The 72089-nt window shown below is 38.9% G+C and overlaps 2 protein-coding genes across 2 annotated transcripts; one reads left to right on the top strand and one right to left on the bottom strand.

The window, feature by feature from the left end:
• Window positions 1–12791: 12791 nt before the first annotated feature.
• LOC133993328 (TSC22 domain family protein 1-like) lies at window positions 12792–54604 on the top strand. The gene is made up of 3 exons (XM_062432244.1): window positions 12792–16204; window positions 51905–51956; window positions 53764–54604. Exons 1-3 carry the CDS (start codon window positions 13524–13526, stop codon window positions 54031–54033), a joined length of 3003 nt encoding a protein of 1000 aa, XP_062288228.1. The 5' UTR covers window positions 12792–13523; the 3' UTR covers window positions 54034–54604.
• A 4661-nt stretch (window positions 54605–59265) lies between these two features.
• On the bottom strand, window positions 59266–64047 carry serp2 (stress-associated endoplasmic reticulum protein family member 2). The gene is made up of 3 exons (XM_062432084.1): window positions 63964–64047; window positions 60501–60573; window positions 59266–59306 (listed from the first exon to the last, which is right to left on the bottom strand). The coding sequence occupies exons 1-3, from the start codon at window positions 64045–64047 to the stop codon at window positions 59266–59268; spliced, it is 198 nt and encodes a 65-aa protein (XP_062288068.1).
• Window positions 64048–72089: the final 8042 nt, after the last annotated feature.

Below are 72089 nucleotides of genomic sequence, written 5' to 3' on the forward strand. Positions count from 1 at the left end.
GTAGTGAGTCCATTTAGTGCTGGGTCTGACTGTTTATACTGCTGGATAAACACGTTTCTATCAGCTTATTGTTTGATTTGGAGGAAACATCTGGATCTATGAAGTAACCACTCACCATACTTATTAGAAATAAGTACAATAAAAGTATAACATCTCAGAAAATAGGGATCAAGTGAAGTTTCACTACCTCAGAAAGTTACATCTCCTGTACTATAAATAAGCTGGCCTGGCCACTCTGCTCAAACCCTGAAAGAACACACAACATTACAAACCAATGTGATGTTTTTGAGGTTGGGATGTGGATGTCATCCTCCTGAAATATTTGGTTTATATAAATATAATACTGCAATGGGCAAAAGCTTATATTTTTACTGGCTCAGTGAATCCTGCTGCTTTGACTAAACCACTGTCTGAGTGAAGAGCTGTTTGTAAAGGAAAGAACATTTTGAAGCCCTTTAACTCTCCAGCTGATATATGAATGTATTGCCACCTTGTGGATGGCTATTAGAACTGGACATGAAGCTGTTATTGTGAATGAATGAATGGATACATGAATGAATGAAACAACAGCATATAAAGATTACAATTTCTACACACTGCAAAGTATCAGTAGCTTTTCTTGTCTGTATGATGTGTTTCCTGTGAGGTGATGTACACATGAAAATTAAACATGGGACACAGAAGTTGCAGTCCTGCACACACATCTTTAATGCCATGGTTGATTATCTCTGCAGGTTGCACAAGTCATTTTTTACTCAAATGACAAAGGAGCCATCCTATAGTTGAAGCAGTTTAAGGCACCAAACAAATTAATCCCACTTCTTTTCAGACACACTGACCTTTCCTCTGGTGCCATCATCTGAGTTACATTAAATTTAAATCTTAACAAAAGAAATACCAGAACTAGTGGATAAATTGCCGTGAAATGTAAAAAGCACTTAAATGCTCCCCAGAAGTTGATCTCTTTCCTTTCCAAATCTAACAGCATCACCATCAGGCCAAAATGTCTGTTTTACATGCAACACATAATGGTCTAATAGAAAGAAGGTCATGAAATTTCCTGAGAACATTAATTCATGCTCCGATGGTGTTAAACCTGTAATGACCTCATGGTCTGTCCTCCTGCACCATCCTGTTTAACACCCTACTAAACAGCAAGGCGATAAAAACAGCTAAAACAACTTGGAGGCTGTCATTTGTGCAGGTTTAAGACTCTTAACCATGGGCGTTGGCATGCGGGTGGGACAACATTACATGGGGGGTGTCTGAGGATTTTTCCCAAGGATATTTTTTAACAAAGAGGATGCCTTTTCCTGTATTCTGGTTATAATACTTTGATATGGCTATATTAGCACAAGACAAATAATGGGTACATTTTGTAATTACATCTAGAGGAAGTGTTTGGCATCATATCACACATCTGAGGATACTGAAAATCTGAAAGTACAGAAATTGAGCCATATCTACTAGTAATAACCAATCATTGTTTATTTAAATTTGAGGTTCTCTTTATGCTTGCATGTAATTGCAATTTATTTTTTTAATGATATCTAATCAATGGGTAAAGTGGAGAGTATCAGTCAATTATTTGTCAAAATGGAGAGCCCCTGTCCATAAGGGATTTAGCTTTTAGTTAACTGAAAGTAAGGTTATTTGAAGAAGAAAAAAGAAAAAAGAAAAAAAACCTCCTTAAGTCCATGTTGTCTGGGGGAGTAATTGATATCAAACCAAGAGACTGTCAGCCAAAAGATAGACCAGTTTATTCCACAGTAACAATCAAATAAAAACTAGGCACTTATGCTTCCTTTTTAAGATTATGTTCTTGCTGACAGGCCAACAGAAAACAGGAACACTAAAGATCAAATACCAAGTTCGAACCAGCTATATTATAATTCTACATGCACTGTAGCCAATCAGCTACATTACAATTCTAGAATATGCACTGTAACCAATCAGCTACATTATAATTCTAGAACGTGCACTGTAACCAATCAGCTAACAGAGAACTCAACTCTATATTGCTATCGTAACACTTAAGTGAACAATGAAGCTGCTCTCAGTCAGTGTCGGGACTATGAGCAACAGGTGAACAAAGTATGAACATTTAGTTAAATACCAAGCTTATTTTCCGGTGAAGATTTCCTAAAACATTTTGTTGTGAGAGTGTGTAACCCACCTTAACTCAGCTACCTGACATCTGAGCATCATCAACGAACACTTGTGTGTATATGTGTGAGACAGGACACCCAACAGCAGGGCAAGGTCGATTATGACTCTTTCTATTATGACTTTTTGATCTGTGGCGGTGTTATATGTATAAATCTTTCATCAAACCAGGAAAAGTGATTTTAAAACCAGTGATGTCATCACAATGTAAAGTGTATGGGCCAAGCAGGAACTTGCGGGTGAGGCCAGAGGGGGAAACACTGCTGAAGATTCAGTTGGCGGCATAACAAAACAAATCCATGGTGTGTATGCTATATGTGAGAATATGAGTGTCTGCCCAGGTGTAAGGTAGTAGTGAAAATGTCTCTCCGAAATGTCTCAAACTCACTCAAGCAAGCAGAGTGGGTTTGATAATAAAGCCCTGACACAGCACTCTGAAAACAGCGCTGAGTGGACAGATTGATTATCAACATGGTAAAAGTATTAACTAATAATTTTAACGTGGATGGGACTTGTCCCACCATCATATAATGGCAGTGACGCCCATGCTCTCAACAAAGATCAAAAAGAGCCAGTGTACAGCTAGTTAAGTTTCTGCTTGGGTTAAAACCTGCACACTTAAGTTGAGAGTGAACACTCCGATTCCTGTAAAAATCCTGTACATGTATTGTCCTTGGCGGATGTGACAATTATGATGCATTTTTTGATAACAATAGGCAGCAGGGAGTTTTGGAACTGGTCTACAGAGTAACATGACTTCCTGTGCTCCAAATGGATCTTTGAGTTTTTCTCTCTCAGAGAAATCTGAGTTTCTGCTGTCAGCTGACCGGCTATCAGCACATTCACATAAAGCTTTACACAGAGAAAATCCCTCATCTGCACTGAGACACGGCCTCCAAAGTGTCCCAGCTGCTGGCTTCAGTTTATCAGTATCATTGGAATGTGTTGAAAGTGTGTGTGTGTGTGTGTGTGTGTGTGTGTGTGTGTGTGTGTGTGTGTGTGTGTGTGTGTGTGTGTGTGTGTGTGTACGCGTGTGTGTGTGGTTTGTCATAGGCTACATTTGGGGACACATTTCAACCTTGAGACCAGTTAATTGGGGACAGCTTACCCATATAGGTACAAAAGCTGTGTCCCCAATTGGGAAAAAGTTGTTATTTGGGTCAGTGGTTGAAGTTAGATTTAAGTTCAAACACAGCTCTCTGTATGTTATGAGGGGCACAAGGGCAGAGTAAGTCAAAGTAAAATCTTCCATTATAAAAGTCATATACCATAAGGAAAATAAAATATAAAAATAATGTTAAGGTTAAGTTAAGTCTATGTAATGTCCCCTAAAATGACCAGGGTCTGATTGTGTGTGTGTGTGTGTGTGTGTGTGTGTGTGTGTGTGTGTGTGTGTGTGTGTGTGTGTGTGTGTGTGTGCGCGTGTGTGTGTGTGAGACACTGAACTTCCTCTTATTATCCATTTTTGACCTATACAGATCTGTGAAGCTCCTTCATCAGCTCTCTGCCCTTTGAACGATTCAGAAATCCCTTTTCATCGGGGATAAAATGAACTTGGCACCGACTGGCTGAGGGTTTTGGTTTTCCCCTCAAGGTCATCCTCCCTTTGAGGTAGGCTTTTTTTTGCCCACAGTCTGGGTATATTTCAGGGCCAGGCCACGGTGATATACCTACCCTTGAATTAAATTCCAGCACACAGACTGTGTCCATCAACAAAATCAAATCTTCATAAACAAAAAACATTTCTATTATTCTGATTGCCTGATCAAGTCGTTATCTCACTGAGTGGATCATTTCTGCAGTACCTGGCATGTTTTTGCATTAATATAGTATAAACCTTTGTTATTATTTCTGCAGTACAGTAAGTCCCTCACAGTCAGTTGAAGAGCTGTTGCCATGGCAGCTCCCATTTGGCAGATACAGACTTTAAAGCAGGAAGCCAAAAAGGAAAATGACATCTGACAGAATTTTTCCTCACAGAAAAGGAATTTAAAACCTGTAGTTTGAGGTTTCCTGAATGAATACAAATAATGTTATGTTCCAGCTAAGGGATGTCATTCTTATGATATGCATTGCATTAAAAAATATTGCAAAATTCAGTCTGCTTTTCCAGTCTTTTCATGCACCTTGATTGCAAAACCAAAATAATGAGTTTGGTTTTGTCAGTAAAGAGAAAGAGAAATAAGTAGATGACATGGAAATAACTACAATGTCTTATTCCTAATTCCCACATCTCCTTCATCTCAGCTCATATTATAAATCATTACTCTGCTAAATAGTATTTATAGTAACAACCAGAACAAATGTACAACATTCATTATGTTTGTCTGAAGTTGTCATCTATACCGAGTTGATTCTAGGGTTACCTTCTTGTTGAGTCTTCTGAATGTATGAATTCATTAATATTCAGGAAAAGGTCACTCGTGGATAAAGGTACATATCTTTAAAGTGCTCCAGTTTCACTTCATTCAAAAGGTCCTTTACTGTGCTGACATCTGCAGACTGTCCATCACGTTCCTGCTTAGATGATGAGCGCTTTGTGATGTGGCACATTATCCTGATGGAAGTGTCCATCAAAACAGAGCACACAAGCCTCACACTGGTGCTCATGTTTCTAACGAGGGGACCAAGAAAACACCCCCAGACACAGTCACACCATCATTTTTAATAGATGAAACCTGTTGATGATAAATGATAAGTAATCTAATTACTTGTAGGGGAGTAACCTTGTGACAATTAGCTGCAGTTGCAATTTTAGGCATCTATCTGGTATAAGAACGGGAGCTCAGCTGGAGATACAGATCTGGATTAGACCATGAAGAGATTCATTATAGTGATATTTATTTAACATTTAAGCTACTGAAATCATCAAGGAGAGTATTATAATTGCTATTTTTATCTTGAAGTTTGTTCTAAAAATCTGCTTAACCCTGTTGTGTTCCAAAGTAAAACATATACCAACACTCCTAATGCATTGAAATAAGGACGACTCAGATACTGTCTCAATGGAAACAACTGGCCTGTTTTAATCTTATAATATACAGGTCACTATTATGAGAAAACATCTTAGATTTTTTATTTGTTGAATGCAATGGTGCTCTTTATTAAGTGCAAGTAATCTTTACTTCATTTCTTACATGCTTCTCTGTTATTACATTTTAGGTATTAACCTTGAGAGGCGAACAAAGGCCAGCTAGGGGAAGAAAAAGGCAATGCAGTGCGATACATCATTACAGCACCATTATAATAACTCAAAGCTGACCCATGCTCTCACAGGGTCACAACCAGAGCTGGAGTCTTAAAGCTTTAAAAACAGTTTAGCATTGAATTGGTTTGTATCACATTGTACTGCCTAAAATGTGAAACTATGTGTCATAACATTAACAAAGCTAAATACATATAAATTGCGCTCTTGCCTTGATGACGACATCCGGTCTCAGAATATGAGAAAACAGGTCCTTTTAATTTCTGTTTGACAGTGATTTTATTTTTTATTAATCTAAATATAAAAATAAAATCAAACCATTTAAACATTTCTGCTCATCCCTTTTTGACCAGGAAGGAGAAAAACAGCTTGTATTTCAATTTAATCGTTTGTATTTTAAACCGAAAATCAAATAACCACTCTTTTTTGGGTTTTTTTCAATACTCATTCCTGAAAAGAAAATTGAATGACCAAAGGATTCACGGACCCTTAATGCTCCACAGGATTAATTAATTGGCATACTGAGACTCCCCCTGAAAACTCTCAAATATTTTGTTTACATTCAAAAACTGAAGCTGCGTCTTTGAGGTATCTTCCATCTGTTTCCAGCTGCACAGTGTAGACAGATGCTGTTTTGTTCAACATATGTGAGATTAGAGATTACTCATCACCTGTGTGTGTGTGTGTGTGTGTGTGTGTGTGTGTGTGTGTGTGTGTGTGTGTGTGTGTGTGTGTGTGTGTGTGTGTGTGTGTGTGTCAGACTGAAACTGGATCCATTTTAAGTCTCAATATTTGACACTAGCACTGGTCAACCTGATGGGGGTGCTATAATCAAAGGTCTTCTTTAAATGAATATATAATTTTATGGGAGGTGGGGAAAGTGTTTACATCTTAAAGACACTTCATAAGCACTCAGCACTGTGGAAGATATCTAACATATATATTTCTATTTTTATCTTTTTCTATCTAACTTGTAAAGCATGACAACATGAGCCCGAGTGGAGATTACAGGGCTACAAACTGTTGAGAAAGTCTTACATGCAAAGTTTAATTGAATAATGTAATTCTTCACTTATTTTAGTTTTTACTTAAATCAGGTTTGTGTACATAATCATTAAGATTACTAAAATAATTGTGCTGTGAGAAACCTTCATTTAAATATAAATCACAAAATAATTCACCTACAAATACATATTTTTCTGTTCCTCAATTTCACAAACTCCTTTTGTAAATGTGTCACCTTCCCTCGTGGCAACGTGGTCTTGTTATTTAAACCAGTTTTTACAAAAGGTTTGTTCTGTCGATTTGGACATGAGCTCTTAATGCTGGAAGTCTGAACCATCTTAGATTCTCTCCTTCATTATTAAATACAGTATTACTCAGGTTTCCCTTTCACTCATCAGTCAGGCAAGCAGATCTAAGGTTACTGTTTTGATTAATTCATTGTGTTGACTGTGTGCTGTCTCTTAATGCAATAACGAATACACAACCTTTTTTTTATAACGCTGCGTCTTTTTAACATTAAAAGTACCATTTATGTGAAACATTTTAATCTTGAAGGCAATATTTCCTCTTTTTTGCAATTCTTGCTTTGAAAAAATAAACGTTTAAGTGCCTAATGATTTAAATGTATTTATTATGTACACACTCATTTCTGGTAAATACCTCACAAAATACCTACTAAACTGCAGTAAAACCTCACTGTGTATCCTCATTCGAAGTAGACACTATTCTATACTATTTCAAGATGTGAACATACTTCATTAGTGCCAACTCTTTATTGATTTGTTTTGATGGTGTTCAAATTTCACTGATGAGGCAGTCAGAGATTAACAAGGCAGTGGACTGAGTGTCACAGGTATGTACAATATGTTGTTGTACATAAGGAGAGAACATGTCCTCGGGGCCATCACCCCCATTCAACTTGAAGACAAAAACAAACACGGAAAGGTTATGTGTAAGACTATACATTCCTGACTCTGTGGATTTCCATTTGACATTTACCTGGAAAGAAAAACAGCTGGTATGACTTACTTGATGACAATACTGATTGTAGCATCAATATTTTGTTGCACTTTCAAAAAAACATGTCCTCTTGTGAGCAAGAAAATGAACGTCACAGCTTTTTTCATAGCTGAAATATCTGGATTTTTAATGGTGCTTTTTGGTTGAAGTGTTCTTGTAAAACTGTAGTGAGGAATTTATTCATAAATAAGCCTGTGATTGGATGTTAAAACTACAAATATGATTTATGTTTTTGCTCTGCCTGTGAGGAATCCAGTAGGTATAAATGTGTTGAACTGAACATATAAAGCAGGATTTTCTAACTGAGGCGTCTAGTCTGTTCTAACAGATCTTACACTGGCTTTTATAATTCATAATGTTTCTTCTTCCTTTGTTACAGTGTCAGACAGTTGCACTGGTTTTGGTAGACTGCAGTATGTGTGGGAAGACAAACTCATGAATGAATGAATGTGGTTGGCCTGGGTATTTAAACATCTAGTAAATCACACACTGTGATATTCTGCTGGGAGGGCGGTCCAATAACAATAAAGCCAGCATCTATTTTGGACACCATTCAGCGTAGGGAGGCTCAGTGGACACAAGCCGCAGACAGAGGCACAGACACCCTGCCCCGCATCACTGGGCACGGCCCAATGCACTCTACGACCAAAGCCTCTGTTGTTTCAAGAATTTAGGTTGGTTTCACCATCGTCATCACCGTGCTGCTCGGACAGATCCACAACTCACAACTACCTGACCTTCAGCAGGCCACAGTAATTGTAACTGTAACCTAAACAAGGCAACTGAGGCAGATATCATCTTGTAACACACATACAATAGAAACCTGCATGCTGACAACAGTTATAATACTTTGATCTGTAGTTCCCAGAAAATAATTGTTAATCAAACATTTGCTGTGTTTACATAAAACATTTTATTACATTATTAATCTTGATTGCGTATAATATGTGTATGTCAGTTGGTTTCTTTCTGTATGTTTGTTTTAGCCCTGCATGTAAGTATACAGCTGCACCGCTGCTTGATCCTGATCTAACAAAATCACAAAAAAACTCCTTTAAAATAAACTGCTTTATTCTCTTTTGAATTCAGTGGAAATGCATGTAAAAGACACATTTAAGTTTTTGTCTAGGCACATTTCTTTATACTGACTGAGAAGCTTGTGAACAGGAAACCTGGAATTGTTTTATTTGGCAACTTTCACAGTTACTTTCTTTCATAAAAGAAAAAGATTGGCTGTAATCAGTAAAGACAGTAATGATAAAATTAGACTTTTTGTGGCTTTCTGTTGTTCCTCTACTTAGCCATGATAAATGAGATAGATATCATCTTATATCATACCGCATACAGTAGAAACAAACATGCTGAGGAACCAAGAAATCACTTGATAATCAAACAGTTGTTTACATGAAACCCTTTATTAGGTTTGTTTTGGCCATGCATGTATGTACACTGAGAGATATACAGCTGACATCCAGAGTCAAAGATCCTTGGATATGTGGACATACTTGAGCAATAAATGTCATACTGATCTGATTAGGGCATAATCAGAAAAAGATAACTCCTCTGGAATAAACTACCTTATTCCAAAAGAAAAATCTCTTGGAAACAGGAAACCTGGAATTATTTTATTTGGCAACTTTCATGGGAACTTTCATTTTGATTCACAAGAAAAAACTGTCTGCTGTAACCACAGTCAGTGAGGACAGTAATGATACAATTAAAATTTTTGTGACTCTCTTGTATTCATCTACATAGCTATGCTAACCACATACCCATACACTTTTATCCAAAGTGACTTACATTCATGAGAGATTTGGGTGTCAATGTGTTGCTCAAGGACATGTAGACAGGAGGAGCTGGCGACTGAACCACCAGCCCTCCTCCACTTGAGCTACAGCCAACCCAAACTGCCAAGTTGTTCTTGAATTAAATTGTAAACTACCAACACAAGACACATCCCACGGCTTTTAATCAGCTTCAGCGAGCATAAAACTATTTTTTTAATGAATACATTGTGGATTATCACTTTCACTCAGAACAGAACAGAGTGTTTACAAAATGAATGCAGGGTCCAGAGTATAAATTGAGCATTATTGTTAGGGCAGCGGCACAATAGTGCTGTGTGTTTTTTTGTTGCGGGGTGCCAGTGTGATTTAAAGCTGCTGACAGCACCAGACGCTTACACTGCACTCGGCTCCTGCTGTCTCTCGTCCTCTATCATTTGTATCGATAGATATAGCCTGTCTGCTTGCCTGACAGTCCATCCCCACCCCTCTCTTCTCTCTCTTCTCGTTCCTCCGCCTCCTTCACCAACCGCTGCTCTCTGTATTAGTAACTTCAACTCCTCCTCTCTCTCTCTGTTTCAGTCATTTCCTTCCCCGACTCTCATCTGTGCAACACTTTCACAGATAATCAAATGGTTTACAGTTTTTCTCAGACGGTAAAACTGAACAAAACATCTTTACAGACATAAATCTTGGGTACATACAGTCATAAAATATGCAAAGCTCTAATAGACACAACATAGAGAGCTCAAGGTGCATTAAAGCTCCTGCATATTTCCTCTAATACCTATAAGTATGTGAATGAGTCTTGTGAGCTTTTACTTCCTTAAACAACAATGACTATACATTTGTAAATATTAATGAGCTTGCTGGATATATACTGCATCTACAAAACCCTAAACAAGGCCTATAGCAATACATTTTAGACTTTACTGTACATTTTCATTGTGGTCTCTCATGTCTGAAGCATCAGTAGAGTTCAGTCATTCCTCCTGCTACTGAGAGGCTATTTAGTTGAATTTATTTACATATCTAAACTATTTTGTTTTTTTCATCTGAACTTGAACTCTCTGGATACCTTTCCATACCGGAAGAGAAGAGAAAATAATTGTTATTAGAGTAGAGATGAACAGAAAACACCAGAACACATAAAATGGAGATGCTTGACTATTTTAATGCTGGAGTTCATTGACCCACAGTGGGGCAACATTACAGGCCAACAAATGTGTACATTCTCTCTCAGCCTCTCTACCTCTCTCTATCGTACATAGAAACACACCAAAGATAGAGATAGAGAGAGAGAGGAGAGAGAGAGAGGAGAGAGAGAGAGAGAGAGAGAGAGAGAGAGAGAGAGAGAGAGAGAGAGAGAGAGAGAGAGAGAGAGAGAGAGAGAGAGGGGGGGGGGGGAGAGAGAGGCCCCAAACAGTACCTGTGTGTAGAATAATCCTTCAGTGTAGTTACCACCTGTGTCTGCAGAGAGATCTAGCACCTCTCTGTCTACCTTTGTTTCAGTGACACTGTTGTGATGTTGATGTTTTGCTCAAACCACAACAGGAGCCTGATTGTGTATTTACGGCCTATATGATTTGGCTTTCCATTGGGCAGCAATTAAACACTACTGAGGTACAGTGTAACTGAGCACTCTCACTGTAAGGTGGCAGAGGTGGAAGAAGCATTCACTTATGTAAAAGTAGAAACATCACAATGTAAAAATCCAATCAGTCAAGTACAGAGTAAAGTTTAAAAAAGTGTAAAAAGTAGTATTTATTGTGAAGAATGGGTACATACTGTGTATGTTATATTATTGTATTGCTGTTGCAGCTTGGTCAAGATGGAGCTAATTCATCTGTTTATTATGTAACTCGGCAGTTAAAACTGCACTTAAAGGGTCAAATCAAGTAGATACATTTCAATGTTAGAGTTATTTTTGGTATTATACTTCTACCACAGCTCAAAAGGGAAACACAGAGGGAATTTGATTCTAAAAAGACTGTAAATAGGAGTTATGGGTGTAGGAAACAGCAGGATGGAGTTGTGGGGGACTGTATTGGTAAATGTACTTGATCATTTGTTAAAGTCAAAAATATCAATACAGCAATGTAAAAATACCCCATTATGAGCAAGAGTCCTGCATGAACAATTCTACTTCATGAAAAGTACAGAAGTATTAGCAGCTGATTATACTTACAGTATTGCAGTAAAAGTTCTTTTTTTGTCCCTTTGACTGATATATTTTTATATATGACATGATTAGATTATTAATACTGAAGCATCGGTGTTAGAGCAGCATGTTACTGTTGTAGCTGCTGGAGGTGGAGCTAGTTTCGACTACTTTACATACAGTTAGCTAGTTTAGTCCAGTGGTTCACAACCTAGGGGTCGGACCCCTCTAAAGGGTCAGCAGATAAATCTGGGGGGTTATGAGATAATTAATGGGAGAGGAAAGAAGAAAGTTCTGGTACACAAATCTGTTTTCATTTTTGGACTTTTCTGTAATCTTTGATTTCATTTTTGGTGAAATATTGGATCATTTGAATATTTATTGAAAGGAAACCATGTGAGAAGTTTAGAGGGAAAATCACTATTTGGTGGCGCTGTTAACAACTCAAAGACATCTCAAATGTGACCCAGACTACACACTGCTTTTTGTAAGATGTCAAAAGACAAAAAAGTTGGAAACCACTGGTTTCATCATGTGTTGTATAAAAAAGCTTGTTATATTATCCCTTGTGTCAAATCTTCATCTGAAAAGTAACAGAAGCTGTAAAATAAATATAGCAAAGTAGAAATTACAATTTTTCCCTCTGAAATGTAGTAGAGTGGAAGTATTAAGTAGCATCAAATGGAAGGACTGAAGTAAAGTACAAGTACCTCAGAATTGTACATACACTACAGTACCAAAGTAAATGCACTTTGTTAGGCCTACTTTCAGCCACTAACCTAAAGAGGTGTAAATCATATCCTGTGTGTGTATATATATAAATTATATAAATGATATAAATTAGAAAAGTTATCAAAAAGTTATCAAATGTAATAAGTTACATTACTTTGACTAAGTAATTGAAATACTTAAATTACTTATTACATTTTTAAATAGGGAAACTAGTAATCTGTAACCAATTCCATTTCCCCAAAACCTTTCCAACCCTGCTATCTATCTATCTATCTATCTATCTATCTATCTATCTATCTATCTATCTATCTATCTATCTATCTATCTATCTATCTATCTATCTATCTATCTATCTATCTATCTATCTATCTATCTATCTATCTATCTATCTATCTATCTATCTATCTATCTATCTATCTATCTATCTAACAGTGTACTACTGGTTGTAGAGGGCGCGCCCTCCTCGGCACTTTCCGTCAGACTTCGTGTCCACTGACGTCATGCTCGTCCCCGCCTCTCCTCTCCCAGACTGCTTTATGTCTGGCAGCAGGAGCAGCACAGACCATGCGCGGTCGCCATATTACCGAGCAGCCCTCCCCTCCGGTCAGTCCCGTCCCAGCAGCAGAGCAGGAGACAACATACACAGAGAGAAGCACCAGTGAGACAGCAAAACCAGCCCCCCTCTAAAAAAAGAAAAAAAAGAGAAAAAAACCGAGGATTCAGCGGAATGGATTAAACCTTTTATACACGCCGCAGTTTATAGCCATCGTGATCGGGTTTTTTTTTACATCGCTGTGCACTGGATGAAAAGGTCGCTTTTGTTTCGTTGTTTTTTTTCTTCCCGTTGAGCTAAAAACGAGTCAGTATAGTCTGTGTTTAGCTAGCCGGTGATGGAGACTGGCAGCTAGCTAGCATCAACACACCACACACACACACACACTCACTCACACACACACACACACACACACACACACACACACACACACACCCCAACACACACACACAGCTGGCAGCTATTCTCCTTTTTGTGTTCACTGCAGCTACTTATGATTAAAACCTTCAAGATGTTAGTTTGTGTTTGATTGACGTAGAAACGGATACCGGCTGTCGCTAGCCCCGCTGTTGCTAACGTTACACATCGTTCGGGCTCGCGCTAGCTGTCACCGGAGATCACCGAAGATCATCGAGGATCACCGGTTCGTGTATGAGAGGCTGGAAATACTGGCACAACTTCGCTTGATATTTTTAAGAGAAGCCACCCCTGCCACGACGCTTTCTTTTTCCTTCTTTTTTTGTTGTTGTTGTTGTTGTTGGTTGGCTTTTGAATATTTATTTATTTATATATATATTTTTTGTTGGCCCGTAGTTTTGTCAAAACGGCGCCGTTAACAAACTGCACCCTTATTATTGCACACTGTCAGAGACCAACTATCCCACGGATCCTCTCGAAATGCATCACCCGGACCCCGCAGGAGACTCTGGCAGTGTCAGAAAGATGTCGGCTGTCTTTCACAGGAGGGGTAGCAACACGGGCGGAACGGCGCTGTCAACACCGGCGACCACGGTGGTCAATAACAGCCACGTCCCCGCCGATGATTATCAACCCTCCCTGTTGATTCAGTGCCAACCTCCTGCTGGTTCATCCTCCCCGGGTCCCCACCTTCATCATCATCATCACCATCACCAACCACCTCCTCCTCCTCCCCACAGCCTGAATCTACATCCCCAGCCCGCGCAGTCTGCCGGGGCTCAGATGAAAAAGAAGAGCGGTTTCCAGATCACGAGTGTGACTCCTGCGCAGATATCTGTGAGTACCAACAACAGTATTGCAGAGGACACGGAGAGTTATGACGACCTGGATGAGTCCCACACGGAGGATCTGTCCTCTTCTGAAATCCTGGATGTGTCTCTCTCCCGTGCAAATGACATTGTCGGAGCCGAGAGGAGCTCCTCAGAGGAGACGCTGAATAATTTCCATGAGGCGGAGACCCCTGGAGCTGTCTCCCCTAACCAGCCTTCACACCCCCATACTCTGAACATGGTGAACGGGACTGTGCACCATCACCATCAACACCCTCATCATGCTAACCATGTCCAGGCCTACTCTCTGTCCTCCGGGACTGGGAGCAACCCATCTGCCCTCACATCTGGAGCTTTACCTTGTGTCACCCAGAAAATGCCTTCTAACATGGGGGAGAATGTTTCCCAGGCTGCCCCTCCAAGTGGCGTTGCGCAGCCTGTGGGGGTTGTGGCCCCGGGATCTGTCCCAGGAATGCACAGCTCTGCTACGGGCACTACAGTTAGCATAGTTAATCCCCAGACCAGCAGTGTTAGTAATGTGAATATGTTGAGCTCTGCCAACGTGCCTGTGAGAGGGGGAATCAGCACGAGTGCTAGCAGTAGCAGCGGTGGCTTTCCTCTCAATGTGATAAGCAGCAGTGGGGGGAGCGGAGGTGGTGCTGTTGGAGGTGGGGGTAACCTCATGGCCGCCACGAATGTCGGCATGATTCAGCAACAACAAAACATCAACTCGAACATCACCATGACTACTACGACCCCTGCTGCTGCTACTGTTGCTGCTGCTGCCAGTGCCTCTGGAGGAGTGGGACTCTCCGGTGCGATGCAGGGCAGAGTTGGATCCGCTGTGCTGCAGCCCGCGAGTGCCCCTGTCACAGCTGTGGCTACACCCCCTGTACCATCTACTTCTGCTCCAGCACCTGCAATTGCTACCACCAGCTCTCGCTTCAGGGTGGTGAAACTGGACTCTAGCTCTGAGCCCTTCAAGAAGGGCCGATGGACTTGCACTGAATTCTACGACAAGGACACTCCAGCCTCGGCTTCCAGCTCCTCTACATCTGAAGCTGGGTCTCTCAGCATGCGTCAGTTTGTCTCTGAGAGCTTTGCTGGGGGCTCAGAGAGGGAAAGCACAAGTGGTAGCTCTGTGAGTAGCACGATAAGTACATTGAGCCATTATACTGAGAGTGTGTGCAGCGGAGAGGCTGGGGGACCCCCAGTACCCCAGCATGCCCAGGATTACGCTTCCCCACCTCAGGGCTTTCAAACAATCCTCCCGAGTGGCTTAAACATGGGTGTGTCGCAAACCCAACCTCACATGCACCCCCAGGATTTTACCCATTCACATGTAAAGACTACTGTGGCCCCCTTGACCCCCACAAACATTCAACAGCCCGCACCCATGCCAGGGCACCAGACCCTCTCTGCTGTATCCCAGCAGCAGCTCACCTACGCCCAGGCAGTTGCTAATCAGCCCTCAGGCTCCACACAGGGCCTAGTTGGTGTGCAGCAGCACAAGATAGGGTATGCCTCTCTGCCACAGCAGCAACCCGCTAACCCTCAAGGAGCCCCGGTGCAGGTGAGGCCACCTGAGTACAGCCAGCAGCATCAAGGTATCCCCCAGGCGGGGGTGGCCTCTCAACCTCTGATGAACCAAGCTGGATCGGTTCCCTCCGGGCCAGCTAGTGGAGCATGTCAGATGATGGGAGGCCCACAACAGTCACAGGCGCTCCTCCACTCACAGCCCCAGCAGCCCCCCTCACTTCAGGCCACCACCTCTCATGTTGGAGTTACAGGTCTTGGACAGCAGCCTCACAGCCACCCTGCCCACCTGGATTGCCAGCAGCAGAAGCCACAGTCACCCCCAACACAAATCCAAAACCCAGGACTGGGCACCCAGATGCCCACTACAATCCACCAGAGCCAAGTGTCTGCAACAAGTGTGCCTCCCCCCAACCCTCAAAGTGACACCCAGGCCCAGCTGCAAGCCCACAACATTGGGAATAGTGGTCGGATGCCCCCGCAGGGTGTTCCCCACAGTCAGCCGTCGTTTATCAGCCTGTCCCAAGAGAGCACTGCCCAAGCCCTGGCTCACGCCGCCCAGGCCACCGCCCTCTACGCTAGCCTGCCCACCTTCACCACCACTCAGCTGCAGGACGCCCAGCGGCTGCTCCTCCAGCACCAGTCGGCTCTGCTGGGGATGACCAAGCTGTCTGGAGGAGAGGCCGGATCGGGATCTAACACTGGCCAGGGTCAAGAAGCCGAGGGCAGCGCCGCCACCGCCAGTGCCTTAACTGCATCAGCTGGTCTCAAGAGCGTAGACGGAGAGGATGATGGGTAAGATCATTTTCCTTACTTAACGTTTATTTACACAGTTTTTTTTAAAAGTTAAAAAGAGTTTTTTAACACGGGCACAGGTAAGAAATAGATTTGCACTGGAGTTTCAAGTGGATCAGTGAGCGATGCCATTAAACTGGTATTTTGTAGACAAGACCAGCATTCTCTCTCTCTGTGTGTGTGTGTGTGTGTGTGTGTGTGTGTGTGTGCGTGTGTGCGTGTGTGTGTGTGTGTGTGTGTGTGTGTGTGTGTGTGTGTGTGTGTGTGTGGCGGGATGGTTTTTACTGGTCACTGTCACAGCTGTGAGCGAAGAAGAGTGTTATTGTTATCTCAGATAGTTCACAGACAGTGGCCGGGCTGCCACGGTCTGCCTGTCCTCTGTCAGCGGGACACAGCGCAGAGGGCTCAGCTGGATGTGATGTCTCTTGTCTTTATCAAGTGGCCACAGTGATTCGACATTTTTACCTAGCCTCGCCTCGCCTCGCCTCGTCTGGCCCTGCTTGCCTGCTCTCATGCTTCAAAATCCAGACTGTCTGCCTTACGGGGCACAATTTCTGCCGGGTGCACAGTCTGGCCATTACAACTCAGCACATTTTGTAGTTGAAAGGCAGGAGACACAGCACAGAGGTTGTACGGTTTATTTGATTAAATAAGGCGGATAGCTGCAGTTGTGCTCGAAATAGAGCAAATTCCACAGATGACAAAACATTACAGCCTACATTTAATTTAGTCAAGGTGAAAACTTCCCTTTCTACCTTTTTTTTTTTTAACCTTTTTTATTCATATGTATATATATATTAATGCCATACGCAACACACCAGGTGCACAATATGTTAACAAAAACTAATCAAAAGTACAAATGTAAGAAAACCAACAAATAAAACAAAACCGCAAAACAACAACACACCTGGAGTTCATTAAGAATTAATTAACATTTCAAATAATGAAAGGCCTAAATTCAAAACCAAGATCACAATCATAACTCCTTAAAACGAGAAAGTAAAGGCCTGCATTTTTTATTATCTTAAACTTCCCTTTCTACTTTTTTGTTGTTGTTTTTTTTGTTTTAATGAAGTCATCAGGAGGAGACTGAGGTTGATTTGATGACATGAAACATAGTGCAGTAAACCTTTTCCTTCACTAAAAGCTTATTGATTTCATTAAGAGACCCCCCCCCCTCTTCTCTCTCTCTTGCTACACTCATCTCTCCTTTCCTTTCTGTCTCCCTCTCTCTCTTTGTCACCACTGTTACCCTGGATTTCCACCGGGTCCGTCAGCGGCACCTTACAGCTGCGCCACAGTTTAGCTCCGTCCTCTGCCCAGCGTCAACTCACACCGGGAGCGTTACAGCAGCGGAGCGGTGCCTTGCGAGCCAGCAGTATTCCCGCGAGATCCCGCGATAATCGCCAGACCGCGAGATCCCGCGAACTGGGTGTATAAAGTCAACAACAAGAAACAACTGGTTTCTTTGCTTCTCGGACGTGAAACGAGACCCTTTGATCGATTGACTACTGACCTGGGGCCACCGGTTATGACGTAATGTGGATGTGAGGTTGTGATCTGCGCATTGTGTTTTATTTTGAAAGGGGACGGAAGTTTTATTATGCCGATTCTGTGTCTGACTTCCTGTCTGGTGCAATCTGCTCTGTTGAGCTTGTCGCGAGTTAGAAACGTGTCCGTGAAAAATAGAAATGCTGCGGATTGATAGCGCTGCGGCGCGGAGAGCCGCTGCTGGGACGTTGCTGAGACGTTGCTGACACGCTCCCTGTGGAAATACTCTCATTGATTATAGTGGTACCTATCAGCTCCGATGACCGCGGCGCAGCTGTAACGTGCCGCTGACGGACCCAGTGGAAATTGGGCTTTATACTAGTGATTTATGCGATGGCTTAAAAAACAAACAAAAAAAACCCCCAAGGCATGTCCCTCCAATAAGACGTTTCAATGACTCATTTTGAGTTTACACAGGAATTTTAATCACCTTCCAGCAGCTGGAAATTGCTCACATTTCAGTCACTCTTAACCCTTACATACTGTTCAGGGGTCAGATTTGACCCATTTTTTTACATTTGAGAGCTGTAAAACACTGTATACACATTTTCCTAATGTGAATAAATTACATAATTTTTTGTTTGTGCAGCTTATACACATTTTTGTCTTATGCAGATATCCAAAATTTGACCTAAAATTAAAAGATCGGCATTCAAACATGTTGTTGGAGTCTTTATAATCTATAAAAAATGTTTCTCTTGGATCATAAAATATTGATTAATAACTAGAATACACTTAACATTTATTAATGACTGATGAATTAGTGTAGAGACTTAATTATGAGTCATATTGTGAACAGTATATGAGTTTTAACAAACATAAGCCCTTTCTTTCCTGTCTTATGACATTTCTAGTGTTATCTTAGTATTTAGTATATTTAGTAGTGTTAAAATAAGAAGGTATAGAGGTGAAAATGAAGAGTAATAGTAGTTTTTTTGTCTTTTTTTTAAACATTTAAATGGTTTTCATTACTGGGAATGTAGAAGATAACATCTCTTCAGGTATGTAATGCTTGTAGTTTAGTTTCAGTCAGGTCTGCTCGTCTTTATGGGTTGGTTAAATGGATACTGAAGGATGGCTACTGTTATCACATGATGTTTAACTCCGAGGAATGTGAAATCTATGGGGATCAGGTGGATTATTGTCTTTGATGATAAGCAGCATTTGGGTCAAACCAAAAGCCCTTGTTACGAATGAGAAAGATTGTCTCGGTGAATTAGGCCCACGGTTCACTCACTGTATGGTTTACCTGCTGTCAGGGTGGTAGTCGTACAGCCGGATGAAGGTTAAAGGCTCCTTTATTGATTGGTGGTCGTGATGTGAACTCAGAACATGACAGCACAGGCTCATCAGCTCATTTTACTGATTAAAACAAGTGAAATATGAGGCACAATGTGGGAAATAGGCAAGGCAGCTCCATTTATATAGCATATTTTCATACACAGGGGCAACTCGGTGTGCTTTACATAAAAACAAACATTTAACAGTAAGTATTGGAAGCATAAAAACATACAATTTAAAAAAAAGAACCTAATTATAATAAGAATAAAACAAAGTACAGAAAAATAGAAAGAGAGAAAGAAAACAAAAAGCTAGACTAAAAAACTGCATAAAATATGAGAGTGCAGCATAAAATAGGGCATTTAGGGCCAAATGGGGGCATATACTTAAAAAATTACCATACTGTTAAGGTGTTCAGGGTTTATACTGTATGTAGGAGACTTTATGTGAAGCCAACAAGTGATAGTCCTCAGTTTTCTTGTACAAATGATGCAATTGTATCGAAAAAATTACATCAATTAAAACCTATTATTGAGCGTCTTTATTAGCGAGGTTGGAGATGGAGATGGTGCAGCACTGACCCACATTACTCTTATAATATGACACAGGAAACAATTTAGCGTGCAGGGAAACCTACAGATGTATGTATGCGTTAATATATACGTTAATATATACTTAACATGTACATTTTGATTCATAATGATGTACGTGATAATATAAAATACAAACAGACGTTAAGTTAAGTGTCTATTGGATATTGCTGTTCCATTTTCTGCTCATTTTTGCTGATATTTAACTTGACAATAGATTGAAACCTCCTGATGTAGGAATAGTTTTTTTAAATTGGCGTCTTGCAAGAAGCGGTCATACAAACAGATTTGTTCTTAAAATGTATGTACGAGTGATTTAAGAACATTTATGGATGTTTATGAAGTTTCTCTTAGGTTTGAATGAAGTGATCGAGTAATCCAAATGCGTCGTACGTGTGAGGAATAGATTAATCTCTGCTTTTCTTCTCACTTGGATGAAAAACACTTGTTTGACTTTAAAATTATAATAATGAGTTTAAATATGAGACCGAAATTAACACAAAAAAAGGTAATATATTAGTAAAACATGCTTCATTTTCTGTTTACCAGATTTTTGTCTTCATGGCGGCCAATTTATTTTCAAGGGTTTGTAGATTTTATGATTTTTATGATCAAATTTGGTGCAGAAACGTATACATTTTTATTAGTTTATTAGTTATTAGGAAACTTCAATGTCAGTGTCCATCTCAGTGTTTCTGTGAAGCTCTTTGTCCAGTATCATCTTATATTTTAGTAAAAGTATAAAATCATCTGTAGACATATAGATAGTTTTTTACTCTAATATCTCTGTGACCGTCCCATCCCTTAACAGCCTCCCATCACAAAGCGCTTTGCTTCTAACTTTATATCATTCCCTCTTTATTTCTGTCACTGTGCAGAGCTGAGCTGATAAAATGTTAGCTGGACTCATATTTTCTGATTGTTTCGGGTCTCCTGCTGTCGCTCCTACATTAGTTATGTGTTTGTCTTCTGATTTCTGAAAGCAGGACTTAAAGTTGCTCAGTAGTTTTTTGGTTCTTTGGGAACTTTTTTGTGAATGTAACTCGCCCGCAAACGTAGCAGATTGTGGAGCCTTGTATGGAAGTTTTAAGGTGGCGTAGATTACATTAACGATCTCTTAAACAGGTGGCGTTCATCAGGCGGAAACAAGCGACTTACAACAAGTTCAGGCAGTTAAGAGAGAGTTTCATGAATCACGCTTAGGATTTTCCTCTTATTGCTTTGTGTGAGAACGAAAAGAAAAATAAGAAAACGTTTGCACATCAGGCTTCATTTTACACTGGTTTTCAAGGCAATTTCTTGAGACAAAGGGGAAATAAATGAAAGATTTAAGATAATTTAGCAACATATGATACCAATGTGAAGTTTTTAATGTTTTGAGGTTTGTTAAGGTCGTTGAGGTGGAATTTATTTATTTCAAACATGAGAATAAAAACCGATAAAGAAGACAAACACAAGAAAAAAACTCAAGAAACACAAAAAAACAAGAAAAGCAGTGTTTGAAAAGGAGAAGGAAAAGGTATATACTTAAAAAATCCTGCCCTTTTCTCACTACTCCTCTATTAATTAATGTATAATTTATAAACAACTATCCCAAATGTATTTACAGTGAAAATATTGGTTGTTGGTGAGGTGTTGATTTAAGTTTTTGTGGCTGTTTTTGAGGCTCTGAAGTCTCAGTCTCAGTGAACCAAATCACAGTGAGTAGTTCAGGGGACCTGGGACATTCAGGCATTTCCGGTAAAAGTAGCAGGTCAGGGTGTCTCTTGTTTGTGTAAAAAATCTCTTCTCACTCACTTTTAATTACATTTTTATTACTCAAGTTTAACCACAGCACCGTTTGTGTTTATTCACCTGTGACTAAAATCAAAACTCATTTTCCTCCACTTTCTTTTTTTTCTTTCTTCTTCTTTTTCTGTCCTTATGAACCAGATTTAGTTCATCTTTTTTTTTTTTTTTATAATGAAGAGTCTTTTCATCAGTTACTGCCACCCCTAGAGGGGAAAATTTGTGTCTAATGGCGTCTTTCCATTAACTTTGTATGCAATTGCGTGCATGTTTAAAAATAGCTGCTTCTTCTTATTCTGTCAGTCAGGGCAACAACAACAGCGGAGCGACCCCTCTTGTTAAGCGACACTTTCAGTCCGCTGCTGCTGAAATTGACGGTCATTTTGTGTAAAAAGAAGGGCAGTAAATTATTAGTGATTGCGCCTTTTTAAGAGTCACTTTATTGGGGACCTTACTAAGATCCAGGACCCTGTTCCTTTGTCTACTAATTGCAGAGGAGCCGGTCCCTCTCATAAAACCTGATTTGTTCTTGGCCTCGTATTAGTGTATTTACAGCCGTGTTCTGATTGAGGGGTGGGTGGGGTGACAGATCGGTCGTCTGCTGTCAACATATTTTTAAAGCTTTTATGTGTGCAGGATAACCTCCGTCCTCGTAAATCGGCACATAAGGCACAGCTGTAAAACACCAGGGTCTCTTTTTAGAGTGTCATTGTGTGTGTGTGACAGCAAGAGTGTGTTTGATCGAGGGAGGGTGTCATCAGTGCGTGTGCTCCATCTGCACTGACAAGTCATTAATGGAGTATGTTTAAGAGGGGTGTGTGTGCGTGTGCGTGTGTGTGTGTGTGTGTGGGGGGGGGGGGTTGTGGTTCATTAATGGTGAAACGGCGGCCAAATGCTACAGCAGGTATTCTAACATGATCATATGCAGGTTTTTACGTGCTTGTATCTGATGATGTGGTTTTGTGCAGGTGTGTGTGTGTTTGATGTCGTGTCATTTTAAACTGTCAGACTGAAGAGAGACTTGTTAAAACACTAAATTAGCTTACTTGGGTTTAACCAGGGTGTAAAATAGATGTTAGAGTTGGGATTAAGTTAAGTGTATGGTTTTATTTTCCATTCTACTTTATAAACATAATTTTAAAGTTAGTTAATCATTAGTTTTGTTTATTATTATGTAGTTGAAGTTGATTTTATTTCAGTTCTTTCTAAGAAAAAAGTGATTATAATGTTGAAGATTTGAGCTTTTGGTCCAATTTGAATGCTTTCACTAGGCACGCTAAAAGATCTCTGCGATATTTCTTGCTCTAATTGTTGTCCTAATGCAGCTGCTATGTTGGTAAAAAGAGTCAAGATTCACTTTGTCATTTCGCTGAGTATCTGCATACACAGAATGAAAAAAAAAAAAAAAAAGTACTAAAAATGATCATACCTAAATTAAAAACCAAATATTTCAGACGCACAAATTAGCAGTAGTGCTTATAAAACCTACTAAAAACACAACAGTTTACCATCTTTTTAAAATTTGATTGTATTGTCTTTAAGTCTTCCTTGAATATAAAGAGACAAATAGACGGACAGTTAATCTGCTTTTTATTAAATAGATGGAGATAACCACATGGAGAACGTAACCATTTAAACATCGACTGTTGGAGCCAAACATATGTTTATTTTTTACTTCCTGGCTGCGCTGGTGGGAGCGTTTTACTTCAGCCAGCATGAATTCACACCTGCATGGTGCATGTGTGACCGGCTATGATGTTGCATTGTGGCAAAAGTTGAAGCCAGATACCCATCCTCCCTCCCTTCCCCCTTCTCCCTCCTCATCCCCCCATAAACAGGCAGGAGTGAAAAATGAGATGTGAAAATTATTCTTTTTATTTACTTTGATGTTAGTAGTTCTCTCATTTGCACCTAAGTAAAACATTTCCACAAATCATTTTTAAAATATTTTGGATTTTATGAGTCTCCACCAGGATATGTTGCCCCTTATTAAGTTATAAAGAAATGTATGTATATATGTATCTTCTGGTGCACGTTGCCTGTTTAAGGGTTAATGCATCTTTTTGCTGAAGTCTCCCTCTCTGTGCCAACGTAAAGGTCTTATTGAAATAAATGAGGAGGCTGCTTTTTTTTCTTCTTTTTTAAAAATTAAACGCACAGTGCTATTGTTAGTCCGAACACAGCCTAAGTGTGTGTGTGTAAATGTGTGAAGGCTCGGGGGGAATGTGGGCTGGCCGGCCGGCTGGCAGCGTGATGGCTATCTCTGCTGCTGGCTGTTTTGAATGTAATCTTTTCCCCTGGCAGCGCAGGGAGCCAGTGTGTGCTCGACCCGTTGCTCATTGTGTGGAGATCAACGTGATCCCCAAAATTCACAACACACAGAGGAAGTGACCCAACCTGACCCAACCCAACTTTGTCAGGTCTGACTGAAACTGTTAGAGACCACGACTGAGGACGCAGCAGACTGGACTAGATGGAACCAGACTGAATAGAGTTGTGCATCACTGTTCCAGCTCCGATAAATCCCACCATTGTGTCGCTACACTATTTCCTTCATCAGTGTCTGCTCTGTAGATGGCTTTGTAGAGAGTTGGAGGTTGAAGGTTATTCCTTTGACACGGTCCAGACTGTACATTTCCAGAAATTGCTGCTGTTTCAGTCTGTGTTAGATAAAAAGAGATTTAAGGACTGGACACATCTTGGTTTGTTCTTTGATGGCTTCATGTGAGTTTAGAGGCGATGCTGAACCCTAATCCATTTTTTTCTCTACAGTGACGTAGATATCGTGATGTCTCATTGGTGCTTTTCTTGTAATCCATCATGAAATCGGCGTAATCATACACTAAATGTAGTTTAGATGGATTTCAGTATTGAACAGAAATCACATTAGAAAAATCAATTGTTTCAACATTAATTTAAAGGTTTTACTCTCTCGTATTTTCCTATAACTCCTATATATTTTGATAAGAGCTGATATAGTGTGTCAGTATCTGTTATTTTTTATTCACATAAGTCGATTAGAGCTGCAACAATTAGTCAGTTAACAGCAAATTAACCTGCAAGTATGGCAATAATTAATCAGCTCTTTTTCTCATTTTTCTGTCTGGTTTCAGCTTCTTAAATTTAACTTATCAAGTTTTTCCGCTTTTCTTTGACATCTGACATTAATTTGAATATCAAGCTGAGAAAATTGAAGACATCACTGTGGGCTCAGAGAAATAGTGGATGGCATTTTTTCTCTTTATTTTTCTTTTCTTTTCTTTTCACAATTCACAGACTAAATGATTATCTGAGAAAATCATTTGCAGATTATTTTGGTAATGAAGATAATCGTTAGTTTAAATTCAGCCCAAATTCAGTGACAACACTGTAGTTTAAAATTGTTTAGCCTGAAATATGTTTCCCCAAATCTGAAGTCTAAGATCATCTCAGACCATAGACTTACAATGGGACTAAGCTAGTGTGAGGATGAAGACCCCTGATTATTATTATGACTATAAATTGCCCAGAAAACATTATTATAAGCACTTATTGATGACAGAAGGAGTATTTGTATTGATTGTAGGCCGGTCGACTAAATTATGGCTCTGATAACGACACTTTTTGTAAATCCATTTTTATCAACCCTTTTTTGAGCTCGACTGCTCAGCTGCAGACTTTTAGACTTTGCATTTTAGAGCACTAACGAGAACGATTAGCTGATTTAATTGATTAGTCAATACACAAAGTTAATCGGCAACTGTTTTGACAATCGAATAATCATTCAAATCATTTTTAAGCAGGCATGTCAAGAAATGTGCTGCTTTTATCTTCTCAGAAATGATCAATTATTGCTCATGACAGTAAACTCAATATTTTCAAGTTTTGGACTTGTTCTGACAAAATAAGTAGAGATGCACCGGCCTTTGATCAAAAACCACCGTGAGCAGTGACCGACCCCGATCAGTCTCGCGATAGTTCATGTCACAATAACACACACACACACACACACACACACACACACACACACACACACACACACACACACACACACACACACACACACACATACACACACACACATATACACACACACACGTATACACACACACATATACACATATACACACACGCTAAAACCCAATAATAGGAACTGCAGCAGAGACTCACCGTCGACCGGTAAAATTAAATCACGTCTGCTGCTGTTTTGAACTTGTTTATAAAGGAATTGAACCGTTTTATTTACCGTCAGCGTGACGCACTCCGTCATCTATCATGATCATCAATAATCAGGGCTCAGACGGTTTAAACTCGAGCTACACCCAAACTACGACGGGTCTACTTTAGACGGGACAGATGATGACTCGGTCCTATATTTAATTAGGAGTTTACACGCCGGGACGTGTTGAGCTGTTTACTCACAGTTTACCTTTGAACTAGGTGACTAAGAGTCACATTAATATTTATTGAAATCAACGGAGGTGTGGCTCTGCTGTTAAAACAACTGCTGATTTTGTTTATTTTACATTTAATTTAACCACTGACTCATTATCTGACACGCTGACATGAATCCTGTTATGGTTCAGTCTGAAGGAAGAAAATAAAATAGTAATTTGAATTAACACAGTGGATAAAATTATTTATCTCGATGTGATGACCAAATCAATAGAGTAGAGTGAAAAAACTGCTACAAATCACTATTAAAATGACATAAGAGTTGATATCTGCTATATAAGAGCTTTTTGATTACACTAAAACAAAGATAATATTTAGCAAATTATGAAATATTATGGGTGTGAAAGTACAAAAGTACAAAAACGTTTGTGTAACAATTATAATTCAAGTCTTAGAAAGAAATAAAATTGGAATCGACAGTTTATATTTGCTATAAAAGTAAAGTGCTTTTTGGTTACACTTAAAAAAAAAGATAATATTTAGGAAATTACAAAATATTATGGGTGAAAAATGGGACGCTATGGGTTGGGAAATTACTTTGTGGTACCAAACAGGTTTTATCGTCCCCACTGACAAATATTTTATCAGTATTTTACTTTGAGTTGACTTCAATGAACTTAAAAGAGCTTTGTTTAGTTAGAAAACCCAAAAACTGCGTACATTTTTTATATGAACAATGTTTTATTAACAATATACAGTTGAGTTTAACATTAAAGAAAAGTTACAAAAATGTTTTTGTATGCTGTCAATTATAATTCAAGTCTTAGAAAGAAAGAAAATAACAATCAGTGCATCTCTAAAAACAAAACAAAAACAAACATGACATTTAAAGACATAACCTTTGACTCAGGGGAAATTATAACATTAAATTATAGCATTTTCTGACATTACCAGATTAATCTTAATACAGGTGATCTTCTTATTGCTCATTTAAGCAGTGATAATAGTTTACTGATGACTTAACAGACACTCAGTCACAGTTTTCACCAATAGTCACCAATATTGTCGTAGTATTCAGCTGTTGCCTTTTTTTTTTTTGCCCAGCAGTCGCACATCACCAAAAGTGATTCACTAAAAGTAAACAGCATTTGTTGTTTGTTATGCTGCTGACGCCTCCCCAGTTCCCACCAACATAGAGCAAGCCAGAGAGCACCAGAACACAGCAGAGCAGCGAGAGAGAGAGATTTACCATGTCTTTTTTTTTTTTTTTTTTTTAAGCCTGAGCGATGAAATCATGAATGGCAGAATGAAACTGATCAAGGAGATTACGAGTAGTTTTATTGTGTTGTTAAAATGGAGATTAACTACTCACATTCATATCTCTCTCTAAATCACTCCATGTCTTTTTTTCTTTTCTTTTTTTGGCCTCTCTTACGCTTATTTCTCAGCTTTGAGCCGATGATTGATTTCACGTGTCTGCGCCTCCTTCTCTCTCTGTTGGTTTATTTTTCCATCAATAAACAGGATTGTTTCACTTAGAGTGTGATGGGGGGAAACTAATGGCTTGTAATGGATGATAATGGACACACACACACACACACACACACACACACACACACACACACACACACACACACACACACACACACACACACACACAGGCACAGTGCCATAATATCAAACCTTGTTCAAAAAGCTTCTGCTGTTTTTATTGTGGCTTTTTCTTTTTTTATGTGTAAATCACAGAAAGAAGATGTAAAATCACTGACTCTAAACTAAACTAAATTAGGCTTAATTAATTAATTTGCCTTTCACTGAGACGGGCTGTAGTTCAAAATAAGTCAATTGAATCCTTTAAATCACCACCATTTAATTAACTTTAATGGCTGGTTTGATAACATTAATCCTAAATATTTATTTCATCCTAAGGCTGCAAGATGCAAGATTTGGGTCAAAATGAGAGTCAGAATGTTTAAATTTGGATTTGAGATTACGGTTTTCTTCCATGATTGTGAGAGGCACCTTTTGTATTTTCTTTTTTTAAACACCATTTAAGTACCCATTTTTATGCAGATGACAAGCAGTATGATCAGAAATGACTTTGTAAAACCTCATATCTACCTCCATGAACTAAACTAAAGCCTATTTCACACTTGATAACTAGTACTAAAATAATCTTTCAGGCTCTGCTATTGATGATGGTGATTTTCGCTCTTCACACATGTGCAGTCTTTATGCAAATAGTACAAGCAATATAGTCAGAAATTGTTTTGTAAAACTGATAGCTCATATGTAACTCCATGAAATGCTAAATTTAAAGAATAATCAAGTAAAGCACATTTCGCACATAGTTTACAGTAAATTACTAAAATAACCTTTCAGGCTCTGCTAGTGATTTTTACTATTCACACATGCAGCTACACTTTAGGATGCCAAACGCTCTGCACGGACTGATAGGAGCTCCATTACTTCTGAATCTGTCCAGTTTCCAGCCAGTCTTGAAAAAGCTTGTTTTCAGACAGAATAACTTGTACTGTTCGTTAGTAATCAAATCACACACAAAAGCGTCGGCAAGGTAACCGTAAAAAGTCATGGATTCAAATATGTCATCAGTCTCGTGATTGGTTCACTCACTCTACCTGAAAGAGTCTTTGGTCAGAGGGATAGCAATAATAATAATAATAATAATGATAATAATAAATTATTATTATTATTATTATTATTATTATTATTATTATTATTATTATTATTAATAATAATAATGATAATACATTTATTTTATTGAGCGTTTTTAACAATACTCAAAGACGCTTTACAGAATCAAAGACAAATTAAAACGATAAAACCATACAGGATAAATGAAAACAAAATCAATAAAAGCAATGCAGAGAAGAATAAAACAAAAATAGAAAAAAAGGAAAAGAAAAGAAAAAGAATCAAACAGTAAAATATTTTAAAAGGTGGGTCTTGCGAGGAGATTTGAATTTGATGAGATCAGTGCTTTGCGTGCTTGTTCCTGTAATGTTGCTGCTTTCATTCACATCACAGTCGTAAGTCTTGAGGTGATGCAGATTTCCCCGAATAACGACCCCTGCTCCCCGTTCACACATGCTGCAAATGTTCCTTAACATTTCAGGGTCAGAATGCATGTTTAAAAGGAGCTTAAGTTCATTGTCTACTCTTATTTATGTGTTTTTAAAAATGATCAAAGCAGCTCATCTGTAGCCAGGTGTTATACGTGCTTGGAGATTTTGTCCAGTTATGAAGGGAAACCACTTGAGACCACCATTCAGCAGTTATTAGGAGCCTGTGTGATCCTCAAGGGTCCTCTCAGTCTGTAGGCTCAGTCTGCTCATGACGAGCTGTTACTGATTTTTTTTTTTTAAATGAACCGTCGAGCTCATGTGTGATTCAGTAGATCAGTTTGACTATAAATGTGCTGTGGCTGAAAAAAAACGACTCATTTCCTGCATTTGCGACTGATCAGTGAGCAGTTGAGCAGTGGTGATGTATCATCAGAGGATATATCACAACACGAGGAGCGGCTGCAGGAAGCTGATGAGTCATAGTAATATATGTAAGGCTCCCGCTGTCGATGATAGAGTTGTCGGACGTATGTGATTGGCGTATGTGTTTCAGGTGGGTGTAAAAATGTGAGGTTAGTTGTAACTTAAATGCTTTTTTACCGTCATTGCTTCCACACAACAGACTACAAAGATTTCACATTAGCAGCATTGTGCTTTTTTATCAGATCTGGGTGGGGCTGGGTGGGTATTGTTAAAAAAATTATGATACCAGTACCAATCCAAGTGATACCGATATCCGTTGAGTACTTCATTCGATACCCATGATAATAGAAGCATTAAATTGCATAGAATGCCACCTCTGCTCCACATCTAAATGATTTGATTTTTACACGAATGCATTTTGAAAGTCTTCAAATTCTTAATATTTATTAATTGAACGACGCTTGTGTTGATTGGCTGTGAGCAGGTTCTCAGAAATAGTGATATTTTCTAGTTCTGGGTGCAAAAAGGCTCGATTGCAGGTATCGTTTGATGGTAGATGTATCGATACTACTTGTTATTGATCTAATTCAGTCAATACCTTTAAGGTATTGAGTACCGATACACAGCCCTAGAACTGTGAGGTGAGTACTTCTATTTGTTCTTCCTCCACATAAGATGAGACAAGATAATCCTTTATTGGTCTTATGATGGGTAAATGTACAGTGTTACAGCAGCAAAGTGGATAGAAAGAGGAGAAAGAGCTTCAATAAAAGAGTAAAGAATAAATAATAAGTAAGTAAACAAGCATTAAGAAGAAATAAATAGTAACATTATGTACAAGACGAATATTGGTGTTGTCAGATTGATAATATACCTGAGACACACAGACTTTTATAGTATAGTTGAAATACTGTGTGTGTGTGTGTGTGGGTTACATTGCTATGTGACACATTTTTGCTCTTCCATTTAAAAAAAAAAAAAAAGAAGCTTTTTCTCTCACCACATTTTAGTTCTCAGTCTTTCAAACGTGAGATTTATTAACATAATAGTCCTAAATTCTTGTGTGTCCTTCTTGTGACTGCTGTGTCATGTAGAATAATGCACACTTGTCCTTTTTTTGATCTTTAGGAAGAAATGAAGTGATTGTTTCTATGCAATAAATCTCTCCGTTAATACAAACACAGTCTAATCATTGTCACATATAAATGAGACGGCGTACACGCCTGAATAAAGATCGTGATTGTATTTTAATTAATCGTGCAGCTCTAAATTTATGACACTATAAAGTCATCATCAGCCACACGTTGGTATTTTTTGGCTTCAGTGAGCTGCTACTGTCATTCCCCTAAACATGCCGGCAATGTGCTGAATCATGGCCGGCATTCCTGTGGCCAGAACACTGTCCAGTCAGCTCCAGGAGTGCGCACACACAAACACACACACACACACACACACACACACACACACACACACACACACACACACACACACACACACACACACACACACAAACACACACACACACACACACACACACACACACACACACACACACACACACACACACACACAGAGAAAGTGCAGTGGATGACTTAGCTGTTGGCGTAAGCGTTCCTGCCTGTTTCTCCTCCTCTGTGTCTTTCATCCTGGCAGTTCGGTTCATTGTGTTTCGTCTCTTTCAGCCCAACGGGAATAAACACTGCCAAGGTCATTTGTGGATATAAGCACAAAATAATTGATAAATGTCTATGTCAAACAGTAAAATGTGTGAAATAAACAGATCGTTTGTAGAAAAATCAGCTTTTGTCTGATAGAGGTGGGTGAGTCTGTAGGTCCCTTCCATAAGGATTAAACATTATTCATTTGATTTAAAGCTTCACTGTTATCACGCTATAGATGCTGTAACTACATGAGAAAAGACAAGAAATCAACCAAGGCTGCAATGTAATATTATCTTCATCATGAGGTATTTTCTTCATTAATTGTTTGGTCTAGAAAGTGTCAGAAAATAGTGGGAAAAAAATGTTTACAGTGCCCAAAATGTCTTCTTAAGATGTGATATCTTGAGTTTATTATCACAAAAGAAAAAAAAGAAGGAAGCCAGCAAGTGGGGACAATTGAGAGGCTGGAAGAACATATTTTGTTTTAGAGAACACTTAAATATTCATTTTTTGCCATCATATTTGCTGATTCGTTTTCTGTCAATCATCTCATCTCTAGAAAACAATACACTGACATGAATCTTGATATTAATGATATTATGTTTGCTCTGGTCACTGAGTCACTTCATTAAGTCTTTGTTCAGGAAAAACATGCTGATTGATTTTGAGCAATAGTTGAACAGTTTGGGAAGTATGTTTTATTTGCTTTCTTCTTTCAGAGATGATGGTGTGAAATACTGTAAGCCGGTGGAAATGGCTAACGTAGCTCAATTCAAAGCTCAAAAATACCTTTTTAAAATTGAGATCTTCTACCCAAAATTAAAAACTCAGTCAGCGTGAATCTCATCGTCTTGGAAGTGCGACGCGGCGGCTTTCGTTCAGGTTGATGGAAGTCTGGTCGAGTTACAGCCTTTCTGTTCGGCTGCGGTGACGTAAGAGCTCTGGCCAGTGAGTGTCTTTTCCCCATAGGGTTTGATATTCATTCAGTCTTGCTTTGTGTGAGCTAATCCCCCTTCTCAATGCTCTGCTGCTGAATGAAGAAGGCTGCTGGAGGGAGGGGATGAAGTTTTCTATCTTTTTTCCCCCCTCCCTCGGTAGTCTAGTCAGCTGCTTTCTTATTGTAATGAATAGGGCTCAGAGACAGTTTAGCTGCTGCTTACTGTATGTCTGTCTGGTAGTTTAGTGTCCATGTACCATAATCATAGTTTCCCATATATGATATTTATTTATTAAGATGCACACCAGAGTAGATATATAATCAGTTAATAGCTTTTGAATACATTAGTTTAGCAGCAGTGAGTCTTTTTCAGTGCTATTTGCAGCCCAACACAAACCCCCTGACCTCCACACCTCCATGAGGATCTAAAATACATCCTGAACTTGAAAACCCTCATCTATTCATCTCTCTACTTAAAATCTCTTCAAACTACAGATTAACTTGTCTAAATTTGTTGCTCCCAGCATAACCTGCTCAGTACATTTCCTTTGGTTGCTATTTAGCACTGTCACTGTAGCATTAAAATGCCAATTGTGGTCTTCCTGAAAACCCACTTTTTAAAAAAAGCTCTGTAAATGGTCCTGCACTGCCCCCTGCTGGTTAGCAAGCTGTCAACTACCCACATACACCAGGCTCATCATATGTACACTCAAAATTTTCGACACACCTACACAATCAGGGTTTTTTCTTTCTTTCTTTTTTACTATTTTTTTTTTTTACATTGAATAAGGGTGTGATGTCTTTGGATTTGTTATTTTACACTCAATCCCTGTATAATAAACACTCAATAGTTCACTCAGTAGAGAGCAGAAAATCAAGATTTCGGACACTAGCTAATCTGAAAAAACGTGTGGTAAACTCTCACATCTGGAACAAAAAAAAACAGGTGCTGGACCAAAGAACTAAATCTGTAAAGGCAGAAAAAACTTATATCCATACCTGCATTGGGAGCTACAGTGTGCAGACTTTCTTTTTCCTTTACGGACACTAACTAAACCTCATAATTTTGTGTCATCACCATCAGCTGTAGTAGTAGTAGTGTAGTTGTTTTCACATATTTAAAACGTGGAGCATTGTGGTTTTGTTAGCAGAAAGTAGTGCACATGCTATGTACACCACTTTTTCGTTCGATTGTGGAATATTTGAGGGCTCTATACAGTGGAGATATTTAAACACTCAGCATGCGGACACTCAAATATAATGGTAGAGGGTAAATCTAGTGCAATATATAGTAAATAGGGAGTGATTTCAAACACAGCCTATAAAATAGGACATGGAATAATGTAGTAAACAAAAGTGTTAAGCAAACCAGAATATTTGTAATATTTTAGATTCCTCAAAGTAGCCGCCTTCTTTGCCGCCTCAACCAGTGTCATCGAGTCGCCATGGTTTTCCAAAAGTGTTTTTTTTTTTTACTTCACTCTGCGGTCAAAATTGTCTGAAACCATCTCCGTTGGGTTCAGGTCGTTTCATTGTGGAGGCCGGGTTGTCTGAAGCAGCACTCCATCAGTCTCCTTCTTGGTCAAATAGCCTTTACGTAGTCTAGCGGTGTGTTTTTGGTCCTGTTTGTCCTGTTGGAAAATACATGATGGTTCCACTAAGCACAAACTAGATGAGATGACGTGTCGCTGCAGAATATTGTGGTTGCCATGTTGGCTAAGTGTCCCTTTAGTTCCTAATAAATCACCAACAGTGTCACCAGAAAAGCATCACACCTCCTCCTCCTTTTCCTCCTTCATGTTTCATGGTGGGAAAAACACATGCAGATACCATATACAGATACAGCAGTTGGAACCAAAAACCTTAAACATGGACTCATCAGATCAAAGTACAGATTTCTGCTGGTCTAATGTCTGTCCAAACAGTTCTCTTCTTCGACGTGGTCTCCGACAGCAGTAGTTTCATTGTCGACCATTAAAGACGTGATCCACACAGTCTAATCCGAACACTTAATGTTGTTGAGATGTGTCTTCTACTTGAACTCTTGCATTTATGTCATTTATGTCGGCTCTAATCTGAGGTGCCGTTAATTGGTCATTTCTAACTCTAATGAACTTATCCTCTGCTGCAGAGGTGAGTCTTAGTCTTCGTATCATGATGCGGTCTTCATGAGAGCCAGTTTCATCACAGTTGTTGAAGGTTTTAAGGTTTTTGTTACTGCACTTGAAGAAACTTTCAAAGCTTTCTGGATTGACTGATCTTCCTGTCTTAAAGTGATGATGGACTGTCGTTTCTCTTTACTTAGATGAGTGGTTCTTAGTAGCGGATTATTATGGATTATTACATTAGTCAAATAGCTCAAATAACTCTGGTCTCAAACACATTTACAAATTTGAAATTTACTTTTGACAAGGCACGCCTCTTAATTCAAAACTATTCCAGGTGACGACGTCATGAAGCTGGTTAAGATCTTGCCAATAGTGTAAAGAAACTTAAAATATGGAACATATTTTGGCTTGTTAACAACTTTTTTGTCTATCATATGATTTCATACGTGTTGTTTCATAGTGTTTGTCTTCAGTATTGTTTTACAATTAAGAAAAACCCTTGAATGAGTCGGTGTTTCCAAACTTTTGATTGGCACTGTATGTGTGTTTATGACACGATGGTCTGAAAGCTGTTTGGAGGCTTAATAGCAGCATGTTTGTCTTAAAGTTACTGGTCAGATGATCTTGGGTAGAGTGCTACTGCTGTGAAGACTCTTGATGCTGGGGGATGATGATGCTGCAAACTTCTGTCTTTACATATCCAAAATAGTTGAGTTGTGACCAAACAGTTTGAATTTAAATTTGAATATTTTCTGTTTTCTTTGGTTTTCTGTGATAGTAATGTCTAATGTCTTTGGCTTATGGACATTTGAGGAGTCACTGTGAGCTTTGGGAAACAGTGATAAACATTTTATGGACTAAACAACTAATCAGTGAATTCAGAACATAATTGACATTGTAAAAAAAAAAAAATTAAAAAAAAATGTTTGAATCAGAAATGGATGACAGTTAATTGCTCATCTGGTCTCTGTTGATCAAATCATAATAACCATTACATCAGATTTATTTTCAGGAAATATAGTTTAAAATCAATCTGTTAGAAAAACATTCATGCATTCATGTGCAAGTGTCTTCATAGGTTTCAACATCTGAGACTTGAGAAGCCGTTGGGTGAGAGTTTCATGAGTCACAGTGAGAGTTGTTGAAGCCACATAAATAGAGATGTTTAGGATGAAAGGAGCTCTTAAACAAGGTTGAAGTAAGTTAATAAGAGTTAAAAAATAAATAAAAAGAATCTCAAACCAAACTGTACCTGGGATGTAAAGAAAGCAGGGAAAGAACTAATTAGCCACTGTGAGCGACTGAGTGGGTTATCCCAGAGGTCCAGACCTTTTGAGCAAGCTGTACAGCATCCAATTGCAGCTTTAAAGTGAGACTCAGCTGTGACCCCTAAATCCTGTCCAAGGTGCAGACAGGACAGTAAGTGGTGAAATGTTACACCCTCAAATGACCTGCACAGAAAGTACTGATACTTGGTAATTGGACATCTTTATTGCCTTGTTGATTTACAGCATTAAAGGTGGTAACGAGGCTGTTTATGTGCTATTGAAAAGTGGGCTTTGCCAATGTTCCTTTCACATATATAGACTCGCCTGCTTAATAGGAATTTATACTCACACACTCTGACAGGGCTGAAATGTTGATGTAATTTGAGTATCTGCACTCTAAATAGACTTTTTACAGTTGTTACAGCGAACCCACAGCTGCAGGTTAAACCTCTTTTGCACTCGGCGTTGTGTTCATTAGTGCAGACTGGACCGAGGTCGGGACTGAGAGCTTTTAATACTTCGAATTCAGACATGATTGGAAGCAGCTTGTGTGAAGTCTCTGTGAGGAGCATCAAAGTGCCACGCTCCCTCTAGTGGCTAAAAATGAACCCTGCAAGACAGATTTTAAAGTCTTTCCCACAGCAGACCTTCATTTTAAGCCTCCTCAGTTTGTTTTCCAACTAATCAGTATTTCTAAGTACACAGTATACTTTTACCCCAATGCAAATGAACCCAAAATACTGCATCATTAGTATCAAAAGGCTCCTTTTAGGTGATTTAATTACATTAAGTCATGATAAGATACATGCTATAACAAAGCAGTGACACTCATCTTAATTAATAATAATAATAACTTTATTTGTAAAACACCTTTCATACAAGAAATGCAGCTCAAAGTGCTTTACAATAACACCAAGTGCTTCACATTTAAAGGGCCTTAAAGGGGCATAAACCACGTATTACAATTTAAAAAAAAAAAAAAAAAAAAAAAGGAACAACTAAAGAAAGGAAAGACAAAACAAATAACATTAATGTAATAAATGTCTATTCTTGCTTTTTTCTACATTGAAATGTTTTTACTCATCAATTTGTTTTTATTTATTCTCTTTTATAACACAATTTTATGATTTCTGTATTTTGCTGCCTTGTGAAGCATTTTGTAACTTGCAGTTTTTAAAAGTGCTCTAAATAAAGTTTATCATTATTATTATTGTTTGTATCATCATCATATAAGATGGAAAATAGAAATAGTAAAAGATTTTACAATTTTAAAATAGTGCATAGTGAAAGTAGCTAAAACATAGAATAAAGAGAATATATAAAGTCAAGAAAAATATTATTGTGAAGACGACTGATAGAAAAGCTAGTCAAAGGCTGAAGTGAAGAGGTTTAAGTTTTCTTTTAAAAATATTTAGTGGTATCTATTGGTACATAAATCAGTTTCTCTGATGTAACTGTTGTGTAACTGCAACATGAAAGTGTGACTTATTCTGTGCCGTAACTGTGCTTGAAAGCCTGAAAGCTTTCCTTCTTTGAGCTGGCTCCTGACTGAGGCTCTTTAATTCTCCGTGTGCCACAGAGAAACCAATCAAACACCTTTTTGTTTAGCACCAAGACAGAAGATGAAAACCCTCCAGACTTCGTGGCTTTGTGTTCAAAGAGAAGTAATGAGTGACTCAACCTTCACTTTTTCAACATACTTTGTCAAGTATTAATTATTTTGTGGCATGTCAGACATTTCTCTGATCATTAAGGCTCAGCGGCTGAATAGTGCGGGGGTGTTTTGGGTTTGATTGATACCTCGTGTCAAAGAATTTACTGGAATTAAGCCCAACACGAGGTCGTCTACACAGGCCTGTTGTGACAGTAGTGAGAGCTGATATTTGCCACTAGATGGCACTGTGCACCAGTTAACACATCATAGGTATCAGAGCATCTCCTGACAGCCGCTAAGATGTGCGTTCAAAGCCTGAAAATGCAGCTCTTTGAATTTATGGGTTTTCAAAGACATTAGATGAAGTGTGTGCCTTCTGAATGTTTAATACGGGCTCGGTAACGGGAACTCTCGCAGTGTTAATCTGCGATGGAGTCAGCAGTTTTATTCATGTGATTCAGTTTTGTGCATGAAGTCTTTCCTCATTGTTCTAATCTTTAAAATTTCAGTGTTACATGAGTGAAAATCATCAGGCTGAATATTTCTAAGCTTGTTTCCTCAGCTGGTAAAACACATTCAATGCAAATACAGATGTTTTTCTAATAGTGGTGTTTAATAATATAAAGCTCCGTAAATGTAGAAAGTCTTTTAACAGCTAAATACGTCTGTGTAATTAATGGTATGTTTATCTGGAAGGTTTTGGTAAAAGTTGAACTATTTATTTGCCTTATTTTTCATTTGCAAAGTGTTGAGATTTTTTATAACTCTGCTTTCTTCAGATTTACATTTGAGTCACTTACTGTAAGACAGACGGCAGAAAAAGAACTTCTCTGCACATCCTGACCCACTTATCCAGAATATTGTCATTAATCTTTTTTTTTCCTTTTGTCTTTCTTTCATGTTTCCTTGTGGCTCGTCTTCTTGCTGTAACAGGTAAGACTTTTATTAAATTCTTTATTCACTGAGATCCAAAGTGTTATCCAACAAGTGAAGGTTAATCCAGATTACAGGAGGTCCGTGTGGAGTTGTTTTGCTCTCCCTAATAATTGGTATTAAACTGGTCTGATACTACATAACACACACTTACAGTCACTCATTTAACGTGACGCAGGTTTTTTTAAAGCAGTCACATGTGAACTTTTGACTCGTTCTGATTTATCACCAGAAGATGGCAGCGCTGTCTGCTCTTACTCTAATTAGGGCCCGAGCGGCGACTGCAAGTCGCCTGGCGAAAGCCCTATTGAAATTGTAATGTTTATTATTATTATTATTATTATTTTTCCGACATTTCGTGCCCCAATTTCCCCCCTTTCCCAAATGCGAAAATGCTTATACTTTTGCACGGACATCCGGCCTCATCCGAAATTCGATGTTTTTGGGTGGTCGCACATGGTCGACGCAGAATGGCGGAATAGCGCCCCCTACAAAGTCCAAAAATGCCCATAGGGAATTTTGCTAACTTTGTCCTATGCTCACAAAATCCGGTACACATATGTATTATACCCACATATGCAAAAAAGCCTCTTGACCTCATGACCTCAACCCAACAGGAAGTCGGCCATTTTGGTTTTGATTTTTCCCGCCTAAAATTAACTCCTCCCACAGCGTTCGCCCGATCAAGTTCAAATTAGGTACGCAACATATCCAGACCTAGCTGAGCTTAAGTTGTGCTCTGCGCATCCGTAGGTCAAAGGGCGTGTCTGCCAGGGCTCAACTAACTTTGGCGTGCTCGCCATGTACATACGAGTAGCTCTCACGCCCACATACTTCATCCAATCAGCTTCAAACTTGCTGGACATGATGATGGCTCCGCCCTGAACGTCCCGATATATTAACTTCTCACGTAACTCATAGCGCCCCCCGGTGGTAACAGGAAGTTAACTAAGATTCATTAAAATTACATACTTTGCCCCATCAACTTCATTCAGAACCAGTTGGTGAAGCTATGAAGACTATGAAGCTACGAGTAATGGCGTCCGTGTGGCGACGCGGCGACCATCAATTCCTCGCCATGAAAATACGTTTGGCTTTTTGATGGCTTTATTGAACTCGTATCATCATGAAAATTGGTACACAGGTCCAGGGTGCCGACCTCAACGTCTCCATTCGCTCATAGGCGATCTCACTCGTGTCGCCCCCTAGTGGAAACAGGAAGTGCCATATTTTACATCATCATTGTGCGATTTCCACAAAACTTCACATGTGTAATCACTGTCCCACCCTGAACGCAACCGCTTGTGTTTTGTTACACTCTACTGCCCCCTGGTGGATGAACCATCAACCTCTCATAACTCCTTCATGCTTTGTCCAATTCACTCCAAACTTCACATGACTGATGAGTGGCCGCCCTGAACACACCAGACCATATGTGTAACTACCTGTGACTGCCCCCTACTGGATGAACGAAACATTGCATTTTTGGCCTCCCTCCAGGTTTTTTCTCACTTTCTGCTTCACGCCACAGCCCCGCCATGCCTCAGGCCCCGCGGTGGCATGGGTGAGCGAGGGCCCGCCATCGCCGCTTGCGGCTTTAATTATGATTCATCTTGATTAGACATGTTGCAGCAAACCTTTCCTCCCTTTAGCTGTTTGGTATTGAAGTCATTTAAGGTCAGCTCAGAAAGCGGTGACCAGAAGATTCAAATTTTAAGTCACATATATTAACCCTTAAACAGGCAGGAGTGGGAAATGAGATGTGAAAAATAAAATCCTACTTATCTCATGTGCACCTAAGTAAAACATTTCCATAAATATATCTTCTATCTATAAATATTTTGTGTATTTTGGATTTTTATGAGTTGTATCTCCACCAAGATACATTTCCCCTATTAAGGTATAAAAACAGTCATAATGGTAAACAATTGAATGCTTTATTTGATAAAGAGAAGTGATACATTCTTGGTTTCTCTCGTCAATAATATCATTTCGTTTTATCATTTCTATCAAAGTAAAGACCTACCACAAGTTTCAATTCTACCAATCTAGTCCTACCGATTCAAGGCACATACAATTGAACAACCACCTTACCCAATCATGCTCCTAACAGGGTGTTTTAAGAGTCTGTATGTCCTTCCTGCAAGTTGCCTGTTTAAGGGTTAAATAGGCTGTTTTCCTGTTTCAGCACCTTAAAAAGTGAGAATTTATGTTTTTTGGGGTCATTTTTATTTGTTATTATAAACTAGAAGTTATATGAAAATTTGCAGTTTTGGCATTTGGTTGAATAACATACGCTGTATGACTTAAATGGGCATTTTTCAGCATTAAAGAATATTCTATGGAGAAAATTATTAATTGATATAATTGCGAAAATGTTCAGTATGTTAATTGATGAAGGGAATAATTGATAGATGCAGACTTGAACCGCATACGTTACCAGATATTATTGGGGTTTAACATAAGAAACTTTTAGCGCATTAAATGTAGCAGCATAGGTTTCCAGATGAGGATCATCTCAGTGAAAGCCACATGATGGTGAAACTGTACTGACCAAACCGTAAAGCTGTGTAGGAAACTACGGTTTGTCAGTGACTAAGCTGTGCTCATGATAGCTCTGCTGTCGTCAGAGATTTAGGCCCTGACGGAGGAGTCGACATCACTTAATCCACTGACTGCTCTGTCCTCCTCCCTATACTGGTAGTCTAGCATGAGTGCGCACACACACACACACACACACACACACACACACACACACACACACACACACACACACACACACACACACATACATACAGTTTAAAGAAAATGGGCCAGGGACTGTAGCCTGATTGTTTCAGAGTTATAGATTTGATGAACTCTTCCTGACCTGCTTCAACAGCTAATGAAAGATTGAAAAAAAAAACAAGATGAGAGTAATCATGTTTTCTCATCAATCAATCTAGCCTTGATTTTTTTCCCCCCAATCGATTGATCTTTTTATAAATATATATCTATAAAATGTTATTTAAAGACCCTTATTTTTGTATGTCGGTATATTTGTTATAAAAAAGTATTCTTTTGGCGGCAGATGATTCATGAAATAGATTTTAGGTAGCACAGATGTTTTTGATATTCAGGGACAGAAATTCTTTAAAATGCTGAAAACAAACTAAGATGGACATTAACATTTTCCATGAAAGAAGAATCAAATACAGATCAATCCTGCCACACACTAACGCCTCAACCTCCACCCGAAAGATAAGATACAGCAGAGGTTGGGTTGCCGAAACTCAGTAATTTTAAAGGTACCGACCTAATTATGTTGGTACTACTGTGTGCTAATTTTTGTTGGATCAGTCGGTGCCTAATTTCAGCACCCTGTGGGACTGAGAGTGAATATAGCCTCGAAATAAAATCGCACATTTGCCGACCAACGCATCTCACACTGACGCTCTGTTACTGAGGGGAGCACAAACCCAAAGAGACGTGACCGTCGTGTGTAGCCTGTAGACTGTAAGAAAAAAGATCAGGTGTTACTTCTGTGTTTAACAGCACCGTGCAGGGCAGGTGAAAGTTGTGTGTTTACAGGGTTTGTGTGCTCTGAAAGACTTCAAGGGGCGGACGTTAAGTCACATAGCTGATGTTAGTCTAGCGTGCTAATCCTACTAAACATATAGTTGAGACCATATGTTTACATATGCAGTCTGTATCACTTTTATTACAGAGAGAGTAAAGTACTGAAAAAATGTACTAAGCAGAGCAAAGACAGTTTACGCATTTGTTAACTACTGTGGTTGGATAGAGATAAGCGTAGGGGGGATGGAAGAAAGGCAGCGCTACGAACACATTGTCAGGATAGGAATATATTAAACGTTTTTGTAGACTTTCTGAATTATCTTGTATTTCCATAGGTCTATTACAGACAACTGGAAAAAGGATTCAGTAAGTTAAGGGAAAATAAAGAGCATCCTGTATTAGAGCCACCTTGTAGGAATATACCTGAATATTTATTTCTGTGTAATGAAATCTAAACTGCTTGCTCCTTTACGATGTTTCTCTATCAACAAACCAGGAAAATAACTGCAATGAAAGCCATGGAAGCACAGGCTCCTGACCTGGAAGAGCCGGAGGATTAGTCTTTATTTACTATGCTTGCATACAAAGTGAGCTTGTTGACACAAAGCTGAGAGGAGATCACAGCTGATTTGATAAATGTTTCTCTGAAAAGCCGAAGCCAAAGACAGGCAAGCAAACTTATAGTGTGGGAGTAAATATATTCCTCAGTGCTTCATAGGACTTTCAGAATCCATTACTGACACCATTGAATAAACACAGCTGTAAGGTTTTTATTATTTAAGAGTTTTCCTGTTGGGAATATACATTTTGAGTGCACTAATTTGTATTTTTACCTGCTGACACATCAACCTGACATAGCTACAGGAGAAGTCATATGTACTGTTGATGCCTGTGTAGATGCCTCCAGTTGTTGATTCAGTATTGATGTTTCTTTAAGCAGATATTTATCGCTACGTTCACCCTCCAACTCCAAAATATGCCTTTTCGCCTCATCTTTGTCGCTGCTCGCTGCATTATTCTGTCCTGTTTTGTCTGCACTCGGAGCGCTGTGTTTTCTTTGGCAGCTAATCCCGTTAATGCCAAGTTTCACCCCACATTACTCAAACCTGCTGCTCACACACACACACACACACACACACACACACACACACACACACACACATACGCTCTTATGTAATCTGGATCTTCATCAGTGTGTGTGTGTGTGTGTGTGTGTGTGTGTGTGTGTGTGTGTGTGTGTGTGTGTGTGTGTGTGTGTGTGTGTGTGTGTGTGTGTGTGTGTGTGTGCGTGTGCGTGCACGCGTGTTTTAGACCCTTTTCTGAAACGAGTTCCTTTCCCTGCCAGCAGGTGCTTAAGTGTCTCAATGAACACCGCAGAGGTTATTGGCTGAGGAATGTACTACGGATCGCAGCTATCAGCAGAAAGTCCACCTGCAGTCACTGTTTGAAGTTTACTCCAGAAATGTGGTGTCACTGTTTTCGACTTTAACACTCGAGTCACTGCTAAGGACGTTTTTAAGGACAGCTGCAGGTGTCCCTTTATGCAAAGTTAATTTATAACGTGTGATTTTTTTTTTAACTAACATGCAGAGCTGTTTGTGGTGAGCTCATGTTACCAGCAGAGTATTGTAAAAAATGCACCACCGGTCAGTGTTTAATTCAATACATTTTAACATTTCTGCATTTCTAGAACAGAAAAGCAGTGACTGCAGTGTGAGCACATACATTTGACCTGATGAGCTTCAAATAGTGCTGACAGATCGATCTAAACATCAGATTTAAGAATCAATTTGACTTTATTAAACAAAAACAAGCAATCCTCATCAGTCAAACCACCTTCTGAACATTTATCAGTCTTTGCCTGTGACGTTTTGAGACAGCGTGAATGCTGAAATGTTGGATCTAGACCTTTCCAGCTCTGTGTCTCTGGCTGACTCTCTCCCTCCTTCTCTCCCTCTGGCTCTCCCCCAGTGTGCATGAGCTGAGTACAGAGCGAGGACTAAGGACTTGCTGCTGTCAGCCCAAATGCTCCAATAGCACCTCTCTCTCTTAGAGGCCAAAGTGGCCACTCATCATTCCTCCCTGCCTCTCTGACTGACTCACTCAGTAGCTCTCTGTCATTCTCCATAGTGAGGGTGTGACTATGGAAAACCACTGCCAGGGCTTACTGGTAAAGTCTGTGTGCACTCTACACTATCAAACTACAGCTCAGCCAAAAGCCTTTACAATTCAACAATTCAATAGGCCTCTTTTTTCATCGCTGGGACATGCCAGGCCTCTTTTATTAACTTTAGAGATTGCATTTCCGCAGAAACGCAGCAGATTGTGGCAGCAATTCGTCTTCCTGTGAGAAAGAGACAGTTTGCAGCAAAAAACACAGGAATTAAAACAGAAACAAAAAATAGAGACATACAGAGCGCTTCTAGCATCATAATCAAAAAGAAAAAGACTGTATGGTGTTATAGAACAAGCTGTTATATTGCAGTATTTCTATTTCAAACATGGAAAGGTGAGAAATAAACCTTCCTGTCATGCGTTTAGCTTCTGAACTTGAACTCTGAATCTACCTTTTTTGGCTGTACTTTGTATGATTTAATAATTTGCTGGTATTTGCAAAAGTAGATTAAGTGTTTGACTTTTCTTACACAGTAGACCTTTATTTAATACAGTACATGCACCACTAGATGGGCCTGCTAATCGATGCATACATTACTTCATGCATTCCGGTAGCATTAATACTATAGTTGAGTGTTTGTAGCTTTATCACATTTTTGCTTTGCTACAAGATTTAAAGTCTCAAAAGTCCATGCTGAGCATCACTGGAGGCTGGTCAGATATGTGCTTATCCAGAACGTAGTAGAAGAAGAAGATAGTGAGTAAAGCCCTTCAACTTCTTCAACAACAAAACTAAGATGTTGATGCTGCAACTTTTTGATGCTGCAGGACTTGTTTTTCACCTCGGATCTATTTAGAAACTGACTTCACTGTTAGTTTGGAAGAAATCCAATATTTCCAGAGGCAAAGACCAGTGATTGTGCAGTAAGTGGTGTTTTTGTTCATTCGAGTGCCTCACAGTTTATTCCTTCACTCAGACATTGACGTGAACTGTTCTGTCAGCCAGCATTTAGGTCGGGTAGATAAAAGTAATCAGATTATGCAGTTATTTGCAAGTATGTAATTAGTAACTCACTCACATTGAGGAAAGTTTCACGCCTACGAACATCTATTTATCTGTAGGCTGCAGATGTGACAGCAATTCATCTTCCTGTGAGAAACAGTTTGCAGTAAATACACAGGAATTAAACCAGAAACAAAACAAAACAGACAAACATAGCGCCTCTCACATCATAATCAAAAACTAAAAGACTGAGAAGTGCTATAAAATAAGCCACTATCTTTGTTTTTGTTTTTCACAACAAAAATGGATGAACTTTAGATTTATAGCCACCCCTGCCAGAGGCAACAGTGGTGACTGTAGTTCATGTAGTTCATGACCTTTAAGAGGAAAGCTTATTTTATTCTGAAACCTTTTTAACTAAGGATGAAGCATTGCACATATCAGAAATGCCAATATCATACAGGCTTAATCACTTGTAGCACTGGACTAACTTGACACCATACAATGTAATGTATAGCCCTCATAGCCCCTCATCTTTCCCCAATGATGATGTCCATGGCTGCTGTAATACTAATTTGATGAGGTTTTTTGTTAGTTGTTTTTTCCCTTCTTTTAAATTTATTTACTCTTTACTTCCTTCTTATTCCCCCTTTTTCAATTGATTAAATAATTGAATTCCTTCATCTTACTTCTTACTTCTTCTTACGTCTGTTTTCTTTCCGTCGTAGATTGTCATTGGAAAAGTAACGTCATGAAAAAAATGATGAAATTGATATCAGCTGCCCATGACAGGCTGCAACAACAAAGTGATTATGACATGAGCCGTTATAAAAGAGGCCGTTATGTCTACTCAGTGTTACACCATATAGAACATCACAGAGAGAACATTGAGCCTTTTATATATTGTTTTTATTGATAAACAACCAAAGTTTTCAAGTTGTTTGAGGTCTGTTAGTCTGAAAAAGGTTGCTCAGTTAAAGTAAAGAGCTGTTGGACTTTTATGGCCCATCGAGAGGTCACGTGATGCTGATTTGCCCCAGCACACCAAGTTTGTTAGGACAAGTAAAATCCCCCGCATTGTGCTCATCCCCTCTACCTGTTGTTTCTTGGCCGGCCGTCTCTAAGCCGCCGGAGGCTCTGTGAGGGTATGTTGTGTTTTCTGTCCGCTGAGGCTCTAAGCCATCTTAAGGCAGCCTTTCAATGAGAAATGACAAGATAAGACCCTGATGCACAGGGTCTCTTGACTATCACGCACAGGGCTGGCATACAAGCCTACAGGGTGGGTTCGAAAAAAATCTTGATTCAGTTGGAAACTGCCCACTAAAGCAACAAGTGAAACTGTCAGAGCTCCTTTTGCTGTTTTTATGAAAAGACAAAAAAAGACCCTGACAGCTTTGAACACTCAGTGATCCCAACCAGAAAAATATGTAGGCTTGTTGGTAATCCCTGACGTACGTGACTTTGAGACCGAGCCTGTGCACATCCAGACCACGCGTTTAGACATTTATTAAGACATCTACATCACTGCTTTTGTCTCACTTATGTGAAGCAGAAGTGATTATAAAACTAGATTATTATAAAGAGACACATAATTGTTTATTGGCTAGTAAAATATGAAGTGATGTTGAAGAGTTGAGGCTCAAACTCCTATTGTATAATCCAGTCTCAGGCTATAGAGGGCCTGTGGTGTCAGAGCAGGGAAATCACTGGGCCACATGCTAATCTCTGTTGATGGTTTATGTAACTCCTAGTGTCACATGATCACACGTCACCACCCGCCCAGCTACCGTCTCTACTCAGTCATTCACTCACTAGTCAGCCATTCAGACACAAATGGATGACAGAGGAAAAATGAGCACACACACATACACAGTCATCCCAACCTGCTAATGCTACATTTTGATTGCCTGTGCAGGTGCTCTCACTAATGCATCTATAGCGGGCCGACTCCGATCTCTCCACCAGGTTTTATAAGGAACGAGGGGTGTTAGTTACACTAAACAAAGACGCTCGGGACACACTGCTCTGTCACTTTGTGGAGTATTTATGTTCCTCCTGACGGACGGCTCCATGAGAGTGCGCGGAGTACGAGGGCAGGGCCATGACGAGATGGCAATGAAGCTTTTGTTCTGGGAGCTGGAGCAGCATCTCAAAAGGTAAAATAAAGACAGGGAATCCCCCAGGGAGGCAGTGCACCGTAGCGCTGCCTGGGCCAATCACTACTGTAGCTGCACACAAAAGGCTACGTGGCTGTATTGTCTCCCTCTCTGAACTTCCTATTCAGTCATTCACGGCTTCAGGGGTCGCGTTAAAATTGAGATAAAATTAAACAGGTACTGTACTAAAAACTGGTTTGAGTGGTACTGATCAGCATTTGTTCTTTTTAAATCTGTAGTTGATAAATTGGGAGGTATACTTAAGTGTTATAACAGTGGCACAGATATACTATACATATCTGTCACCTACCCTAATACCTCCAGGGCACAGTGAGTAATTGAACCCACAGCATGTTTCCTTTTTTGCCATATTTGGCTGTTTTGTAGCAGCTCAGTTTCCATCATGTTAGTCCATCTGGTCTCACATGAAGTCACCCTCTGCTCTACAGCAGTATCACACAATCAAGCTTTTTTAAATTATTATTCTTACTGATTTCTACAGCTCTCACAATGTATGCAATGTTAACCCTTTTTATATATGGTTTACTGGTACCAGTTTATTTGTTACACATGTCCAATCAGTACGGTATCTAAGCAGCAGAGCATTTTTTTGTGAAATGCTTGTGTTTGTTGACACTGTATTAGAGAGGTCAATGTAAATGTAGTATTTAACCCCTTTGTGATTTAAGCTTGTTTGATTTAAAAGAATCTCTTGATTATATGTAGCAAGAAACGGATTTATATGAATATTGAATATTTTGTACAGATTGAACAGATGCATATTTGTTTTTGGAAATGGATGTGTACTTGTGTGTTTAAAATGCTGCAAACTACTAATTAGTACTAAAAAGACTGCTTTCTATTCAAGCAGGCCTCTGTATGAGGACCTCAAGCTTTCGGGTGAACACAGTTTGAGTCAGTTCTCTCTTCGGTTGCATCAGTAGGTCAGTGGGCTAGATTTGTTATACAGCAAATCAGCAAGGCCATCAGTTGGCTGACCTACATAAAACACTGTCTGCATTTGATAAACACTCAAGTGTTTGCTACTAAATCAAGTACGCATGCTAAGAAAACAGCTTTTTTTGTGATGTTAGCATCCCCTCAAAATATCAAAGGCATGCTGTCATTGGTAAACTGCACTGGTGGAAAGTAAATCTCATTAATCTTAACAAACAAACACTTAGATCCACTTGATTTTCAGTGGTGTGCAGCACTTAAACTCTGGATTTGTTGCTGAAAGCATGGAAATCTTGTTTTGACCAGACGCTCATTAAAGTGCTTTATTTTATTTTTTGGAACATGTAACTTCTCTCTTTCCGCCAGTGTAGCTTGAATCAAACCTTTGTGTGCTAGAGAGATCGCATCAGATGCAGGTTTCATTCCACAAGAGCTGCAAGTCATACAGGCTATTTTGGTCTTGATAATTGGCTGAACCCTCTTCCATTCAAAGAAAACACCGGAAGAGATAAGTGTGGCTTAGAGTGTCTCATTAAGCTGTTTGACTTCATGTTGAGTGCTCAAGTGTTTGACTGGGATCAGAAGTAAGCAGAAACTGACATCAGGACAAGTTCTCAGGAGCTAAGTTTGAGCTCTGTTCATGGTAACGGTGCTTTAAACGGCTGAGACTCAGGTGTAGTGCAATCTGACTGCGATGTGATACCCAAATAAGCCTTATCCCTTAGTTTAGAGCGGACCACTGACTTTTAAATCAGTTGGAAGGTGCTTTTCAATTACTCCTGGTATTAGTGATATATTTGCCACCTCTCCCACTATTGAATACAGCATTTCGTGAAAGTAAATGGTCCAATGTGACAATGAAATGTATTTATTAGGATCTGTAATGTCATTAAACACCATTTATGAGTCTAAACACCTTTGAACATTTTAATTTAACTAACACTTTTTTTTATTATATCTTCCTAAAATACTGGAAAACCATTAGCCGTATTAATGAAAGTTTTATCTGTCCCCGGTGACTGTAGTGTACTCTAACATTGGTCTTGGATGTCTTGCAGTATTTTATGTGGACCTTTCCATACCTGTGACTTGGTCTTCATGTTCCTGTGATGACACACCTGCTCTTATTTTATGTCAGGAGTTTAACCACCGGTTTGTGCTCATTATTTTAAAGCATTACCAAAACTCTAAATTGGTTGGACCTTCTTTTTATTGATAAATGTGGGGGAAAAAGAGGCTGAAAGACACATTTTTAGGAGTGTTTCTTGAATACAGAGGTCTGTATAATGTGTGGGTGTGATCTGAAGCAGGAATGTCAAGAGTGTGTACATATCATTTTTTAGGGTTTTGGGTGTACAAGGACTGTGTGAGAGTGGCCTTTCAGTGTGTGTGTGTGTGTGTGTTTTGTTTAAAAGTGGGAATTACTGTGTGGAGGAGTTTGTTTTTAGGTGTGTCTGCGTGACTGCTCAGCACAAAGATACTCCCCTTTGTAAAGTGTTGTGAAGGCAGTTTTGGGAGTGTGGTAATGTCATTACGTTGACCTCTTTGATCTCCTGTATCATCTGAATGTCTTATAATATCTTGCTAACTTGGTTCTCATGCGTTTTAAATCTCATCAGGACTCGGTGAGAAGTTCTAATCACATCAGTGAAAGGCTGAGGCACGAGAAGAAAATTGCTTAAGAATAGCAACACCATATTTTGTGAACAGGATTATTGGCCTCGGGTATGATGGTGCAAAAGAGCCTTTGTATCATTCTTTCAAAAATATGAATGAAAGCTATCAATTCAGGTGATCAGCAAAGAGAGAAATTAATAGTTACCAATGAGACGATACTGATAAAACGCATTGTGCACGTTTTTTAAGGTGTCACTGTTTGCATTGATGGATATGTACTCACCAATAGTTGTAGTTTCTATCTTCACAGTTGACAGCTCGAATATCTATTTTACTAGATCAATTATTTGATCATTAATAATTGTTTAAAGGAACGGTTCACATTTTTAAAGTCTGTCTTAAAATAACAGTCCGGTGCCAACACAATGAACAATGAAACAGGTTTTTCTTGCTGTAATCATGATTCTTGTTCATACTGATCTGTCATAATGCATTTACTATGCAAGTGATGTGAGACAAAATCCACTCTCCTTGTTTAGAGAAAAATGTATTCATGTACTTTGTTTATTTGAAGAAAATGATGCTTCAATAGTCTGAGTTTGTAAAATATCTTACCCATATGCAGCCTTCAAGGTAAAAAATACCCGTGTTTTCCTATTCACTGGAAGGATCGTAACAAAAATTTGGCACTAAGAAGACACTAAGTAAACTTGAAAGATATTGTGTTTATTGATTGAACTGAAGCCTAATATTAGCTTCAAATAAACTTTGAGGGCTGTGGGTTTTGTCCACCACCACTTACATCGAAAGTGCTTCATGAAGGGGATCTCTTAATGCCAGTTTGGACAGTATAAATGATTACAGCAACAAAAAAATGTGTCAGGGTTCATCTGGGTGCCTGGCTATTGTTTTTAGAAAGACTTGAATCATTGTGAACTTATCCATGAGAGCTTCTTGGCTCCTTGTTAATACCATGTCTCTGCCACTATGATCTGCAGTACTCCATAAGGCCACATGGGGGCAACATGCACATATGTATGATGGTAACTCCTGGATGTCAAAAGCATTTTTAATTCATCACCTGCCTTAGATAAAAGGCATGTTTCTATCTGTTCAGAAAATTACCTTTTAACTATCCTCTTGATATAATGCTTTCATTGTTGATTGTATAGATATTAAATATGTCGGTGTTTTTTTGTTGTCAGTGGTGAATCCTGACATGATTTATTGGATACTGTGTTTGGACATCCCTGGATACTTTGCTTCAGGACAGATTATTTTAAACAATTTTTCCCAATTCCCCATTATCATCAGAATGTAAAAATGTTGTAAAATTATGCAATTATACACATTGTGGCACCCATACAAATTGAGCATAAAATGACTTATTTGGCACCAAAACTGCTTATATTCACTTCTGAGTTAGAAGATAACTGACCATGAGTAATAAATAATGAGATATTAGCATAGGGATTCCCTGAAAGTCCCCTGGGTAGACACACGCTTTGCTTTCTTCTTAAAGAGATAAAAACAAGATTACATCTGTGAGGTTAAAGAGGCAGATGTAAATTCCAATCGTAATAAAGCCCAAAAGGCAGCACTGGTAGCTGACACATCACATTGAAACACGGGGCTGATTAATGTACACCGTCGCTGTCTTTCTTGCCCTTCCCCTGCCCTGTTTTTCAGCATTACAGCTCTTTCTTCTTCCCCTTCCCATCCGGTTTTCCCCGGTTCCATCCACCTCCTTTCCGCTCTTGGAATATTTTATGGTAAAATCATCAGCTGAGCGGCAGGTGGGGGCGTTCCTGCATAAATTACGCAAATGAGGTCGGTCTCGACCAATCAGGGGGCAGCTCTTCGGCGTGTCACTGGATAAATTATGCCGGTTTGTCCCTGAGCTGCAGAATTTTTTTTGTGTGTGTGTAGCAACGAGATGAGCTGACCTTGGACTGTATTTGTACCGCTGCTGTCGGTGCACGAACATTACCGGACAAAAAAAAAATAATACCAATACAGCCGGGTGTTGGATGTGTCTGGCGGAGCTGGTGAAGTGAGTCGGGACACAGGGGCTGTTTTGCTTAACGGACTATAAAAACATGAACAGCATGAATACGCCGTGCTACACCGTGGCTATGGATCTAGGCGTCTGCCAGCTGAGAAATTTCTCCATATCCTTTCTGTCGTCGTTGCTGAGCGCAGAGAGCTCGCACGTCAAGCTTGACAATAGGTAAATACTGCCATTTAAATAAAACACATGCAGCGGTGAATATAGATAGACTGCTGTCCTTTTTTAGTACGTGTGTTGATGAAAGGGCTCGCCTGCCTTTCACCTGCACTGCCCAGTTAATGTGATGGATGCTTCAGTGGCTGCGCTGCCATTTAAAAAAAAAAAAAAAAAAGAGAAAAAAGAAGTGCTTTCCAGGGAAGGAAAAAGGGACATTGAAAACAGCCCGTTGATTTTTATAGAAATTTCCAGTAGCTTCCCCCCCTGTAACAATCCCACATTACTATAAAGAGAGAGAGGCTGCTTCTCCGCGGGGCTCTGGCTGGTCTTTTTTATATATTTTATTAATTATTTACTGTACTGCACAGATTGGCTGTGAGCATGCCTCATCAATTTCTCTTTCTCTTTTGCAGTTCGTCAGGAGCCAGCGTTGTGGCCATAGACAACAAGATTGAACAAGCAATGGTGAGTTTTTGTGTTGTTTTTCCTCTCTCTCCTTTAAAAAAAAAAAAAAAAAAATGTTATTTACAAAGAGACAAATAAAAGTGAGTGGCATTGATTAGGATTGAGTAGTAACCGTCCGTGTAACCTAGGTAACCTTTTGTTATGAAGCAGTTTATTAACTTATCCGCTAACATTGCTCTTTGTTTTCATTTAACGTTTAAAATCCATTGGAACAAAACAAAAAAAGTGGCCTTTGTGTGTTACGTTGGTTAAAGTTAATTATACATATGTACTAAAGCGTTAAGTAGCACTAAATATGCTAAATAAGTGAATAAATCATCTCAGTGTAACCGTTACTACTAACGTTATGTATGCAGACTGAGACAACAACATGAACGTTTTAAGTGTTGTAGAGGATTTTTTTTTTTTAAACATAAAACGACAAATGTAAAAATAATAACTAACTCAATTTACAATATGTATCTTATTAAAGAGTTTCGCAATTTAGGGGGATTTTTCTCCCCACAGAAAACAACACTTCGTTTCGTTTTCTGTTTCACTCCCGTTGTGGTTTCTGTCAGCGCTGCTGTTGCTAGGCAAACTGGAAGGCTCTCACGGCCAGTTATAAATATCTCGGCCTCTGATTGGCTAACACTTTAATGTAGCAGAGTTAATGACGTAGCACCCTGGGAATACACTCACCCACGTTTCTCCCTTAAAAAAATCTGTTTATTGTATTATCAATAAATATGATTTGATATCAACAGCATCACTTTAAAATATCTATTTGCACTGATGTCACGCAGTGTGTGTTTCCAGTATGTAATATACCTGGTTTACAATCACTTTGCACAGATTTAGATTGTTCAGATTGCAACTTTTTCTTTTGTATCTCATTCAAAATTCAAACCAACATAGATGTAAGCATCATTCATATAGGTCTCCAGAAACGTGATCCAGACCTTAGAGTGTGTAAAAAAAGTCTTGAATTTCACTTACAGAAGTCTTAATATTTTCTCCTTCCTACTGTAAGCAGTGATGTTTGTTATGAAAGTTAGTTTTTGTAGCTGATTGCAGGCATTATACATATATAAACAAAAAGTGGGATAGTTTCAACAATGGATTGTGCATGCAGGAAGTTGTTTAATCTGTTTTTGTGCAGTGTCAGCCAGCTCCGTCAGGCCTGTGGCAAACACTGTCACGACTGCTAGCTGAAGTAGCGAGGAAGCTTATAAACTCAATGGATAAGTGTCAATGTCAACAAAAACTTACATAATTTCATAATTTTTTGTAGGTTAATACATCAGTCTATTTTATGCTTCTTATCCAGGTCCATTTTGCATTAATTTCATTAATTATATCATGAGGAATTATTCTTATACTAGATCATATCATCACCACTGGGTTCTGATCATATTTTCTTATTTTTTGGCTGGTATTATGATCTTAAATTGAGTTTTATGAGTTATTTAAAAGGTTTTTGTGAACCCTGCCGATTCCCTGTAAATAAAATTGTTTGAATTCTTATATTTTCCACTTTTCCTGTATGAAATGATGACTAGTTTCTTCTTCAGTGACACACATTATATTCTCATTATTTTTAAGTAACATTTGCCTCGACTTCATTAAAGCACAGACAATCTTTTGGGTTATTGGGGTCACTTGATGTTCAGTTCAGGACATTTTGTAGCTTTTCTTTACTGGAGTTTGGTCCGTTTCTTCTGTTTAATCTATTGAAGTTTAGTCTGAGACATGTAAGCTCAGGTTGACGTTAACTGTAGCTGATTTTGATGGATTCATAAACTGTGATCTCTGTGTGTCGTCTCAGGACCTGGTGAAGAGTCACCTCATGTACGCCGTGCGCGAGGAGGTGGAGGTCCTGAAGGAGCAGATCAAGGAGCTGATCGAGCGCAACTCGCAACTGGAGCAGGAAAACACCCTGCTGAAGACGCTGGCCAGCCCAGAGCAGATGGCACAGTTCCAGGCCCAGGTTCAGACCGGCTCCCCGCCTGCCGCCCCTACATCTGCCACTCCGGGGCCCCCGAGCGCCGCCACCCTCGCCCAGCCTGCCTCGCACAGCTCCGGCCCCTCGGCGTAGCCCGACCCACGCAGACGAATAAGACTGACTTGACTGTTTTTCGAGCTCTGCCACGGCAGCAGAGCCAAACCTTGCCTTCTACAGCAGGAGGTTTTTTTTCGCTGTTAAGACAAGAATTTGCACATATTTATCTCAGAAGGATGCAGCTAGCGGGACGAGCGGGGGCAGTGGAGGGTGACAATCTTGAGACGCTGTACTCGGGTCGGGGGGTGGGGGGTTGTCTGTTTCAGAGGAGGAGGAATCATCGAACATTTGCCAAATAACCCTTGGACATATCAACTAGAATGTCTTATTAAGAAGGAACAAAACAGCTTATCAGTGGCGATAATATACTTAATAATAGATTTAAAAAAAAAATAAATCACTGTGCCTGTGTCTGGATTTTAAGTGATGTCGATTTTACTGATGACGGCGATGGTGGAGTAGGAGGGTGGAGGCGGAGGACGACTGTATTGGTTGTTACCTTTTTTTTCTTTCTTGCTGAATGATGTAATGTAAATAAAACCGCGGTTCTCTCTCTCTCTCGAGGCTAGATCCTAAAGTTACAGGTGGAGAGATTTAAGAGAGAGAGGGAAAGAAAGAGAGAAAAAGCCTTCTCAGAGTGACAAATGAAGAATGTGAGCAATTATTATCATGACAAAGTCCCCATCTGGAATGGGGGAGTCTTTTTGGGAGGGTGTAGGGGAGGGAGGGGGTGGGAGGGTATTTTGAACAACACTTGGCAGCATTGATGACGTTACTTCAACTGTGGGTTGGTGGGATGAACAAAAAAAAGAAAAAAAACGTGGTTTCTTATGGAAATGATGATATTATATTTTCAGTATTTCACTTTCAAAGCTCCTCATTTAGGTTTTTTTTCTTTTTGTTTTTTTTTTGCCCGTGACAAAAAGCTCATCATTGCCGTTTTCTCAGCCCTGCAGTGGCATGTAATTTAAACCTTTATTTGACAGGGTTGAGAGACATTTTTGGGCTAAAGCTTTTTTTTTCTTTTCCTAAAAAGTTTGATGGGCAGAAGATGATGTATATTTCTGTATAGTGTAAGTAACATGTAAAATAATAGTGATTGAGGAGGAGGAGAAAAAGACAAACAGATGCTATCTAGGTCACACAGATTGAAGTAAAGCGAGAGACGTCGTGCCGGTCTCGCTCGGTCTGTGTCGTCTATTTTTAATGCTGTATTTTCAAGAATTGTGGATCGATGGGAGTTTAGGTTATTTAAGTGACAACACACAAGCCAACAATGTTGTCCAATTCCCCTTTACTGCTACATTAACTCTTACTGTAAAACCATTTCCACTTGGCTATCTTTTTTTTTTTTTTTTCCTGACGTATTGCACCTTTTATTTTTATTTTTTTGACAGTGAAGTACTTCTGGATGAACAATATCTTCAACCTTTAAAAAATCAAAACAAAAAAAGCAACACAAATACAAACTCTGGAGATGGTTTTTCTTTTACATTCTGTGTATCAGTTGTATGCTCATGTTCTGTGCATGTTTTTTCCGCGAAGACCGGATGAAAAATTGTAACATACATTACCACAAAAAAATTGCACTTGACAGCCGCACTTCACAACTTTCAATAAACATGCTTAAGGAAGAATAACCAACCCCGGTGACTGCTCTCGTCCTTCTTTTCTTCTTCTCATCGCTTCCCGACACTGACGGGACGTTGGGAGTCGTATTGCAGCTGTGTGAGTTCCCGTCAGCTTTAGGCGTCGCTGGATTGAGGTTGATGATTATCTAGTAGTTTAAAGGACAGTGTTTCAAGTTAAAGCAGTAGTCAGGTTTCCACTTCCAAGCTGTAATTGTGCCTCCTGTTCATACTGGGTATTAAAAGATCTCCTTCAAATGTGCTTTCAGTGTCAATGAGAGGGGACAAAATCCAGTGTATCCGAGCAGTCATTTTAAAGGTTTATTTGAAGCTTGTTTGAGACTTCAGCGGTCTGAGTTAGTCATATCATGTCGGCCACATTTACAGTCTTTTTAGCATCAAATTCCCTCTTTGTGTTTCTCTGTTGAGCTGCAGTGAAGTATAGTAACGAAAAGGGTGACTGTGACACTAAAAGGTCAACCTTGAAAGATACTTGATTTGACTCATTTGGACGACTGAAGCACATTAGTTATTTTTGATAGACAAATATATCAATGATTTATTTATTGATCACAGTACATATAGATGTTGAAGAAATGTGTTTATTTTATGATGGTATTAATTAGTAATTACACTTTGTATAAGTGTAGGAAATTAATATTTTTGAGATTCATATGAGGAAGCTGTTATAAGTAGTATTAATGCTTGAACAGGTGTATTGGATTGCATTAAGTTGCACAGGTGTTCCCAATAAAGTGCTGAATTAATATTAGTAGTTGTAGGTAGTTACTGATGGAGGGTCCGATGATAAACATAGAGCCCAAAGTAGAGCCCTGGTTGAACCAATAAAAGATTGATATGGCTTAATTTTACAGATCTTTAAATTCCTGATAACTTCTCAGCAAAGGTTTCCAGACAGAACTGAGTCTTATGGCATCAATTACAATTAAACTATAAAGGATGTTCAGTTATAACACTTTCAATGTGCTAAAATGTGCAGTGATCTGTCAACAGGCAACTTTACAATTCAACGTTATATATGAAGAGTAAAATTTCCAATAATAAATGCTTGATGAATAAGTATTAATTTGGCCTTTAAGGAAATTCCTCTGGACATCGACTGCTTTGAAAATTAAATTTTAAAGGATGCTCAGTTATAACTTTATATAAGTTTGTCTCTGTTTTCACTATATTCCAACACCAAAACACATTTTTCTCTCCAGGAAACTTCAAAGAAATGTCTAGGAAATAACAGATCTGTAAAATAAAACTCCAGAAATGATTTGAGACAGTTTGTAGAAACACAGATCAGTATTTCAGACACATGGTCTCCCCTTGGCTGAAGTGGACTTGTTTGTGGTGGCTAAGCTACACCTTAAACAGGATGAAACTGTTTTTTATGGATTGTTATTGTAAATATTGTTTAGTGCAATAATCTCAGACAATACTGGATTTATTTTCAGCAGCTGTGGTTTGATATAAACCTCCATATCAAAAGTGAAAACCAGTGAATGGTCAAATCTTAGTAAGTTAAAGTTGGCAGCGTTACAGGAGGGAGTTAACCTGTTGTCTTCCTGTCAAACATGCAACTTTTGTCCTCCCTGTCAAAATTGACTCAGTCTGGTTTGACTGTTTATAAAGCATAAAGGTGTAAATTATCACCCAATTCTGTGTTAGACCTTTTTAGCCAACCTCATTTCAACTTATTGCCACAGGTTTTACACACATTTTTTGTAAATTATTGCCAACAGGCCTCATTTAAATTAAAGTATACATTATTTTTGAGTTAGCACCTGTTGTCCTCCAGGATCAAAATTGACCCTGGAAACCAAGATCTGGTGTGTTTCCTGCTACAAAGTGGGAGAGTTATAGTGTGTTTTTCTGCAGGTGGGATGCTCAGTTTCTCACAGGTTACTTTTAAATGTAACTTAGTTCATTTAGGGTTAGGCAATATTACACTGAAACTCCGCAGGAAACGAAACACTGTCCATCAAGGAACTGATACTTGTAGGAATTCAATTTGTAAAGGCCTTGAATGATGTCTGGAGACTCTACATCAGACACAAAGTGTAACTGAAGTGTGTTTTTGATTCTGCAGACACTTTCTGTGCATGTGTGGTTGCTGCAGAGCGGTTAACATACTGACACACATGTGACAGACATCTGACATTTGTGTGCTTTGAGAGTCAAGTCACGACTCAGGGTTTGTCTGATTGTTGTTGTTACTTACAGTTTTCAGGTTTCTTTTTCTTTTTCTACAGCATCAATAAAAATAGAAGTGTGTGTGTGTGTGTGTGTATGTGTCTTTTCTATCTTTAAAAGAACCAATGTCAGGCAAAAACCAGCGTTGTGAGGACATTTTTGACTGGTCTTCACAACTTTAAAGGACAATTTGAGGGTTAAGACTTGGTTTCCCATCTTAAGGTTAGAACTGGGTTTAGTGTTGAGTTTGGGCATTTAATTTTGATATTTACGGTTAATGTTAGGGGCTTATGAATGCATTATATAAATTAATGTCCCCACAATTATATAAAGACAAAGAGTTTGCACTTTTTTTTAACAACTCGATTTAAAACAGCAGAGCGTGTGTTTTCTTCTATCTTTAAGAGAACCAATTGCAGACAAAAACCAGTGTTGTGAGGACACTTTTGGCCAGTCTTCACTTTAAAAGGCAATTAGAGGGTTACGACTTAGTTTCACGGTTATGGTGAGGGTAAGGGTTGGGTTTGGGCATTGAATTTTGATGGTTAAGATTAAGATTAAGACCTAAGGAATGCATTATATCAAATAATGTCCCCACAAGTACCTAAAGACAAACAGTTGCGCTTTTTTTAACACCTTGATTTAAAACAGCAGTGTGTGTGTGTGCTTCTATCTTTAAGGGAACCAATTTCAGGCAAAAACCAGGATTGTGAGGACATTTCTGTGTTGTGAGGACACTTTTGGCCAATCTTCACAATTTTAAAGGGCAATTTGAGTGTTTAGACTTGGTTTCAATGTTAAGGTTATGGTAAAGGTTTGGTTTGGTTTGGTTTGGGCATTTAATTTAGATGGTTAAGGTTATACATTATGTCAATTAGTGTCCTCTCAAGGACATAAAGACCATTGTGTGTGTGTGTGTGTGTGTGTGTGTGTTAATGTGTGTGGGAGAAATTAACAAAGTCTAAAACGAGGTGCTTCCTAAATGCTCGACATTTATTTGAAAAAAGATTCTTCTCACACGACGCAGACAAACACTGAAACAGGCAGGTACAGTATGGCACATTGTCAGCAGGAATCACTGGCCGCGCACTTTCATGTTAACAGTCTCACACGCACACACACACACACACACACACACACACACACACACACACACACACACACACACAGCCAAGTGGTTCATGAGAGACACACGTTCTCCAGCCGGTGTGGTTTTCGACTGTCCATAGAAAAGCTGTCAACACCACAGACTGCGACACATGTAAACGCTTATCGATGGGGCGGACGGGGCTTCTGTCTCCGAGGTCTGCTGGATCTGAAGCTTTGGTGTCAGTCTCTGGGCCTCTGGAGTGGGATCGGGAGGGATGTGCAGGCGCGGGTTAGCCAGACTCAATGAGGGCATGAGGAGGGGAACGGGAGTCTAGAGGCTGGTTCTGGATCACATCCCCATACGGATGCTCTGAATGATCTGAAATATAGCTGAGAGGACACAGACGACCAATTTCACAGCAAAAATACAGAAATAAAGCTGTCTGAACAAAACAGAACAGTAAATATTCTCATTGGGATATAAAAAAGAGTGATGAAAACTGAGGGACATAATGTGTAATGGTGTTTAAAGGTGCAGTACGTAGAATTTAGTGGCATGTAGCAGAACAGACCTGGCAGAAATTGAATAATATTTGTCAGTACATTTTAGTATTAGTGTATAATCACCTGAAAATCATAATTGTTGTGTTTTCATTACCTTAGAATGAGCCCTTTATATCTACAGAAGGAACGGGTCCCCTTCCATGGAGGCTGCCTTGTTGTACTGCCATGTTTCTATTGTAGACCAAGCACTGGCTCTAGAGAGGGGACTTTCATGTTTTTAACAAGTTTCTACACACTTGAAATTCACTGCTAGATGCCATTAAATTCTACACACTGGTCCTATAAAGCAATAGATAGATAGTTTGGGAAACAACCTTATTTGTTTTTCTGATGGAGAGTTACATTGGAAGATCGATATCACTCTCATGCTTAGCACAGATCCCCAAAATAAGGGAAAACTAGATTGTTAACACATTATATCTTGTTTGGTTAAATTGTACAAACTCCAAAGTGTAAAAACAACTATTTGTGTTAAAGCAGCATGTTACTGTTGTAGCTGCTGGAGGTGGAGCTAGTTTCAACTACTTTATATACTGTTAACTAGTTTAGTCCACTGGTTCCCCTCCAAAGGGTCACAAGATAAATCTGAGTGGATTTGAGATGATTAATGGGAGAGGAAAGAAGTACACAAATCTGTTTTCAGCTTTCAGACTTTTTCCCTAAACTTTGATTTTTGGTGAAATATTGGATCATTTGAACATTTATTGAAACCATGTCAGAAGTTTAGAAGGAAAAATCACTATTTGGCGGAGCTGTTAACAACTCATAGACATCTGAAATGTGATCCCAACTACACACTGCTTTTTGTAAGACTTGTTATATTATCCATGGTGTCAAATCTTCATCTGAAAAGTAACTGAAGCTGTCAAATAAATGTAGTGGAGTAGAAAATACAATATTTCTCTCTCATCAAATGGAAATACTCAAGTAAAGTACAACCTCAAAATTGTACTTAAGTGTAGTATTTGAGTAAATATACCTCCACCACTGTCTCGAAGGATCTCTACACGAGGAACGTACCTGATCCACACACAACAAATACAAAGAGGGCAAGCAGCCAGGGGCCCACAGGATACTTCTCCTCTTGTGGTCGCTAAGCGGAGGAAACACACACACACACAGACACACACAGACACGCACACACACACATAGTACGTTAGCATTCCAGCTGTAATAGAAAAGTGACAGATGCTACAAAGCAAAGGTAAAACTGCTTGAGCGTGGGTTGCTTTACAAAGAGGTTTCCAGTTTCCACCAACGCTCAGGTTGTTGCTGCTCCTGTTTTTTTGCTATGTCACTTTTTTCCTTAAACCACCAGTTATCTTTAGAAATAACGAGGCCAAGTGACGCTCATCAGAAAAGTCCACAATGACACCTCTGTGTTTCCACTTAAGAACAACAAGGAGTGTCTAATTATAAACCGAAGGGTGCAGAGTAAGCAGATTCTCACTCTGTGGGTAATGTGGAAAAGATGAGTGGTGCAGCATGAGAAGTCAGTCCAGGATCCAGGGAGCACACATCAATCCCACAGGATGAGATCATCTACTTGGAGAAGAAACATGTTTGTCTGCCCGTGGTGAGCGACGCTGTCACAGTCGATGAGTGTGGCTGCTTTCTTAACGCTGTGTTCTAAGCCGTAACCTGAGGAGCTTTGATATTGAACCTTTAAGCTACTATTTAACCTGCATTTAGTGGCAGGATGGCTGTGCAGTGTTACTGTACACCACAACCCACATCAGAAAAATGATGATTGTAGTGTTTGTGGTGACATAATGTGGTACAATCATGTTAACTCCCATTAGAGAGTTCAAGAGATACCAGACAAATTAGGTTTAATGTCGTTATTAGTCTATCCAATAGTAATCTCAATTAAATGAGAGAAACCAATACTGTGGGCATAAATCTCAATCACACTAGAGTTGCACTGATTAGTCGCCAACTATTTTGATAATAAATTAATAATTTGGAGTCGTTTTCTATGACACATTGACCTACATTTTTCACCATTTTCTGACATTTTATAGATCAAACAACTAATCAATAATTGAGAAAATAATTGACAGATTTATCGACGATAAAAATAATTGTTAGAAAAATACTCTCCCATTCACACATTCACATTCACACAACCATTATCGGGTTGTCTGAGACTCTTAAAGTAGCTCTCAATCAATATTCTCCAGCAGAGACCACATATGGTAACGATGGTGAGTATGTCTAAATATACTGAAGACATGTAGTGTGATGTGTAGCAGCAACAATATTAAAGGATAATGACACAAAAATTCTGCGAGCTCCATCCCTCCATCATATTGACTAAAAGCAACAGAGGAACAGACAGTAACGACTTTCAACAACAAGTTTCTGTTTGGTTCCTGCGTTATAACATAGCTGTAGCTCTGATGTTTATCGTGGTTAACATTGCCGTCGTCAGCCCTGAATATCTCGGTTAACTCTGAGTGTGGCACGGTTAGTTATCAGCAGGCCCATGTGTTGTGTTCACTACCACAGAAAAGGAATAAATCTTTGGGCTCTCTGAGTGCGACGTCACCTCTCTGTTGACTCTTATCAGACTAACGCTACCAGCAGCTGTGTGTGAGAGGCACAAACTGAGGCTTCAGTTAGCAGTGATCTGATGTTTATGAAATAGACCTGGGAGTTTTGGGACACGATCAGACAAGAGCAGAGAATTCAGCTGAACTACATTTTCAAACCCAAGCAGACAAAAAAATAAGCTCATTTTGAGTCATATTCACATCGTATGACAACATAGACGTGTGTGATGATGTACACAGCTTAAAAAATATTTAGTGTGTAGTTACACTTTTTTGTGCCCTATGCACAAAAAAGAGAGTTGTTCCTGTTGAGCATACATATTTTTGTTTCTCTCAATCGCTCACATACAACTCTTTGCTCTGATGAAATATTAAAGCAGAGGATGAGTTGGAAAAACTTTAAAGGGCAAATATTCAAAACAGATTCAGAAGTAAAACATCTCATATTCCTCCTCATACTGGAGAGATTTAATAGTAAAATATTCACTGTTGGAGCTTTTGGAATTTATGTAGTTTTATATGTTCAAATCCACTTGTCCACAATGTCTGAAATGTTGAGATTAAAAGTTTCATTCAAATATTGTGTTACGCCGAACATACCTGGATACCTGTTATATTATACTTATACTTATGTAATGGTACCAATACAGCAATGTTAACATTCTCCATTACAAGTAAAAATCCTACATGAAAAAGTAAATTAGTATTAGCAGCTAAATGTACCTAAAGTATTAAAGTTAAAGTAGTGGTTTAGTCCCTCTGACTGATATATTATTATTTATGACATAATTAGATTAATAGTACTAAAGCATCAGTGTTAGAGCAGCATGTTACTGTTGTAGCTGCTGGAGGTGGAGCTAGTTTCAACTACTTTATATACAGTTAGCTATTTTAGTCCAGTGGTTCACAACCTAGGGGTCAGGTCCCTCCAAAGGGTCACCAGTGTGATTAATGGTAGAGGAAAGAAGAAAAAACTAAGTTCTGATAAACAAATCTGTTTTCAGCTTTTTGGACTTTTCTCTAATCTTTGATTTTAGATGACATATTGGATCATTTGAACATTTATTGAAATTAAACCATATGAGAAGTTTAGAGGGAAAAACCACTATTTGGTGGAGCTGTTAACAACTCATAGACATCTGAAATGTGACCCTGACTACACACTGCTTTTCAGACGTCAAAAGCCAAAAAGGTTGGAAACCACTGGTTTCATCTTCAACAATGTGTTTTATTTGGAAAGCTTGGTATATTATCAATTGTCCCAAATCTTCATCTGAAAAGTAACTTCAACTGTTTGAATAAATGTAGTGAAGTAGAAGAAACAATAGTTCCCTCTGAAGTGTAGTGGAGTGGAAGTAAGCACTATCAAATGGAAATGCTCCAGTTAAAGTGCCTCAAAATTGTACTTAGGCACAGTACTTGAGTAAATGTACTAATTACTTTCCATTGCTGTATTCCAATCTTTATACAAGGGTTAAAGCTAGGAAAGATTTGTGAGCCTGAAAAGTTGTCCAGCTGTGAATGTGCACAGTGCATTGAATTAATTGTTACATTAAAACTGCTCTAAGCCTGAAATCAGACATAGTACCTGAGAACTTTAACCCCTGTGTATGAAATAATGTCTAAAAAAACAACACCATATGGTCACCATCCTTGACCAACAGAGTAACGTTGAGTTACCGTGAGCAGGGCGGTAACGAGCCTGAATAAATCAAATTTAATTCAAGCAGCAGCTGGAGGGAGCCTCATAAACCCAGATCCACCCAGATCTCCCACCAACACAGCTGGAGGAGGAGGAGGAGGGTGAGGGGGACACACATGTGAGATAACCGGGGACACATTGAACGATCATTACCATCATCACCATCATCATGCTGAACGTCACCTCTGTGGTTTAATGCCATGCTGTCAGGACTGAGGATGCTCACCAGCGTCTTGGCCACGTTTCCTCTCTGCGTGATGTTTTTGCTGTGTTTCTCGTTGGCCATGCGGATCCTCTGTTTAGCCACCATCTTACCCGGCGATTACAAGCTGTCTGCCTCGCCTGTTGTTTATTTTTATTTTTTTTTATTTTTCCTGATGCTGCAGGCTGACAACAGCAGCTTTCCCCCCCTGCGTCAAGCACGCACAGATCCGCCGGAAGAGAACCGGAAATACACCGAGACAGCTTTCAGAGTGAGAGCACGAGGCGTGAGGAGGGGGGCTGTGAGACACTGTGTGCTGCCAAGAGGACAGAAAGAGGGTCGATTTGTATTTTTTAATCTGAGTCTCTGTTTTCTTAATTATTCGGTCGCGTTTCTGACAAAAGTTAAATATAGAGTATTTCTCAAAGCCTTTATTCTGAAGGTCTTCGCAGGAAATCACACGGTTAATGTCGGAAAGCTTTACACGCTCCCCTTTGCCTGGTCATCGATTGATTATTGACTTTATTGATTTCATTTGGGGGGAAAGTTAGAAAAAAGAAAGTACGACAATTCTTTTTTATTATTATTATTATGATGATGATTATTATTATTATTATGATTGTGATTATGATGATTGATGATGATGATTATTATGACATGTTTTACTAAGTAAATATTTATAGCCTATAGTATATATATATTTGTATAGTATATCATAGTTATGATTATATCGCTAGTTTATTCTATATTTATTTTTCTCTATTTGAGTCTATTTAATTATTGAATATAATTTAGCATTAATTTGTATGTGTCTCTCTTTCATCACTGTTTTTGTAATATGATTCAAGTCACTGCTGTAATGCTTTCATTTCCCTTTGAGATTAATAAAGTACTCTCTCTACAGACAGGTGACATATCTATCTATCTATCTATCTATCTATCTATCTATCTATCTATCTATCTATCTATCTATCTATCTATCTATCTATCTATCTATCTATCTATCTATCTAGCAGATGAAGATATTTTTTAATTTAATAAATAAAATGTAACTAAAGTTACGTACACAATTTACGTTCTAATACTTATATAAATGAGTCCAGAAGAGCAACTCCTTATTAATAATGATGATCAACTTTATTTGTATAGCACCTTTCATATGCAGCTCAAGGTACTTTACATATATTTAATAAAAACAAACATTGAACAAAACACAGGTTGCAAACAAACAATAAAATACTTCAGTGAGAAAATGGCGACTTTCCTGACTGTGAAGATATCAAATTGAGACCTTACCTTTCACAATATAATAATTTAGATCTGTTATTTATTTATTTGTTGTTGCTGCTGTAAGTTCCTCTCTTTTCTTTTTGAAAGATATTTGCATGGGGATCTGAGTGCTGTTGAATTATTCAGGAACTTTGTAAAAATGTGGGCTGCTGTAGATGTTACGCACGCTTATTTTTGTCTCAAACTTGAGAGCCTCAGCTGCCTTTGTGTTTATTTATTTACTCTTTCTGGTATTTGGTTTGGATTTGAATGGACATTTTGATTTGTGTGTGGGTGTGATCTGTTTTATAGATGCATCTCTTCACATATGGTGGATGAGATATGACCCATAAACAAATGAGAGAGTGAGGAAAAAGTAGCAAAAGAGATGAAAACATTGTAGTAGAAATTGTAGATGTTAGTGTTAGTAGTTTATCAGGTGATCCTAGTTAAAATAATACAGTCTAATACAACAAACCTCCCATAAATCCCACTTTCATAAAGGTTAAAATATTCAGCACCAACTTGAATTAACACATCTCAAAAACCGAACATTTTAACCTTTGTTAAAATAGGATTTTTTACTAGGCCTGCTTTATTTTTAGATAGGTATACCTGATAAACCAGTAACTGAGGGTATTGTGTTTTGCCATCAGGCTGAGAAATGAGTTTTATCTTTCTCTCTCAACCCAAATCGTCAAGGCAGATGACCACCCACCTACAGGCTGGGTCTGCTTAAGGTTTCTTCCCGTTGAAGGGGAGTTTCTCCTTGCCGCTGTTGTCAAATACTTGCTCACGGAGGAATGTTGGGTCTCTGTAAATTAAAGAGTACAGTGTAGACCTGCTCTGTGAAAAGTGCCTTGAGATAATGTCTGTTGTGATTTGGTGCTATACAATTAAAACCTAATCTTCTATAGCATCGGTAGAAGAATGTCATTCTTTATGGAAACAAATGAATGAGACCAAATAATTTGAATGGGATTACTGTGAAGGGATTACTCCAGCCTTTCCAGTGAAATGGTTCCTCACTACACTGCACACAATCAGAGACTCCCGCTTCCAAAACACCTTAAATCAGAGCTTTCAATTCGATGCAAACAGGGGGGCACCAACAACCTGCTGACAGGGTTTTCTAAGGTAAGATTTATTTCAAATATCTCTCTGGCTGAGTTACAGGAAGAAAAGTGTTAAAAAGCATAACATGTGAATGACAACTCAGCCTCACATGAGTGTAACTTGCACATGCTACTGAATCTGTTACAGCCGACTTACATCATTCACTCAGTCTGTCGAGACGAGCTCGCTGGCTGCTTGGAGAGAAAAGAGGGCAGAGAGAGAGAGAGCATAGGTTGCCTAGCAACTGCATCAAAGGGTTTGCTTGGGGAGGGACACATGAGGCAAAAAACAATGGAGAGAAAAAGAAGACATGACCCAAGTACATCTAAGCAGCTGACTCATAATTAAGTGTATTACATTGCTTTTAAGTATTCTGCTTGATGTCCCACATGCTGTTAGATAATCAGCTGGTTGACAAATACCTAAATATATATAGAAAATCATTTCTATATTTTTCTTATTGTCAAATATCTTCTGCAGAGTGAAACCAACAGTGAATTGATCTACTTAGGAGTGCTGTGTGTGTATCCAAACCTCTGTTACTGTCCAAAAACTATTAAAAACATTTTTGAAAAATGAAAAATGTTATAGTCAAGGACAAAACCCATTTCATTTATTTATTTGGCTCACATCACAAAACTAAAATATATAAACATCACTATTAAAAACATGTTAATTTTTTTTTTCCACCAGCAAAAAATTCTATAGCCACATCTTAAAAACCAGTAAACAGACCAAGTCTATGATTCTGCAGAGTTTACCAAACTTTCTTTATTTCTTTCTCTAATGCTCGTTTGCTTTTCATTCTTCCAACACATTCAGTTTGTTGTGCTGTACGTGTGAAGTGATTTGGCTCATGGCTCTCAGGTCTGCAGGAAACTGATAATTATAACAAATATTAGTTCTAACATTATCGCTACTGCTGTTGCTTCATTCTAGAAACAGGTTAAGAATTTCGGGAATGTGCTTATTTGCTTTATTTCAGGAGTGAGATTATAAGACTCAGGGCATGTTTTCCTTATTTAACATAAAGACACTTAGACTTAGACTGTCCAAAGTTGAACAATCTTACTTATTAACCTCACCAATTAACATGTTAAATATTGTTTATTTAACCTTGGTAAAAAAAAAAGAGAATCGTAGATGAAGTTAATAGCCTAAAACTAAGAAAATATTAAGTTCAGTTTATCCACTCCTGTGCAGTCTCCAGCCTTAGTGCAGCTTGCCAGGTACAATCGCTGAACAAGCACAAGGATACCAAACTTAGCGACCGCACTGCAATGACGAGACAACTCAATTGCTGCACACAGCTATTGTTCGCCAAGATTTAGTCCCAGCATGCACCTCTCCCTAAAACCACAAATAGTTTTAACATTTATGTGTGACAGACACTGTAGTAGTGCTGTGAGGAAGTAAACAGAGGTGCTGGCTGCAGATCAAATGTCCTCGTGTGTACAAAGTTGACATCGTCGAGTGACCTGGTTTTCAAGCTTCTCCCTTTCCTGTCCCTGGGGTCTCCATTGTCTGTGCGTATGAGAGAGAAAGAGAGAGGAAGACTAGAACTGACACAAAATACCACTTCTTGTATCTCTTGAGAACCTCGCATTTCTGTTTTTTCTATACATGATTTTGTCTTTGGTGACCATTTCTACAATCAACCATCAGTGGAAAACTTGTATTATCATATTTGCTTGAAAACTACATAATCTGACAGGTATCAGGGGTAAAATGTTTAATAATTTGTAAGTGCACACTAGTAATTAGTTTCATTTTTCATTCAGAGAAGCATGGCTCTTACAGGAATGGGGAATCAAAACCCAAAAAACTGCACTGACTGAATAAACATCATAATATTGATCTCTACTGTTTGTTTTTATGTATTTAAATGATTTAATTGATTTTTTTTTTAGTTTTGTACTGCTTTATCAGGCCTTTTTAATTCATTGTTTTAGATTATTTAGGGTATTTTAACATCCATGGTAAATATCTGGCTGCTTAGTAAAGGTTTGTAAATTATTTATTGTATAGTTTTAGTCCATTAAATTCTTGATGAATAAAGATTTAAATATACTGTATATCATCACATCTTCATGTTATCTGAGCACTCTGGTTTTCATTTTTATCCTTTTCAACTTTGCTCGACCTTGTGATGTTTTGCATCTAGGCTAAAAAACAGTCATTTAAAGGAGGAAGGTTATAATTTATTTTTTTCTCTCTCAGTATTCACATCCATCTTTTGTTTCTCCCATCCCTGTCAAAACAGCCAAACAAACACACCACTGCAAGAAAAACACTGGTTAAGAAAAGAAACAGAATGGACGGAGATTACGCAGAGCATTTAAATAAATAAATGCATAAACAAGTCATAAGTCAAAAACAAGAATATGACAGGAACGTGAGGAAAAACACTGTGTTTTAGTCTGCAGAAGGTCAAACATACACACCAGACGTGCAAGAGTGCATTCATCCACCTGTTTAAATACTGTGTTTTACATTGAGAGTTGAAGATAACAGAACGTGTGAGTAATAACACTGATGTAAGTACAGACTGACCTACATATTCTCACTGTTTGTTAGACCAAACAAAATGCAGACCCGGGGTGTGGAGGCTGTTTATAGCTCCTGTAGGCGATAATTATGCAAAAAGTCTGCAGGCTGGCATGCGAACACACGTGCATGTGTGACACAGCAGCTGCAGCTGACTTTTACAGAAGAAATACCTGAGATCTCATTCTGAGGAAAGCCTGTTAAAAGATTATGACAGATAAAATGCATAAATACCCACAGGACATATAAAAACACACAGATGGACATGCAGAAGAGTGAAGCTACTCCTGTCGTGCAAAGCTATTCATCGTCGACTTTCAGATGAAAGCATCTTCATTGTAAGAAAACGCCACCCACAGTACTGTAGCTCTGTTTTGAATCTATTTTCAGAGTGCAACTTGGAGAATATTTGACCTGAATTCTGGTTTGTTTACCTCAAACCTTCCTCTCCTAATCACAGTCCAAACGCTCCCTGTAGAGCAGAAACATGCACTTCAACCACCGCAGGAGAGGAGGGTAAACAGTAGTTAAAGCTAGCAAAATAAACCTGAAACGTGAGAGATGAATTCAGGTAAAGAAAGACGATGGGTGGGGTGGTGCAGGAATGGGGCGGGGGGCGGAAATGTTTGATGCCTGCATGTGAGGGTGCGACATGAACAAAATAAGCTCTGTATGAAAACGTATAGCCTAGGTGGGTCGCTGGGTTGAAACTCATTACGCTCCAAACAAGCCCCCCCTCTTTCCTTTTGATGGCCAAACTCATTTGCTGGCCTCGCTCCCAGCTGGCCTTGATGTTGCGGTAGCTGCTGGGCCAAACAGAGCTTCATCTGTGATTCCATATACAGTAACTCTCAGACGTCCAAGCCTCAACATGCATAATCTATCCAAACTAGCAGCTCTGTCATATTCAGTCTTATTCACGTAAGCAAACAGTGATGTTCAATCTCATCTCTCGTCAGCCTAAGAGGAGTTGCTCTCTCTCTGAGTCCTTATGAACGGGGAATAACACAGACACCTTTCCTGCAACAAGAGCACAGGTCGTTAGCAGAGCACCGGAAAGCCAAAAACATTCCAGCTGTAAATTTATTTCAAATACACGTGCAGCTTGAGGGACTATCCCCAAAGAAGTCAAAGAAGGAAACTGGCCTGTGAAAATATTTTCTATTAGCTGAAACTACTGTAAGATCCAAAACACACAGCAGCTCTCATTAATTATAAGAAACAGACTTACCATTAAAATAACATAAAGAGTGACATAAAGATGATTGACACACATACTTTTATTACCTGAAAAAACACTTCTGTTGCTGCTGAGTAAACCCAGTTAGACATTATTTAGCATTCATCAGAATCTCTTGACTTCATATAGATGTTTTGAACGATTTACGGCCGAGTACAAACTCAAAAGGTTGTTTTTTATGCAGCACAACAAAGTAGAAACGCTCTGTAAACAGTCTGCGTTCCTGCTCGTGCACTGAGCTACTCTCCGGAGAAAATGTGGATTTTGTTATCTGTGTTTGGAGCCATTAAAACAACAAACGGGGCTGTAATCTTCATGATGAAGGGACATATCATCTGAGGACTAATGTCAACTTCCGTAGCTCTTGAGAAAAACATCATCTTTATTTTATACGCATTTAAAACAAGTTTAAGGTCAGAAAAGGCACACTGTAGGGTAATGGTCACCAACCCAGCTTGTCAAGGGGGCTTGATAATAAGTGAATTATTACAATCAGGTGTGTTAGAGTGGGGAGATATCTAAAACATGCAGGGCAGTAGCTCTGCAGGAGCAGGGTTGGTGACAACTGCTGTAGGGTATTAAATGAGAGTGAATAGATGGCTGATTGAATAGAGTTAGCTGAACTGTATAAAAAAAGTATCATCTGCATAGAAATGTAAATTGCATGTATTAAGAGACATGCCAATGCTATTATTTGTAGATGTTGAGTAATACCAGACCTAAGATGGCACTCTTTGTAATTCCCTTAGTCTACATATGTGTTTATATACCTTAGCCCACTACTAATACTACTAGCTGCCTTACACTGAACTACACTCTGGAAACTGAAAATGTGATCATTGTTATTAAACTAACATGACCGTAATCTTCGTGGTGAAGGAACATATCACCCAGTGTAGAGGTGTGGCTAATTGATGTGTTTTTAATAGTTTTTGGACAACAACGGAGATCTACAGCAGTGAGGAATACAATATATCATTATCAATTCTTTGTTGGTTTGGATCTACACGAGGTTTGTTGACAATAAGATAAACATAGAAAATTGCCAGCCAAATCATTTAAACCAACTAAATAAATAAACATGCTTTAATGTAAGTTTCTTTAAATACATAATTTTATATTAATATTTCATATTTTCAAGATTTTAAATGATCTTTATTCATATGTAAAATCATGTCCGTCATTTTCCGTCATTACTTTTTTGCAATACATAAAATGTGCTTTTTGATCAAATTTTCCTCCTCCTCTTCATTATCATACTTAGCTTTAATTTGCACATTATATTGTAACCTTAGAGTGAGCAGTGGTTAAATGTAACTAAGTACATTTTACTGTTTGAGTAGTTTACCTAGCTACATTTTGGAGACAAATATTGTACTTTTAACTCCACTACATTTATTTGACAGCTTTAATTACTTTGCCGGTACAGATTATTAATACAAAATACAATTTATTAATACATTATGATAAACATTATTACTCTTGAAGCTACCTGATGTGATGTTTACATATTAATGCATCAAACAATATAATATATATGATTCTGCAATGGGCCATTCTACATAATAATTTCAAGATATTTCGATGCTATGACTTATGTATTTTTACTGGAGTCTGATTTTTTCTTGTATTTCTACGGTGTGGTACTGATAATTTTATATAAGTGAGAGATATAAAAACTTCCTCCTCCCCAGAGAGTGAGCTGAGGACAAACAGAGAAGTGGTTAATTCAGTGAAATGAAGGTCATGGTGTTCCTTTAGTGAACTGAGTCACTTATTACCTGTTAATGATTGTCAGGATTTTGCAGACACACCTGATGTATTACAAAGTCGATTAATATATGGCTCTTAAAAAGGAGAATTTTATGGTGTGTCAGAGGAAGCTGTGAAGACTGAACAGTGAGTCATACAACAGGAAGAGGGGGTGGAAATATGAAGCAAAATAGAAAAGAGCGCTAGTTTATTAAATGAAAATAGG

Source organism: Scomber scombrus, chromosome 13 (genome assembly GCF_963691925.1).
Source record: "Scomber scombrus chromosome 13, fScoSco1.1, whole genome shotgun sequence".
NCBI lineage: Eukaryota > Metazoa > Chordata > Actinopteri > Scombriformes > Scombridae > Scomber > Scomber scombrus.

What these genes read in the sequence shown, in the direction of transcription:
- LOC133993328 (XM_062432244.1), top strand. Translation starts at nt 13,524, where the DNA reads ATGCATCACCCGGACCCCGCAGGAGACTCTGGCAGTGTCAGAAAGATG. An exon ending in GTAGACGGAGAGGATGATGG is followed by an intron (nt 16,205 to 51,904) that starts GTAAGATCATTT and finishes TCTCTTTTGCAG; the next exon opens with TTCGTCAGGAGCCAGCGTTG. An exon ending in ACAAGATTGAACAAGCAATG is followed by an intron (nt 51,957 to 53,763) that starts GTGAGTTTTTGT and finishes GTGTCGTCTCAG; the next exon opens with GACCTGGTGAAGAGTCACCT.
- serp2 (XM_062432084.1), bottom strand. Translation starts at nt 64,047, where the DNA reads ATGGTGGCTAAACAGAGGATCCGCATGGCCAACGAGAAACACAGCAAA. An exon ending in GAAACGTGGCCAAGACGCTG is followed by an intron (nt 60,574 to 63,963) that starts GTGAGCATCCTC and finishes TCCTCCGCTTAG; the next exon opens with CGACCACAAGAGGAGAAGTA. An exon ending in ATTTGTTGTGTGTGGATCAG is followed by an intron (nt 59,307 to 60,500) that starts GTACGTTCCTCG and finishes GTGTCCTCTCAG; the next exon opens with CTATATTTCAGATCATTCAG.